General features: G+C 46.5%; 3 protein-coding genes across 3 annotated transcripts in view; 1 reads left to right on the forward strand and 2 right to left on the reverse strand.

The window, feature by feature from the left end:
• LOC8041822 (zinc finger Ran-binding domain-containing protein 2) overlaps positions 1 to 10,603 on the reverse strand; it is a 22,764-nt gene extending 12,161 nt beyond the window's left edge. Inside the window, exons 1-4 of the mRNA XM_029971572.3 lie at positions 10,031 to 10,603; positions 7,891 to 7,943; positions 5,035 to 5,140; positions 1,754 to 1,836 (exon numbers count right to left, since the gene is read on the reverse strand). Of these exons, the coding sequence (XP_029827432.2) occupies positions 1,754 to 1,836; positions 5,035 to 5,140; positions 7,891 to 7,943; positions 10,031 to 10,149 (361 nt within the window). The 5' untranslated portion in view covers positions 10,150 to 10,603. The remainder of the gene's footprint in view (positions 1 to 1,753; positions 1,837 to 5,034; positions 5,141 to 7,890; positions 7,944 to 10,030) is intronic.
• A 7,112-nt stretch (positions 10,604 to 17,715) lies between these two features.
• On the reverse strand, positions 17,716 to 26,358 carry LOC8041821 (histone chaperone asf1). The gene is made up of 4 exons (XM_002414999.5): positions 25,854 to 26,358; positions 25,668 to 25,783; positions 18,812 to 18,988; positions 17,716 to 18,064 (listed from the first exon to the last, which is right to left on the reverse strand). Exons 1-4 carry the CDS (start codon positions 25,960 to 25,962, stop codon positions 17,870 to 17,872), a joined length of 597 nt encoding a protein of 198 aa, XP_002415044.1. The 5' UTR covers positions 25,963 to 26,358; the 3' UTR covers positions 17,716 to 17,869.
• Positions 26,359 to 26,473: 115 nt separating this feature from the next.
• Positions 26,474 to 58,636, forward strand: LOC8041819 (sorting nexin lst-4). Its single transcript, XM_040501090.2, has 16 exons — positions 26,474 to 26,614; positions 26,871 to 26,954; positions 30,951 to 31,025; positions 32,341 to 32,493; positions 33,082 to 33,209; positions 33,827 to 33,917; positions 34,461 to 34,586; positions 36,219 to 36,333; positions 39,458 to 39,588; positions 41,328 to 41,431; positions 44,150 to 44,253; positions 49,108 to 49,185; positions 50,597 to 50,673; positions 54,241 to 54,330; positions 55,797 to 56,003; positions 58,104 to 58,636. The coding sequence occupies exons 1-16, from the start codon at positions 26,594 to 26,596 to the stop codon at positions 58,149 to 58,151; spliced, it is 1,632 nt and encodes a 543-aa protein (XP_040357024.1). The 5' UTR covers positions 26,474 to 26,593; the 3' UTR covers positions 58,152 to 58,636.
• The last annotated feature ends 2,312 nt before the right edge of the window (positions 58,637 to 60,948 follow it).

Below are 60,948 nucleotides of genomic sequence, written 5' to 3' on the forward strand. Positions count from 1 at the left end.
TATGTTGACGCCGATGCCGCTCAACCCAAAAACAGGCGCCTAAGAGCTGCGCTCTAAAACACCCAGGTCAACACCAAGCGACGACCTGCTCACTGCCTGAGAAATTCACAGACGCGGTTTCAGTGCAGGCTCTTTATTTTTCAACATGTTCTATCACATCAAAAGTTTGAACACATTATCCCATTGAGGTCACTTTTTCTTTTTTTCAAAATATATACCACAAAAGTTTATTTAAAACCAGCAATTTGCACAAAAAATGAAACATTCATTTGACCTCTAGGTGTCGTTTGTAACTCTCCCTATTATTTGCCGACAGTCTGATCTGTCCACTCAGTAGTTCTTCACTGTATGGTACTGCTAGAATGGTACAGGAGGGCGCGAGTGACATTCGTGATTAGTAGCCAAGGGGTTACACGTTTTATCAGATTACATTTGGTCCGATTCCCACCAAAACCATGCCAACGCAAATTGCCCAGGTCAAGCCAAAGCAACAGCCTACCCGAAGGCCGGGAGATTCACAGGTACGACGGGCCTCCAGCAAACTATGCAATCGCGTCCCTTTGTGTCCATCCTGCCACGCTCGCTCCAAACAGAATTTCTTCCACATTTCATTTCACACTGTTTCAGTTCTGTTAGCTTTAAATTGCTCATTTTAGGGCTTTACATAGTAAAGGGGGGCAGGAGAATACAATGTCAAGAGGAACACTTCTAAAAACAAGTTAGTTTGGCCAAGTCGTGTGCTTTGAGCACATCTTGGAAATCATCCGAGTCAGAAAAGGTAAGAATTAGGTACGTGCGAATAGAGGATTTTAGGTCCGAATCGAAATCGAAGCGAATAGTGATTTTGGCCGAATAATTTTGAATCGAATAGTTTGAATAGTACAAGCAACAAATACCACAAGATATGTTTAAACTATAGTTTCCTATTTGCCTTTATTTGGTATGAAAAGTACTGTAATTGTTAATTTCAAGTGTAACAAGCCAGAGTATTCGGAAAGGGCGAATAATTCGATATTGTCGAATATTTCGATGTTGTCGAATACTTCAATTCGGTTTGATGCGGATATCGAATAGAACAGAATTCGATGGGCTACTCTTAATAACCGAATATTTGCCCATCCCTAGTAAAAATGTTACAACGGCTAGCCAAATAAATTCCCCGTGGAAAACACGCTTCCCTTAAATCAATAAATATTTTTCAATCTGCAAAACGAGAGAGACACTCGTGAATTTGGGAAATTACATGGTGTGGAGCGAGTGTCGCCGAATGGACCATTTACATGAGTTTACAATTCGACCCATTCGAACGGCGCCGCATGAAGTAGGTACAGACCCCGGATCGTAGCGTATTTTGGCGGGTGCTCCGCAATGATGGCAGTCACTGCAACTGGTGATAACAACAATTGTATGTATTTTTGCCACCAAACATTGTTCGGCGCAGTTAACATGTAAATGCGATACAAAAATGTAATGCATTGCCGCACGACGAAGCAGCAACACGCGGTAGGATTAGCCTTGCCAGCTCTGTGTCTCCTACATGCTCGTGCCACATGCTCTCGAAGAAATCGAGAAGAGGAAGACGCCGCAGGAGCGATCTTCGCAGAAAACGCTACACGTCCCTAATGAGCGATGAAGCAAGCAGCGTTTAGTGACAAACAAACCGGTACGGGCTGCACTTGACATGCAACAGGCCTCCTTCAAATATTGTACACGTGCATGCCCATTGCAACGGGAGACCACCCGCCATGCTCACCCGTGCGCTCTTCCACTTCTCCGAACTTTGGGGCGTTGCACATGTTGCATGACTGCCGCCGGGCCCAGTTCACGTTCCCGCACCTGCGGACGGGAGAACACTGCTCTGAAGCCCTGGCGATTCTGTGCATCCTTTCGGCGTGTCCGAAAGTTGAGGAAGGATGATGCAACTATTTTTCTGTCTTCTGCCATGGATGCATACTTTTTCACGTGGCACTTTTAATCAGTGACGAGTTTTCCATGTGCAAGTTTCTACGTTTCTGGAAAACATATGACGTTTTACGACGACCTTGGCCTACGTTGTAAGTAAACTGACCCTAGCAACATTCTGGAAAGGATTTTTAGCATCCTTCACCTTCATGTGCACATCCTGTTGTGTGTGCACTACAAGCCTCCTGCATTGCCCGATGGATGCCTCGAAAAGCGACTAGCTAATGGGTCCAGAACTTGCACGTTTGAAGCGGTCCCGCACATAGCAGCGTGCCGGTCCTGGTGCCACAGATGATCACGAAAAACACACAAATAAAAAGCAAAGAACAAACGTCGCCCTAGCACAGATTAAAGCCAAGACAAGCTCGAGCCAGGAGACGCCTTTTCACACACACCGGAGCAAAATATTATACAGTTTTGATCATGCTGACAAAAACTACAGTGTCAGTGCTAGATTTTTCATTCATTTTTACTATCTACATTCTTTATTTTTTCACTCATATTTATTTTACTTTATTATCTTGTTCCTAATATTTGTTTTTCATTTTAACTCTATTATCTTGTTTGCAGTATTTTGTTTTATTATTTTAACTTTATTTTCTTTGCATTGTTTTATTTTATTATTTTTTATTTACTTAATTTTTACTGGTTCGTGAACACTCTCATCCAATATTTGCCACTTTCGCCGGCACTTTTGCATTCAAACATTTAGCCATCCACCCCTGCTACGCTCGTAGCACTATGGTTATGCACTGAGAAACTCAGGAAGTCTTAAAAAGACACTGACAGGGTAGTTATACTCGCCAAGGTTTTTATTTGTACATCACATTTGAGAGCCGAACTACAAAGAAAACAATTCGCGACTCGAAATTCATTTTCTTTCAGCCTGAAAACTGCCTATTGAGGACTGGACGGTTTGAGTCATGCTCACTCTCTTCTCCGTTGTCACGTGCCGTTTTCTATGGTTTAGATACAATCACCAAATATAATCAGTCGCAGGTCATCGAAAACACACACAGAATAATAAAAATAGAATAAAAACGATACCCATTTTTTGTGGCTTCTAAAAAGCTGCAAATATGTTCAGGGAAAATAAAGGTTGCACAGCCACGTGACTTTTGCCACCTCTCTCTTCCTCTATATTTCTTCTTCATCCCCAGTCCAGTTTCGGCTTCTACTTCAAGCAGTTGTGTTTTTTTGTTGTTTTTTTTTAAGTTAAAAATACCTGTGATGGCGCTGCAGCAAAATATTGATTGGGCAGACTTTTGGGGGGTGTCAGTGTCCCTTTAATGTCTGTGACACTCAAAGAGTGTCACTTGTTCATGATGCTCGTTATGACCCTCATTCATTACACTGTTTTCATAGAAAAGGCTGTATAACACACATTTTGCGTCAAAAAGAAAGAGAAGCGCCACGACGCCAGGTGGTTCTCAGGAGACATGCGCCCCAGTAGCGGTGGCGGGAATCACGCAGTTTTAAAGGGACACTAAACCAAAATTTGAATTTCGCAAAATAAGGTTGCTGAAGCATTGAATGGGACACTACGAACTACTAGATATCACTCATACATTGATATCTCAAACGGATGGCCGTACTTTGGAAAAGAAGGGCACGATCAAACAAGGTCTTTGACGTCATTGTCCTCCGGGAGAATTTGAGAATGAGGAGAAGCGGCCTCGCTTGTCTCCTCCTCGCTTCGATTCACCAGCTCGACGGGAAGTACCAGGAAGGAGGGGGAATGAGAATCATGACGTGACATGTCTCGTCGGCCGTGTTCAATCGCGCACTTCTTTTCCAAAAATACAACGATCCGTTAAAGATATTGCTGTATGAGTGATGTTTTGGGGTTTTGGAGCGTCCTGCCTATCTCTCCAACCTTGTTTTATGCGCTCAAAATTTCGGTTCAGCATCCCTTTATTGCAAAAACATTAATTGTCCCATAGAGCGAAGCTGGCGTTGTCTGTAGCAGTGAAAAACGGCACGTAAATTTCTATTAGCTGAGCGAAATGGCACCTAAATTCCCATAGGATGCGATGCGTCATGTGGCCCCATAGCAACGGCGTCATCGTTGCTGAGGAGCCAGCCCGACGTTAGGCCTAACGTTACTCTTTGAGGTCTCGTGTCGTCAGCCGGTACCCGCAGCTAGGGCGATGATAATGATGAGGGGAGACGTGATTTCAGCACACGCTGCGCCAAGCTTCGCACTCCCAGCGGCGCAGCAGTCACCAGCGAGCCAGGCCAGCGGCGCTGCGGCCACTTCTGCTCTTCTTGGTGCCAAGGAACATGGCAGCGCCTGAAGCATCTATATACCGTAGAATACCACGCATCCGCCCATTCCACATTAAGCACCCATCCCCAAATTTGTAAGATTTGAGAAAATACACACAGTACATTTATATGTAAAACTGATGACCAGACAAGCACCCATCCTCCATTTTTTGTGATTATCTGTGAAGTTTGAGTGGGCGCTTGCCCGGTATTCTACGGCAGTCCGTGGCCGCAACCTCGGCAGTAGCGAAACGTGGCTGTCCACGCCAGTACACCGCAGACGAACTAAGGAAGCAGAACAACATTAATGCTCTCGCATTCTTAACTCATAAGTGCTTAGGTGTCATCAGAATTTTTTAAACATGGCACTTTCTCTCTATTGTCTGATATTACCCGGTCATTTCGCACAATTTCGGTGATTCCTACGGGATCCAACCCACAACTTTTAATAGTTTCAAAAAAGTGTAGAGTCAGTTTTCATACAATCATTGAGCTTTTGGAAGTATTGGGCCTTTCACTTCTTACGTTCAGCTTGTATTCCTGCACTACCTCAGATAACCTTTGCAAATGCCTATCACTATTGCTTTTCTTGTATCTAATAAATGCTCGCCTTCTTTTTAAGGTTTTACGACGTTGAATCCAGCTGATTTCGGATGTGGAAGGGATTTTGTCTGTTCTTCAGCACTACAAAGGAAAAAAAAGCTAAGCGATGAAGTGGCTATGCAAAGCCCTTCCCCATTTGGAAATGCAGTACATGGGTTGGCCGGGGACACGTCTCTTACACTAGAGTGATGGGCCACTCACCTGCCGCACTGCCAGTCGTCGGCACTGAAGAGGCCCCGGCTCTTTTCGGCGGCAGCCTTGCCAATCTCGTGGCCCAGCTTGCGCTTGGACAGGAGTTCCGCTTTTTCTGCGCCCGCCACAACCCAAAGTTCAAGGTCAACTCATCAAGTGCAATTTTTTCTTTTTTTTTTTTTGCAGCATTTTGTACGCAAGTTTTGATCTTAGTAAAACTGTAGCATGCTCTGTGAAGAATATTTATCTATAAAATACGCACATTTTATTAACAAAAGTCAATGGACGTATGTGCACCTCCGACCTATGACATATTTCTCATATTGTACTTTTGAAGACACGATACTGTGTGGCGGTACCTCGACCTTGCACCCCAAAGTCACTCTTTTCGGCCGCCTTGCTTTAAACTCTGTTCATTCGGAACAGCAACTTCCTTGTTTTCACGGTCGTCGAATGTCAAGTTCATCAGTAATTTCTAGATCTCGGTGTTCGCAATAAGGCGCATGGTTGAACGACATAAATTGACCATATATCGGAGCAACATTTATACTCCGTTTCGAATTATGAATGACCGCATTCATTGCTGCATCATCGTCGTGTGACCTTGAAGTGGGGGCACGGCGATGTTCTGAAAGCGCAGTCACATGCTACGGTGATCGAGCTATATTGGCCGGGACGGCTCGTACCGTCCACCACAGTAAATCGCAAAGTGAAACGGAACGTGGGTCAAGAGACTCATCGTGAGTATTGCGACGTGCCGAAATAGAAGTGTGCTTCGGAATCGCTCCTCACTCAAATTATGTCTCCCAACATAAGTATTGTTGGCAAAAAATTAATTTTTGGTGAGAGTTTATTTTGTAACATACGTGCCCTATTCGGGCAATTAACAAAGAACGTTTTTTCTGAGTTCTGCGCCCTTTTAACCCCTTGCCTACTTGTTTTTTCTTCTAGGAAAGTGCAGCTAAACTTAATTTTAAATGGACACTTTGCATTAAAATGAGACAAAAGAATTTCCTAGACTTCCAGGTGTCATATCTTGCTCTAAGTTGGGACTTCTGGACATATGGCGGCTTGGGCAAGTTGGTTTTCCATGTCTCAAATATAACAGCGCAAGTAGGGAATCGACACAAACACGGCATAGCAACAACATAAGTAGAGCCAACTCAGGACATTTAGGCCTACATTGACGTGATTGCGGATGTGCGGCACATCTAGAGAGGTGTACAGTGCTGGGCAGAAGCGGTAGCCAACTGACTAGGGAGATAGTGGAAGCAGAAAATATTGCCAGGGATGACGACAAATGTGTAAGCACTCCATCGCTCACTTTATCAGGAAAAGAATTAGCTTATCTTATTAGCTCACATGAGTATCATTTAATGGGATGTAAAGAAAAAGAAGCCAACTTTCATGAATATATAGAAAAGGCGTAAAAGAAAAAGAAGTGCTAAAATAGAGATTGAGTTGTGAGTCAGCGCTGTGTGAGTGTCTTGTCTGATGTGAATGTGTCCCGAAGTGTGATTGTTTATTCTGGCCTGCGGTGATGTGTGTTTGTGTGGATTCCCTACTTGCGCTGTTATATTTGGGACGTCCGATCTGAGTCTCATTGACGTGCAGACACAGAAGTTCATGGCATGCTTGCAGGATTCACACTGTTTTCATCACACTGCCCGTCAAACTATCATCCGATTACTAACAATCGGAAAGGCCGAAGGATTCGTCAATACATATGCCTCAGCATTAATATCTTTCAAAAAGGTTTTGTATGTCTCTGTCGACTAAAGCGGACCTCCGCGCCAAAGCCAAGTAGTTTTAGCGTGAACGTTCACGAGCGACTTCTCTTTTTCCTTTGGCTACATGGAGCATTTTCTCTCTGTCAAACAGCAAAACAAGCGAGCAAACTGCCCAAGGTAAATGAAGCGACAGGGGTGGTTTTGCCACCTGCCAGAGAGCACACTAAACAAGTGCCAAAACCGAAACGCGAGTCGCACTCGTGTTTGGGCTTTAGGGTCAGTAAGGGATGGCACGAGTGACACTCGTAATTAGTAAGGAAGGGGTTAAGGCAAGTCCACGAGAAAACTGCTTCAAAACAAACCTGCCTTCTGAGCTCCGGGAATTAACCTGCGAAAACTCAATGCAGTTCCGGATTTGACGAGAAGCAGTTCCGTAGTGCAAAGTAAAAGCGACGAAAAACATTTATGTACGATCATTTTTTAATTATAGATCGCGCAATTGCGAGGAAACGCGTATGCGATTGAACTGGATTATCACCAGGGTTTTGTGCTTTCGGTAAATACCGAATAACCCAGAAAGATAACCCCTAAGCCGGTATCGTCGGAACCGGGGCACACCAAAAACCGAAGCTGCCTCTGAATAAAAAAAACCCAAGCTTTACGGGAAGAGATTTCCCTCAAGAAAGGAAGGACACCAATGCGCCGATTCCTCACACATTCCCCCGCAATATTTGGAAGATCACATGCAAGAAGGCGAAGCGTGCGAGTTCTAACACAATGAAGCCGAAAGTTTCGAGCACTGAACAGAGTATCGGCAACCAGGTTGTTTTAGCTTCGACTAAAATTACGGCAAATTTTCTCCATTTGCTCCAAAACCATTCTCGGCTTTTGGAAAGGTTCTCGCCGTACCAATGGCCGCGCTTCGAATTTCAACTGGAAAGGTGAGCTCAAACCCCTTTGAGAGTGTGAAGATGGGAATGCGAAATTAATGTTAGCTTTCTTGCATCCGGTACTTCGCCACTCCCCGGTTCGTAGTAAGTGGGAACCGTACACATTACTGAAAAGAAGAATTCGCTCGCGATACCTCCGCTCTGTAAAGCATCGTCGGGTAAACCGAGAAACGAGTCTAGCTCACCCTTTCCACAACGGTTGCAGCTGCTTCTTCGAGCAAAGTTCACATTTCCGCACCTGAAACAAGACGCCACGCAGAGACCTCCATCAGCATCTTCCACGCAGCAAACGGGCTTTCACACTTAGCTTGGGCCAATGCCACGTAAACAGTATCTGCCACAATTTTTTGCAAAATGAATCGGGACCTTTAAAATAAAATTGTAAAAACAAAGCAGTTCTTAGAGTACCCCAAGAAGTTAAACCATTAACTGGAAATTTTTGCCATCTATAGTGAGCGACGGCTAAAGAAATGGAAGACTTAGTGAATCTTGGGCACCTCATTATCGTTTCTGAACCAACGAGACTACAGCTGAAGTCGGAAAGAATGCCAAAGAACACACCACAAAGCAAGAAATGAAAATGTAGTAACCCACGCTCTTCCCTTCTTTTAAGCCGCCAGTGACTGTAGCAGAGACACCCGTTAAAGTGAACTTGAAAGCACACATATTCTGTATTTAAAAAATTGGGTCTCTTCCTCTGAAGAGAAAAGCTCTTGCTTAACATTCGCAGATCAAATCTGCCGAAGAAAGGAAAAGTTTAGTTTGCCATATTATCAGAACTCTCGCAACTTAGAAACATTGACAGAATCAGAACCGGGCGAAGAGAATGAAAACTAAGCCAAAACCTCGCCTCACACAGACGTTCCAGAAGGGAGACTGGGCTGCGTATTCGGCCTTGGCCACCCTTTAGAGCAAAACTGTCTCCCAGACGAGACGACGTACCGAGAGACGTTGTCTTGTCCCTTGGCACTGAGTACCTTGCGCTACTCAGTGCTGCTGTGGCCTGCAAGGGCCGAGCAGCCGAGCAAAGTACAGGAGCACTCCAGAACCCTAAAGCTCCTCTCAAAAGTTGCACACACTTTTAGGGGAAACAATTCAAGTTGTTTTCTCACTAAGCTCGGAGCCCGGGTGACGATGAGGTTGCGGATTCTGCACTCTCTTAATATTGGCAGTCAAAAGTGTAGAAGAAATAAGGCCCTGCCTCAGTTTCCTCTGTGCACAGGGTGTCTCTGGGAAAATGTTACCGTTTCTCTCACCATACACAAAAGACAAACAAAAGAACTATGTATCATTGAACGATTAGACTCCACCCAAAACGTCGCACTAGCGGTCTGGACCAAATGCCAAAGTGTCAGTGCTTGCCGTTATCTAATTCAAGAGTTATAAGCGATTTTCAAAAATTTTTATAAGGGAAATGGCGGCTGACGAGGCCCACGGGTGGATGGAGATGGATGGCGTCAGCTGCCGATAGTAACTTCTAACTATTAAATAATATAACCGTTAGTTCTGAAACCTTGGCATCCGGTTCTCACCACTAGCGCTAACTTTTGGGCGGAGACTGAGCGTTTTATCAACGCGTAGTTTATTTTTGCAGTGAAAAGAATGCGATGTGGTTAATTCTTATAGCTGTTGTGAATGCCACTGACGACCGCCACCTGTGCTCGGTGATCTGTGAAGTGGGTAAGCGCGGTGGAAGTTTCTAAAACCATCCAACATTGCGCATAGCAACTGGATGTCGCCAAAGTGGGATTTCGCATAATGCAAGGAATGTTTGGAAACAACTGTTTCAAGCACACGACAGGCACGTTCTCCCCTTGTCGCGCCATTCTTGGCGGGACGCCAAGGCTGCCCTCTTCGCTCTTTTCGCGCGGTAGGGCCGACGGGAAGTCCCGACTTCCCTTTCCTCGCACTAAAAGGGGAGAGAAGGGTTTTTCATAGCGTCGACGACAGCCCACGAGCTCTAAGTATCAGCAAAGTGTCGCCCGTAAAGCTATCGCCTTAAAACGCAATAATATTCTTGTCGGATAGGGGCAGCCTTTAGTTGTGGTAAGAGGACAGCGCGTGGCTCTCGGAAGGGCCGTGCGCGAGTGCGCGTTTTGAACCTCTCGCACCTCCGCAGCTGCGGTAGGCTTTGCCGCAGTATTCCTGAATGAGGCCACAACGTGCTTCACAGACAACCTGTCTCGGCCGCCAATGCCACGACACTGTAATGCTTTTTTTTCCGCCAAAGATCGGAGTCTTTGACGTAGACCGGCGAACTCAGAAGCAGCGCGGTAGGCCTAGCCGCGGCGACGTCGCCAAGCGGGTGCGGACATCGGCACTCACTGGGAATCGGCGCACAGCCAGTCGCCCTCGTTCATCCGGAACTTTTTGGAGTGGCTGGACGAGCGCGATCGGTCAGATCTGTCTGAGCCCGAGTGAAACTTGTCGTCTTCGTTCTTCATCTTGGCCAACCCCACTGCGAGCACTGCTTGCGCCGTCGGCTAGTCCGCACAGGGGAAGAACAGCTTCGGCGGGCACACCAGGGATCCAAGTTGTGTTCAGCTTCCTTCGCGGTTAACACCACGTAAAGTTTGCGAAGTGCACTCCACAAGTTCGAAATTTTCAACCTGCGTTGCGTGCGCCGGCGTGCGTCTTCAACAGTCACACACAGCACCTGCTGGCTTGCTTTGGCTCGTTTTAGGCATAACTGTGGATTTCAAACTGAATAACAATTAATAACAATATCTGTTTACAGTCAAAACATTTCCTAAAAATATATTTTTTTTTCAAAAGGCGGTAACTCGTGGTAGCAAACTGTACCGAGGGTACTAGTTAACTTCTTGAAAATATGTTCAATAATGTTTAGCTGGGAAGCAAACTTCAAATCGAAACCGAAACTAATAAATGTATACGGATGAAGATTAGTCGAACAGTTGTACTAGTTAGAAGTCTTCTTAATATCAACATAGCGCCTCTTCACAATCGCGGGTTGCGTAATGACCATACTCGGACCCGAAGCAAGGCCCACACCTCTCCGGGTACCCACATCCCGTGGAGTACACATGGGGGAAAATTCTGGCGCTCTGATTGGCCCATTTCAAGCACGTCACCACGTCACCTCCGCGCCCTTCTGCAAAGGGGCGACGGGCTTTCTTTCGTGACGTCGCAGCCTCCTCAATGCCCAGTTTAACGGGGAGAGAAGGGAGGGGACGAGGCTTAGGTTAACGCGCTTTGGTGGTTGCTATGCTTTCAAAATAGAAAACAAATTTCGTGTTTGTATTTAGACAGCCTAAGGCTAGCCTGCCTTTGAGGTTTGGCATGGCATTGGCTTACACCATAGAGCTCTAAATGAGAAATTCGCCTTTTGCCAAATATGTGCTGCCCCCTAGACACGCGACTGGGTTCGAGATCAAGTGGCTAGAAAGCAATGCACGCACAATGTCTCTCACTTGTTCCCCACCCAAAAGGCGACTCAGCGAAATCAATGCCGCATAGCGGCAACGCTAAGAAGCTCAAGAGAAGAGGTCGTTTTGACTCTGTCGTCTGCTATCGCGCCTTAGTTCTCGTAGACAGCGTAGAAACATTGTTTCCAGTAATTATTTTTACGCTTCTGCTGCATCATTCCTACGTACCAAAAAAAAACGTCAAAAAATTGCTTTGCTTTGATATGAAACACCGATTCTATGCTGCAGTTCAAGAAGTTTATGGTAATCAGCATGCTGAACGAAGAAAACGAGCTCCTTTTGTCCACCATTGTGCCTGACCAGCGCGCACCATGCATATAGTTTACTGGAGTCGCGAATTGAGTAGCTGTGACCTAGATACGGCTCCCCCAAATCCCCATCGTGGGTTATCTTCGGCCCCGAAGTTGACACAAAAAAATCATCTTCCCTCTGTTCAGCCAGAAGGGAGAGGGTATCAAATTTACTTAATCCCAAACCGATGTTTCTGCAAAAGGTCCATTTAGCAATTGTAGTAGAAATGCTAGCCTAGGGACTTGTATCATGCATAATGCAGTAGAGATACGTGACCACATGCCGATGCAGTGCTCATCCAGATCGAAACGGGCAGAGGTGGGGAGTGAACCCAGAGTCCCTGCATGGTTTCTACAATAAGCGCTTTCCCTCTAGATGCTGCAGAGCACCATCACTTGTTAAATCTTAATTAATTAGGTTCCGTGTGATGCCATTGTCATGGAACTTTCTTTAAGACATGCAGTTGTTTTTGCAATCCAATGTTGAATAGGCCTTTTCACACCTGGCGTCACTCTAGGTTAGACTACAGGGTGAAACAAGGAGACGCCAGGCTCTTTAAATTGACTGGAAAATTCGGTTTCTTCACCTATCGCACTACGACTTTGTGCAGCGTTGCCCACAGATGGTGAATTTTTTTTGTAAAATTTGCAAAGAGCGAGCTTACCTGAGGAAAAAGTAAAGAGAGAAAAAGGCTTAGCTCCTATGGAAACGCAGCGACGCCACCGGTCTGCAAACAACACGGCGCCGTTTCGCACGGGAGACAAGAGATGGCGCAAGCGGTCGCGACGCCAACTGCCACCAACGAACGAGCAGACGACGCCGAGAGCCGGCCCTTTTGCAGACAAGGAGCTGCAGTTCCTTGCTGTTACCGTGCCTGTCTTTTTTGTTTCTGCGACTGTCGCCGCCTGCGGAACACGCGCTGCTTTTGGGTCGAAAAGATTGTCTGCTAAAAAGGCCTGCTCTTGGCGCCGTATGCTCGTTCGTTAGCGGCGTTTGTTGTGCCATCTCTTGTCTCCCGTGCGAAACAGCACCGTGTTGTTCGCAGACCGGTAGTGTCGCTGCGCTTCCATAGGAGCTAAGCCTTTTTCTTTCTTTACTTCTCCTCAGGTAAGTTCGCTCTTCGCAAATTTTACAAAAAAAAATGCACCATCTGTGGGCAACGCTGCACAAAGTCGTAGCGCGATAAGTTAACAAAACCGAATTTTGCGGTCGATTTAGAGAGCCTGGCGTCTCCTTGTTTCACCCTGTAGAAATCGAAACCAACATTGTCGTACCATGTTGGAGGCATTCGTCGTCTTATTGCAGCAGCAGTAGTGCCATAGAGCCGTCTTTACGTAACCACTTTTCAGCATTAGTTCCAGCAAAAAGGTTCCTCACCCGACACAAAGCACAATCCACAAACCTTTCTGTCAAGATCATAGAGTTAATATAATAATCTAGAGAGAAAGGTCCCATGCATTTGGCCGCTTCCGAATGGCGTGGCATAGAAGCGGACATCGGCGGTCCCAGCTGGTAGTCCCGATGAGCCCATATTGCTGACGACGCCTTTATATGCACAAAGAAGCAGCAAAACATAACCTGCAAGGTTCGTAGCTTGTTATTTTCTCTTACTTCATAGAAAAACACCGGAATCGCGCATGAACAAAATTAAATAAAGTTGACAAGCGCTCGAGCAACTTCAACTTGTCGCAGCGAAACATAGCCTTCGTCTACTTTCTTTCTCAGTTTTTTTGTCGCTTTCTTTCTCGTTCCTTGCCCAGGATTTACCGCATTCTGCTGTCTACTACGCCGGCGAACAGATTGTTCGAGCATCGCCTCATCCAGGTTCCCGATTGCCAGAATTCTAGAAAAACCAATACTGGTCGCCTAAGTTCCGAAGTCGGCAACTTTTACAACTGGAACAATCAATTATGGCACAACTCACCAGGCACGTAGCCAGGATTTTGTTTTAGGGGCGGCCCGCCCATGACAAAATGTTGTATGGGGGGGGAGGGGGGAGAAGAGGTCCCAGCAAAATGGAAGATTTTGGGGGGGGGGGGGGGGGGGGGGGGGGGGGCCCGGGCCCCATGGCCCTCCCCCCTGGCTACGTGCCTGCAACTCACCATTTCAAACCTCAAGTGAGCAGACAAACTACTGTGCGAAGAGGGCCTTAAAGCATAGAAAACATAAGATAACAGCGACGAATGCCTCCAACATGAATTCCAGCGGGTTCCAGCGAGATTTAGAAACCGGTAGTAGAGTTGCATCATGGTCTCGTGAAAGAACCCTATTATCACCAATATCGCCAGTCACCATGCATTCATGCGACGCGCACGCATTACTCCTCGTGGTATATTTACTTAGCCATGTGCAATCCCTCGTTTTTAAGACCAACATGGCAACTTTCATCCTGCAATGGGTCGCCTTTTCTTTTTTTTTAATTTACCTCGGTCATCCGCACCGGTGCGCACAAACGCAAAATGTACGGTGTACTCTACTGTTAAATATAACGTGGGGGCGGTGGCCGGAGAGAGTGCATGCATCATCTACCGGCTCACTCTGGCAGCTTATGCCGCTGTTATTTTCTGGAGCTACACTCCCAGCTCCGAAACAATCACCAATGCGTGACTCGACCTAAAAGAAAAAAAAAAAGAAAAATTCACTCTTTGTTTTTGTTGCTTAAAGAAGTTGGCCTTTATAAGAGAAACTGCAAGATCACCGAGATATGGTAGCCTCGCATAATAAATCTGTAGGTGTCAAAAACAACAAAACAAACAAGTAAAAATTCAAAGCCTGGGTGATAAAGAAAGTAACGAGGAGGTCATGCGATAGCTGTATCGGGACGACGGAGGGAACGCACAAAAAGACGAAACAGAGCATGCCTCCTCCATGTTACCGGTGTGATCAGTTTGCACAGAGAGGAGGTGGTGTGCTAATAGCGGTAAAAAAAATGCATTTCTTTCTTTCATATTACTACCAGCTTCAATAACGAGGCTACTTTTGTTTGTGTTACATCGTACTGCACAGAAACTATTATTGGTGTCTGCTACCAACCTCCGAATTATAGCGGCATGTTTTGCTGCGAGCTTCATTCTCTGCTGCTTGAAATCAATGAGCGGTACCCAAGATCAAATGTCTTAGTCTTTGGCGACTTTAACTTCCCTAACATAGATTGGCTTAGTCTAACAACTAGTGGGTCCAGTGAAGCCGGGGATTTTCTCGATCTACGCTTAAACCATATTCTCACGCAAGTCGTCAACAAACCTACACGTGAAGACAACATCCTTGATCTTGTTCCAACGACGGCCCCAGACCTGGTGACATCCATTAACCAAACGAAAGGTTTTAGCGACCGCAATTTGCTGACCGTGGAGTTATCCTTACCCATCCATTATAGAAACCCATCCTCAAAAATGATCAAGGACTACTCCAAAGCCAATTTCGACGCAATGAACAGCAATCTTTCTGCATATCGACCGTTGTATACCGCCAGTTTTTACTCTAGGACCGTGGAACAGAACTGGTTATTTTTTAAAAACAGGTTAAATAATCTCGTTGACCTGTTTGTACCCTCTGTCCACATACAAAATGATGATTGCAACCCATGGTATAACAAAGCATTAAGGTCCCTCAATAAAAAAAAAAATTGTTTAGAAGAGCAAGGCGTCTAGACTGCGATGCTGCCTGGGATGACTACTTTTTGTGTCGTAAGACCTACACTCAGAACCTTCATCTGGCTAAACATAAGTTCTTTTTTGAGGACCTTTTTAGTATCCTGAGTAACAACCTTAAGAAATTCAGGAAGGTAATATCTCAGTACCTCCTAACTATCGCTCCTCCTCTGGGTCCCCAATATCTGAAATGGACTGTGCCACAGTATTAAACGACTATTTTTCATCTGTGTTCACATTAGAAGACGCCGACATCCCTATATTACCAGCACTACCATACAAGCCTATGGAACCTATTGACATCTCATCTGCTGGAATAGTGAAACTCCTTGAAAACTTGAAATCGACATCCTCTGGAGGACCCGACGACATCACCCCCGAAATTCTTCACTACACCAAAGCAATATCTAGCGAATTTTTCTACTTAACATTTTCACAGTCCTTATTGCAGGGATACCTCCCATCCGACTGGAAACTGGATAAGGTTGTTTCGGTCTTTAAAAATGGGAATCGTTCTTCGGCTTCGAATTACCACCTATATCTCTAACCTGCGTAGCTTCAAAACTTCTAGAGGATATTACGTACTCGAACGTATCTCATCTTGAGAGAATTAACTTCTTTTACAACAAGCAACACAAGTTATACACCAATTTTGAATCCAACCACCGAACTGATGCCCTATTTTTGGACTTTTCAAAGGCTTTCGACCGTGTTGCCCATTGTCACCTGCTTGCCAAACTTTCACGACATGGAATTGACCCTCTCATTCTCTCCTAGATCCGGGATTTCCTCTCTTCTCGCACTCAATTCACCACAATTAATAGTTCCCCATCCAGTCACGCTGAGGTTACCTCAGGAGTTCCCCAGGGGTCGGCTCTTGGTCCCCTACTTTTTCTGATCTTTATTAACGACATTCCAGGCAAAATTTCCTCTAACACCCGCCTCTTTGCTGACGACTGAGTTCTATATCGAAGGATAGTTCCCTTTGAAGACCATCTTCTGCTTCAAAGTGACCTGGACGAAATCCAGGCGTGGTGCACCAGATGGTTAATGACACTGAATGAATCAAGATGCAAGTTAGTCCAGTTTTTACGAAAACGACAAGGATCTCAGTTCTCGTACAAATTAGAAAAATACTTAGTCGAAGACGTCCTGTCCTATTAATACCTCGGTGCGACTCTAACTACAACGATCTCACCTGGAACGCTCACATCGAGCTTATATGCACCGAGGCGTCTCGCTGCCTCGGTTAGATAAGACGAAGCCTAAAATCGGCTCCCCCATTCATGCAAAAATTGGCTTATGAGACATACATTGGACCCAAACTGGAATATGCTGCGGCCATTTGAAGCCCTCACCAAAAACACTTATTAAATCATCTCGAGGCAGTCCAGAACCGCGCTGCCAGGTTTATTTTGAAGAAATACGATTGGTCAGTTAGTGTATCCACCCTAAAGAGCGAACTGAACCTTCCTTTACTAAACATCCGCCATAAGATAGCGCAACTCTGTCTCTTTCACAAAATTTAATACTACCTCCCTGCTCTCCGAGCCCCTCTCCTCCTAACCCCCAGGCGATCTTCATCGCAGCTAAATCACCCATGTCACGTTTCCCGCATCTCAGGCAACACAACCTATTTTAACTCCTCCTACTTCCCCGATACTATTGTAGGCTGGAACGACCTCCCCTCACTTACTGTAACTCCCGACGGATCCCACCGTATTTCGCAACACTCTTTGTTCTCATTTCTGTTAATCCCCATGACGGTGTATTTGTTTTTTCTTGTGCTTACTGGTTGCCATGTATCAATGTTTTCATCCCCTTATGCTCCCCATGTACTACCATGATTAATTTGTGTACTGCCGTTGCTCATGGCGATGCCACATTGTTTTGCAGCACCATGTATTCGCATATGTCGTTACTGTTTTATGCTCTCGTGTTATGTACCTCCCCCTTATGTAATGCCTTCAACGAGGGCCTTAAGGGAACTTGAATAAATGTTGCTGCCTATACGTGGCTTGCACCAATATCGTATCAGAGGCCGTTGTGATGGCATGCTGCTGCTGAATGCATACGTTCTGAAGTAATACCCATTTTGCACTACCTAATTTGTTCCCCTCGGCAAGAAGCAGTGGGAATGACCACCAGCAGGGGCGGTGACATCACGTGCGAGCCATCTACACCCAGTTTCACCTTACGTCCGGCCGCAGCGGATGTTATGAGCCATTCGAGCAAGAGCGAGGCCCTGTGAGTGTCCCGTGATATGGGATAAGGGGCAGAGCGATGCACAGAGAGCGTATCACGTGCTACGTTGATGAACATGGACTGATTGAGATGGCTCGTAACGTCTGCCGCAATCAGACGTAAGGTGAAATGGCGAACATAACGAAGGAGGTAGACACCTTGGGGGAGGTACAAACATAAAAAGCGCAAAGTCACAAAGGGCGACCCGGCAAGATGCTTTCTTTGCTTCACGTCGTCAACACACCCCACACAAAACCAGTTCGCAACCTGAGACACACGAGCAAAGCGGGGAGTCGCCACCTTTAGACGAATGCTTCCAAGGGTGCAGCGTTTCAGTCACACGCATGGCAATGGTCGAATGATGGGCCGACGCAGATAGTACGAAAGAACACTTCATTTCACAAAGGCCGACGGACGTTGAGTAAAAAGTACACGAGCACGCGGATCGGAAGAGGACCCGCGAGAAAGTCCTGGGGCGCACTCCCCCCCCGGTAACTCAGGCCACCTCCATGCTGTGGCTGCCCCCCGGTGAATCAGGCCACCTCCATGCTGTGGCTGCTGTCGTTGAGCAGTAACGGGGCCCTCAGCAGGGGACCGATGCTGTTGTCTTCGGCCACGGCGGCGGAGGAGGACGCGTCTGTGGCCACGCTGTCCACGCCGGGGTTGTCGTCCCAGTCGATCTTGAAGCGGGTCACCCGGGGGTTCGTGGCCAGGATGTTGCGCTGCAACTGCACGGCCAACCCCCCCCCCCCCCCGGGGACATTGACGGGGTACACGCAACTGGAACGCTTAAAGGGACCTCAACCGCAGAAACAATTCTGTCTGGATAGGACACATACAGGATGTATTTTTTCAAGTTTAAGAAATGCATTTAAAAAGAGCCATGAAAGCTACACTTACGGGGTTCGTGCAGGTGAGTTATACGGCCAGGTGGACTTACAATCAGTCGGCCAATTTAGTATCATGTTAATTAACTCTTTAATTAACGAAAATAGACATATGGCTCCAATTAGAACCTTGCTAAACATCATTGAAAACCACTAAATCAACTCTTTTTTGAAAGATAGAGGGCAGTGCAGCATCTTACGGCGTTCTAAAAAACCACACAGTTTGGATCAGTTTCGGTTTCTTATCACAGCGCATCTTTGTGCCCGCAGTCCTGCTCCATGGTGGTCGCAGCGTGAAGCCACTGCTTCGCCCCCCTCGAAGGATGGAGGAAAGTTTGGCACATGTGTGTCACGCGTCTCGGCCGCTGGAGTCAGGACAGCAGGCGCAGAAATGCACTCTGATAAGAAACCCAAACCAAGAAACGCATCCAAATTGAGAGTTTTTATGGAATGCCGTGAAGGGGTTTGTCGAAATTGACAAGTTTTAGACCATCTGCGACAAGGGCAGCTTTTGTTGTGGCTCTCGAGGCACACGTCGCCGCCCAAGGGGCACTCAGAACATCGGGGGAACAGGGAGGTGCCACATACCCGGTCAAAATGCGGGGAGGAGGGCGGGTTCTCCTTCAGGTCGGGGTCGGCGTACTCGTTGTTCACGTAGTACCCCACCCGGATGAACTCTCGGCCCCGGTAGGAGCAGGTGAGCAGCACCACCGTCACCCCCACCGCGTCCTGCACGGGGATCTTGCTCGGGTCCGGCGGGTCCGCCTGCATTGCCCCCCAACAGCCCTCTTCAGGAAAACGGGCTCTCCACTCTCACGGTGCCCGGAATGCGTCTACGAGCATGTGTCTACCACCCCCTATCCCAAACCAAATTTGGGGTGCTTGTATCCGAGCTAGTTGGCGATTCATGTATATGAAAGATCCCAACTGTTTGTAGGAAGATGGATAAAGAGAGAGAGAGAGAACAAGGACAAAATACCACTAGTTGCTAGTCCAACGGTTGCTTGTTCCTAGTCTAGTCCTAGCTTACTCCTTGCTAATCCAGCAGTGTTTGTCCTTTCTCTCTCTTCATCTATCTTACTACATTCAGCTGGCACCTTCCAGAAGCAAAGTTGGGGGTTTCACCTGCCACACCGACGATGGACATCTGCCGTGCCACCGAAATCTCGATTACGTGCCTTCGCCATGATGAGCCTACGTCGGATTGCGGGCACCTCGGCCGGGATTCAAACCCGCCGCATATGGATCCGTGGGGCGGCGCTTTGCCTAGGAGCCGCCAGCGCATCCAAATTGGCACACAAGTGCACAGGGGCAAGGGTGATGGCGATACGCATGATACAGGACACAAAGTACAATATACAAGAGAACGCAAATAATGTCTCCGTAACGCAGTTACGGAGACATTAAACAGGGAACTAAGAATGGCGATACAGGTGCTGACAATGTGCAATAAATATGGCGCATAATTGCCGGATAAGAGTCAGCACGGATACTCAGTGTTGGGCAAGCGTCGTGAAGCTGTTACCTTACACGCGCCTGTTTTTGCTCTAATAGGAGTGGCCACCTGCTGGAAACAGGTCGCGGGCCACTGCAAGGACTGCAGCCAGTTGCAGGCCGGATGTGGCACGCAGGCCGTTGTTTGGGAACCCCTGTTTTAGGACTGCGATGCAAAAGACAATGCGGAGCAGACGACGTGTGCCCACTGTAGTGTCGCCACGCGTCACCACGCCGTTGCATCTCTTGCAAGACCAACAGGCACTTAAACAATACTTGGAGGACGAAATCGGAGACCATTGCAATACTCTGCTTCACAAAAGGAACATATACAGTTACCCTAACTCCAACGAAGACGGTCGGCGAAGCTGTCGAACCGAAAATAAACCGAGAAGATATCAGAGCCGCTGTGCGTGCGGTTGAAGAAAGCGGAAATGCGTACATCGCATCTCCTATAGTTACACGTAACGAGTTCGATTGAAACTTAATTTCACTTCGGTTCCCGTCAAAAGTTAGGTTTTCGACTGCTGTCACTACCTCTCGGAAAAAGGGAAAAAGTGAAAAGGAAAGTGTGCTTCTAGAAGGTCCTTCAAATATCCTACATCAGCCAAGTGAGTGAGCTGCAGCAAGCAACTCAGACAACGAATGCAGATTGTCAAGGTCATACAAAATAAAAGACGAGACTCAAGTAAGTTTTCCGAACTTCGAAACCAAACTACGCAAGAATAGCAGTCATGGGCAGTCGCCCTCGATTGCTAGGTAAATTAATCGGCAAAGTATTGCTGAAAAAACTGTGAGTGCGCAGGCGAGCTGGTGGATGTTGATCATAATGTAGAAAACCCGAGACTGTGGTAAAAGCAGGGAAACGGTTCCCTGCTTTTACCACAGTCTCGGGTTTTCTACATTATGAAAGTATTGCTATTGGAGTGAATTTAGAGAGGAAAACGAAGAGGTGTATGAAATGGGCACATGAAAGAAAAAGAAGTGCCTTGAACGCTCTATGCGTGAGCAGAGACTCAAACCTAACAATATTATGATCCACTCTTCCCCCAAGTTCGAACCAGACAAAGAACTGGAGCTCATGTGAGCTAAAGGGCGAAGTATAAACCACCAGGAAACCAAAGATGGGCAAAATGAAAGGGACACCAAATCAAGGCAGTTCAGTGAAGCCTTAAAATTCCGAGCAAGCGCTCACTAAAAATTTGGAGATAATCATGTAAAACTGAGGAATGGGCACTCCCTAGGTCAACAATACGCAAAGATACATCCTTTGTACATTTTTCAAATGCTACGAGATTGAGGGGTAGGTACTTATTGTGGAATGGGCGGACGCTTGGTATTTCACGATATAGTCAGCGACAGGTTAAGGGATACACATGGGTCTGGCGCCAAAAAAATCCCTAAAATAACATTCCTTTGGACATGGCGATTGTGAAATCTAAAGCTACTGCTCTTCTGAATTCAAGAAGTTTCTAATTCTGTGGCTGAAGATTTGAGCTATATGTGGCTTGCACAGGACGTCATTTCCGTTGCCCTCTAGAGAAGAGGGGAAGAAAGAGCTCCCCTCTTATCAGGATCCTCCTTTGTGCCACCCGGATTTGCACAGGCGTCGCCATTCTCCTCCCAGAAGATTATAGAAGATTAACCTGTCACTCAAAATTCTTACAAAAGCAGCTTCTCTCTCCTCCTTTTACTTGGTGTTCAAATGTGTGCGATGTGACGTCAGTGCAAGGAGCCTATACAGTATCTACTCATTACAAGAGACCTTGATAGTGGTGAAGATTTTAATCTGTTGTAAAAGGAGTAGTTCGCAGAACGCCACTCTTACTACTGACTTGGATGTGGATTAGACTGGAGTGTGTTGAAGCTTCTGAGCTCTGAAAGGTAGTGCTTTCGGTCATACGAGGGATGAAAGGCGTCGAGCACATTGACAGGAGTTTGCAGTAATGGATGACATCGCTATCAAACCGAAGTTGTCTAATGTCTGAAATAATGACTGCTGTCGGGGAGTCTGCTATATTGAAATGGTAAAGTACTTAGAGACTCCCTAATATAGACCATTATATCCAAATGTATGTTATAAAGGAATCTGTAATAGGCAATGTTGGCTCAATGGCAAAGATAGCAAGACCAACCAAACTTTACAATAGACCCTTTCCGGAATTCAGTCTGGCCACTTTGATCACTATCATCATCTTCTGAAAACGGCATATGTGCTATACTAATGGCGGCCTTCTGCTTACTGATGAAGGAAGAAGTTGAAGATGCTCCTAAGCAGATGATTCGAGGCCTATATATTCTAGATGTTAGCGCGGCGTGAAGCAGGAATTGGACGCAAGAGCTGCATAAGCGTTCATTTCTAACTCAGTCCCAGTCAATCTGTTAGTAGCACTCACTCGGCTTCAAAGACCCTTGATGTATAGAAGTCTATCAAGGCGTCTATGTGGGTTGGCGCTTCATTCCGACTGGCTGCATTTGTTTTGCCATCGACACTAAAAGAGATTGAAAAATAATTGTAGTGAAGTGCACATTCTCGTTTACCGTTGACCTTTAAAAGTGACGGTGCCCCATAAAATACTGCAGACCACAAGTTCATTGCCACCATTAGTATAGTAAAAGATTTGAGTCACCAGTAGCAGGTTATCTTTTACCGAATATCTGCTGTAACCAGATTCGTTGTTAGACTGTATATAAACTTATAATATCTATGTCGGCGGAATTTGCGATGAAGTTGACTCTAAAATATTGGTTTCCCAAAGGCACAAGATTTAAACTCGTTGCCAAATTTCAAGAGATATCTCAGCACCCAAGGCACACAGAAATATAACTTTCTTTGCAACATGTAGCTTAATGAGAAAAGCACAAAATCTGCAGAGCAGACTTTTTAACATACAGGGTGATTCAAGGAGAGGCCAGGCTCTTTAAATCGACCACAAAATTCGGTTTCTCAACCTATCGCGCTACAACTTTGTGCAGCGTTGCCCACATATGGTGCATTTTTTTTTTGTAAAATTTGCAAAGAGCGAATTTACCCGAGGAAAAGTAAAGAAAGAAAAAGGCTTAGCTCCTATGGAAACGCAGCGACGCTACCGGTCTGCAAACAACACGGCGCCGTTTCGCACGGGAGACAAGAGATGGCGCAACGAACGAGCCTACGGCGCCGAGAGCAGACGTCTTTAAGCAGACAATCTTTTCGACTCAAAAGCGGCGCGCGTTCCACAGGCGGCAACAGTCGCAGGAACAAAAACAGGCGCGGTAACAACAAAGAACTGCAGTTTCTCGTCTGCTAAAGACGCCGGCTCTCGGCGTTGTATGGTCGTTCATTGGCGGCAATTGGCGTCGCGACCGCTTGCGCCATCTCGTCTCCCGTGCGAAACGGCGCCGTGTTGTTTGCAGACCGGTGGCTTCGCTGCGTTTCCATAGGAGCTAAGCCTTTTTCTTTCTTTACTTTTTCCTCAGGTAAGTTCGCTCTTTGCAAATTTTACAAAAAAAAGAAAGCACCAACTGTGGGCAACGCTGCACAAAGTCGTAGCGTGATAGGTTAAGAAACCGAATTTCACGGTCGATTTAAAGAGCCTGGCCTCTGAAGGTCTAGGAAAAAGTTTTCAATTTACCTATTCTTTTGTTACTTGGTAGCCACACACAGAACTCTGAACTTCAATAGGTTGTAAAATTCCACTAAGAATACTTCAATCTCAAAAGTACAGGTGCAATGGAAAAAGAGTAGCACAAGTGACCGACGTATGGAGCGGCAAAATCGCGACACGCGGCGCTATTGTTCCGGAGCCCGCCGATAGCGAGAGTGCCAGTCACGTTCCATGTCTAACGCGGGGGTGGCCGGCAGAAAGCAGCCAATCCCAAAACCCGCATTTCGAAAGCTATCTTATAGACGCTTTGCAGCAGCTGTGCATGGACGCCGCCATAACTGACCTTCAGTTTTTGTTTCCTCTTATTCCGTTCGCTTCACTTCACCATTGCCACAGCAGGCCAGGTTATTGTCACTTTAAGTGCTACTGTGTCCTTCTCCCCAGCATAGGCCCTTATGGAGACTCGTCAACGCCCGATTCAGTGGCTCGGCATCTCGGTAAGACAAGAGAAGGGTGGCTATGGAGGCTCAATGTGGCGCGTGTGTAAAGCGTCTATACCACAATTTTCTGCCGGCCACCCCCGCGTTGAAACATTCAACATGACTGGCACTCTCACTATCGGCGCGCTTGGGAACAATAGCGCCGCGTGTTGCGATTTTACCGCTCCGGTCATCGGTCACTTGTGCTATACTCTTTTTCCGTTGCAGCTGTGCTTCTAACATTGTATTCTTTATACTTTGTAGTCTTTACCCATGCAAACAAATTTTCTTTGTGAGCATTTTTTTTTTTCTTATTGTTTGAAAAACGAAGACTGGCAATTTTTGAATATTTTAAGGACTAATCTACTCATGACTGACAAAATGACCAAATATTTGAAATCAGCAAAAAAAAAAAAAAAAAAACGAGAAACATGGCTTGCGTCATTTTGTTAAGTTTAATCGAAAAGTAGAGAAAAAGACTCCATCACTGGTCTTCCCCCTTAAAGGCTGGCGTACACTTCGCGCTTCCCACTTTTGCCTGCCTCTCCCTTTTCTATATCCTCTCCACCTTCTACCTTGCCCCAACTTGGCTCCCGTAGCAGCTTAGGAGAGGAGTGTACTCGGAGGATTATCTTCCCTGCAGAAAACCGAGGCTGCACGTCGGCCTTTAAGAACCTAGCTCCGGCACAAGCTTTCTGCCTTTCATAACAGTTGGTCGCAAGCACAGCCGAAATCAGTCAGCAGCAAGAGCGCCATTGGCACCGTCGTTATACAACCAAGATTTAATTAATTTTTGTTACTTCACGTTTTGCTATCATTGGCCGCATTTATTTTTAAATCATTATGTTCATTTGAACAAACCACAGTCGTCGTGAGTGGTCTCGATAGGGAGGTAGCACCATGCATCAATACATATGCCAAATGTGCCCCGCCACTGATCGTCTGCGTCAATCTTTTTGGCCCTACATTTTCTACAAAGACAGCTACGCTTCGTAATCTTACAAAACAAAATCGACCCGTGAAATACACCATTGACGAAAGGTTTATATTGCCATATGCAGGCGCCAATTTTCAAGGCCCATTTTAGATCAAGCCTGGGAATTTCAGACACCCTATACTGTCAAGACCGGTTATAGCGAAGTCAACGGGAATCGGAAATCACTTCGATATATCCGCTATTTCCTTATAACCGACTTCGAGTAACGAAGTGCAAAAGGGAATGGGAAATCGTGATCGCTTCGCTGTAGCCGCTGTTTCGTTATAATCGACTTCGTTATAACCGGTCTCGACAGTATCTTACCACCAATATACAAAAGATGGGTTTTCAATAAATGTTAATCGCGAATGTGCCTTGTTTTTGTCCCCTTTCTTAATGTCCTCGTGTAGTTTTGGCGCTTCGAACGTGATGACGAACCAACCAGCATAAATAGCCATTTTAATGAAATCGCCTCATCTTGAAGCGGGCCGAATGCTAGAAGTCGGAGACAGTCAGCGTGAGCTCATGGCCTTTTCCATATGACGTAAATCCGCCATTTTGTTGCCATGTCAACGTCGGTTACTTCCAACGCTTACTTCTGAGCATTCATAGTTGATGGCATCATGTGAAATCTTGTTAACGCTTTCGACACGCGCGAGACATGACCATAACAAAATGGTGGACAAAATTACCCGGCTAAAAACGCGGCAGCGCGCGCCCAGAGCACTACTGCGCCCGCGGGAGCCGGCAGCGGCTCTCGGCGAAAAATATTTGCTCCCGTTCGTGCGTTCTCTATCCGGAACTGCGTAAGAAGGACAGCCAGAGACGAAGCACGCCGGGAGAGCCTGTCGTTCGCCGACGCCGGGTTGTAACCGCGAGACAGCGGCGTCAGACGCGGGGAAACGCACCTGGAAGACGAACATGTGCCTGCCCTCCGGCACCGGACCCACGTACACCGTATCCAGGATCTGGTCGTAGTCCTCGCTCTCCGCGGAGCCCACGTAGATGATCTTCCACTCGAGATCTGGGCAGGAGGGGAAGATGCAGCCGCCTTCAGGGCGAGCCGCGGGGCGCCGGACGCGGCGATTACCTACCCTCCTTTAAGTCCTCGATGCACTCGAAGGTGATCTCGAACTGAAACGGGTTGAGGAACAGCGACGGGTTGTCGAGAACGACCACGTTGCACACGTGCACTTTGGCCATCCTGAGCTCAGCGAGCAGGCACTGTCAGCCGGGCGGCTGCTACCGCGGCCAGAAGCGGACTCGCTTGCCCGAGACGACGAGTCAGCGGGGCATGCCCGGCGCACGCGTAGCCGTGCACCGAACAACCGTTGAAAGCAGCTCTAGCGACGCAGCAGCAAGCTCGAGTCCGCCGACGCGCGTACCTCGTGTCCAGCGCAGTTCTTAGAACAACGCAAATCACACCGAACTCAGCCGACGCAACCACCGTACACGAACCCCACGAGCCCTCGAAAACATTTGGCGGGAAACAAAATAAGCGGATCGGAGCTGTCGGAGCATCTATACTAAATAATTGCTTGTTTTATAGCTATTGAAGCTCAAAACGCTCTTAAATAAAATTTAATTAATTTTTAATTGATTAAATGTTTTTATTAGGAGGCTTTTAATTATATATGAATGTGCGTCGTGCTGCGGGACTGCCGTGAACGGCTGACGACGGACAAGGGGGTGGGTGCGCCCGGGGTTCTTGTGATGAGTGGGCTGATTTCTTCCTCGATCGGGCTTAACTTTGGGGCGAAAGAACGCATGACGTCGCCAGCCGTGAGGGTGCACTGACTGAGGACACGCCGCGACAATCCCCGCCTACTCCAGCATGGACGCCCAAGGCTGGCAGGTGACAAAGGTCTCTCTAGCCGCGCTCGCAATTTCCGCCTCACGGGTCCACTGGCCGTCCAGCCGACGGATGTTCCCGTGACGCGACCCTTGGTCCGACACATTAGTCACCAGCTGTCGACACGAAACGCGCGGCATTTCCGCGCACACACTGCCGGTGGCCGTTGCTCGACCGCTCGGAGGCGTCGATCACACGGCCCAACGGTCTCGGGCCGGTCCCTCGGTGAGCAGCTGCATTCTTGCCGTCGCTTTTGCAGGCTCGGGCCCTGTACGACTTCGAGCCCCAGGCGGCTGGCGAGATCACTATCTGGGCTAACGAGACGGTCACGGTCATCAACAAGGTGGGTCCACCCCTCCCAGCAGCGCGGCGGCTGTCCCCCCCTGCGCGACGCAATCGACGGCCACGCTTTCTTGCTTTTTACGTTCTTCAAGCGCGCTGTCCACGCATTGTGGCGCTTAAATCGAGGGCCTCGCATTCCTCTGCTCTGGTGTCTCCGATGAAAGGCTTTCACTCTTCAAAAGAGGACTGGGAGAAACCACATCACGTGTTCATGCTTGCTCTCAGGCGCTCCTTCGCTTCCCACCCGAGCAAATGGTCTCGCATCGGTGCACTCGTGGCCCGGGTTAGGGTCGTTGGTCTGGGTTCAAAAGTCTGCCTCTTTGCTCGCGTCAGTATGCTGTGGTGTTTCTGACCCATTTGCTGCGGCATTGTGGTTTTGGTGCGGGTAAGCCTGCTTTGTTTTCTCGCGTTTTTGAACGTTGTATTTCTTGTAACACCAAATCTGTTTCGTCAGCAAAATTCTACGAGAAAACTGTCACTCAGGACAGTGACATCAGGACGTCGTGTGACACGACGTCACATAACAGCTTAACGTCAAGTGACATCATACACACACACACAGCGTGGGCACAGCTTGTTCACAACACATTTTGTGCTCTCCATTCTTTGTCAACATAATCAAACTAGTCTTATATTTTCTTTTTTTAAAGTAAATATAGCGAAACATGCTGTCTTTCCATAAACTAAGGTCTGTTTGGAGGGTTTTAATCCTGTGTAAATCGTTGGTTGTGAAAACTACAGCCCATAAACTAACTCTTTTAAACACTTTAGACTTCCCACAGAAATCGGTTTCTCAATGTATCACACTGTAATTTACTATTGAGGTGCAAGCAGGTGGTGAAAGTTGACAGTGAAAAAAATAAGGAATTGTGCATTAAAACTTGGGTTTGGGCTAGCTGATCCATTACTGAATATAAGGTTACAAAAGCGCAAACAAACGAGGACAATGAAGAAACGCAAACGACAGGACATGTGCTTCCTTTTTTTTTTTTTTTTCAATGTAACTGGTTTTTATTAACACCATTGTCACTTTTATGTATACACATTGCCCAAACCACATCGCATTTAATCGCCACAATCAGAGCCAGACTTCCAGAAACACTATCTTACTCTGAAGCAAATACACAGATGGAGCGCTGACGCAATTGTCTTTCTTTATCATTTAGAATGCGTCTATAATCGCTTTCCGTTTTTTCTTTTGCCTTTCTTAAAAACTTTGTGTCAGTCAGGTCATGTTTACACCCACATCGCCTACAGTGGTCAGCGAAATGGCCCCCCACGTTGCTGCGCACACAGATTATGTTCTCGTGCTCTATCATTGAAGCAGCACCCAGTCTGCCCAATGCAGACTCTGCCACAAGTAAACGGAATCTCGTGCACCACATTGGTGACGCGCGCAGAAGCGCCTGTCCTGTCGTCCATGTTTCTTTTTTTGTCCCCATTTGTTCACACTTTTTTAAGCTTTTATTCAACAAGGAATGGACTTACCTCGCTCAAAAGAAAAGAAACAAAAACCTGTTCTGGGCAGTGTGGGTCGTCACTTCACAAACCATGCACACATGGAGACAAGTGCTACCTACAGATGGTGTACACAACGTCGAGGGATGGCCGGACGATTCAGGTTATGATAGCAGACATTCCAGCAAAAAGTACTCAAATCGATTGGTGCTCCCTTGTAAAGCCCCTCGATGTGTTTGTGTTTCAAGTAGCGTCAAATGCTGCAGTAAACGAGGCCTGTGTCTCGAGCACCTTTTGGAAGCAAATGACAGCGCAGCACTGAAATGAGATGCCATTGGAAGTGAATGCCGGCAAAGCTCCCACTTGTGGCACGTGTCTCACGTTTCCACAACAATGGTTGAGGGTACCTGTAACCATAAATTTTGTCAAGGGACTTTACTCCCTCTACATGTCGAACGCCACCTGTCAGCACCACTTATCCCTACACTTGCGTCGTATGAGAACTGGTGCTATAGATTGTTCAGAACAGGTTTCTGTTCCTTTGTTTTAACAAGGTAAGTTTTTTTTCTTTTTAACTGTAATATGCTACTGCCTGCTTGCACCTCTAGTAAATTGCAGCACAATACGTTGAGAAACCTTTTTTTTACGGGCCGTCTAAACTGCCCTAAAAGCGTTTGTTTACATGCTGTGCTGACTCCCATGCATGACTGCTCATTGCCGCAACAGCACACATCGGCTTTGTGTAAAGTCTTACCCAAGTAGACATGAATTACTTCCACGGATCATATCATACGATAACACAGCTAAAGCGATATTGGACCCGAGTATGTTTCTGATTGCCAAGGTATGAGAATTTGCTCTGGAGTGAGAGTGCAGAAATCTTGCAACACAGCCATCTCGGGCGATACCTTGAAGGACAGTGCTTCGCACGAGAGTTTGCCCGCATGCACATACCCCTAGGGGGTGGAGGGATTGCATAAATGTTCACTTGGGGCAGTTGAAAACCTAGTGCTATCGTGGATTCTGGTCATTTGTTACGCCCTTGTCCCAGAGTGTTCTAGGATGGGAAACATTAAAAAGTGTGTGGGAGATGTACTCAGAGCTAGGGACATGGTTAGAAGGTGCAGGCGGCACCTTCTAGGGACACGGTTACAAGGTGCGGGCGGCCTGCAGGCGTTGGTAAGCGGGAAAATGGTCGGGAGGCAAAACATTGAGTCTTGGAGATCCTTGAACCACGTCTTTACTCTGTGTTGGTGGTTGCATCGGTCTGAGTACCAGTGGAAGCCCTAAACAGGAATGCTATTCTTTCTAAACTGACGGGAGGTAACAATCTACAGTGGCAAGCTATTGTTATCATTGAAGGTTTTACACCTTCTCCTACACCCCTTCCACACAGCAGCACAAAGGTACCTTTAGCTAAGGTACCTCTAGTAAAAGGAGCTGGTGATCATTACCACACGGCGCACAAAGGTACCTTTAACTAAGGGAGGGCCTTTGTTAAGGAGGAGCTGACCAACCGCCCTTTACAGGGAGGTTGGCCATGAACTCGAAATAAAACTAACAAATATATAAAGTTTACTGCTTTTAAGATACTATGTTCTAACAAATTGAACATGTGTAAGTTGCAATTATTGGATGAATTCGTAACACAAACATGATAAAATATGCTAGCGACGAACATATACTCATGCTAGGAGGTTCAGTCATCATGCGTTCTGTTTAACGAGTCCGTTTCAAAATTATGCCCACTTCAAAGACAACGCGACAGCACATGCAGAGAACACCATCGAGCTCAGAAGTCGATGTATTTTACTCACTTCCAATCATTGGCATGTGCTTCTCAAAGTGCATGTTTGGCAGCTTTGGACGTTTGTTTTCAGAGGTCTTGAAGGGATGCACTTCATCTTAGAGTTAGCCTATACAACGCCTGCCGTCAGTAGTTTTTTGTATAACAAAGCAAAACAACCAACTACAAGGGACTATGTAGGCCCAATGACCTTCAAGGCAATATTCAACCACTGCCTAGAATCTTGGTCTTGTCATGGTGGCCGCAATGCCTCGCCGGTCTAAGCAGGCCTAATGTATGGAAAGATGGCAAACCTTTTTCGGGACAGCACACCCGGATGCGTCGGCAAATTGTTCCTAGACAAACCTTTCACTTCGAAACGATACCTCAGCTTCTTCATTGAACCGCCCTGAGGTGTGCGTTGCACTGCTCGTTCAAGCTTGTCCCACTCGATCCGCCATGTAGAAGGGCTTTTCCTCCTCACTCATGCTTGTTCACGTGCCGCAAATGGTTAAGATTAGGCTGATACAAAGGGTGTAGCCTATACCACCCATCCATACATTCATCCTCCGTTTGTTCACTGTGTGATACCAATCGCCCTTTACTAAAGGCACCTTTATACTGTTGTGCGAATGGGGTATTAGTTTGGGTACTTCTCTAACATAGTGGGCGGAAGCCTGACTGAGCCCGCCATTGGTAAGGCCAGCTTTGGCAGAACTCTGGGCCCCTTCCTTACTGGCTTCCTAATCGCAGGACATAGGAGAAGGCTGGTGCGAGGGCATCAATTGCCGCGGTGAGACTGGCCTCTTCCCCGAAAACTATGTGGAGGTGAGTTACAATCTTCCTTCAACGAATCCTGTGTGTTCGTAGAACATGGATCAGCTGTGGACCTTTTTCAAGTAACGGGTGCCATCTGGGGGTTGTTGCTGAACTACCGGAAGCCTATTGTTGGGAAGGCGTCGTGCAACCGAGGTTTCGGTTGTACGCCGGAAAACATCCCCCGGGTGGTCCAAATTAATCCTCGGTCCCTCGCAGGGGCTTGCCAGATGCCTCTCGTAAGCTTAAAACCCCCAAATTTGACTTTTTAAGCAAATTACAGTAGTGTGATTAATTCTAACTCCAGGAAGCCACAAATTTTTGTTTGAATTATTAGGTTTTACTTATCGAAAACTCGTTTAACTATGGTGCAAGATAAAATTATGATTTGCCATATGAATTGCGACGCATACAAAGAATATATTTGACGATTTCCTCTACATAGGCTTACTGATCATAAGCAAGTATGCCACACGTAAAACATTTGTGAAATGTATGACATAAGTTTATTTATCCTTCAAACCTGTTAGAGAAGTATGGGCCTTCACCAACCAAGTCTTTAAGAGTTAGGAGCCCGACGTTTCCAACCTGATTCGGTTTCTTTCATCAGGGGCGACTATTTGCACTTGGAAAGCAGCAGCTTCTTTTCCACCTATGGTGGTGGTGTTTGCTTCCCTCACTTTTTCTTCAAGTGCCCTAGCCCAGTCACATACGCCGATGGTAAAGGGCCGTTTGAACTCTTTTGTATTTCCTGGCGTAGTCTGGATATGCCAGGATTCTATGAGAAGTCGTTGGCGGATGTTTGGTTTAAACGCTCATCATTCTGGTGTTGTCAAAATCAATACGTTGGTCGTAGTCGTCAGAGTGCTCTGCAACAGCACTCCGTCGGAGCAACTTGCGCAGGTGCTGGGACGTGGATCTATGCCATGCTGCTACATCACAGCGTCCGCGCAAGTTGCTATGAAAATTTTCGCATGGTGCCCGTTTTCATAGCTCACGTGTGCCCGCTCGAGCTCCGTTGAGTGTGCTTCTCACCGAGCACCGGTGCAGTGCGGAGAAGCGCTGCCCGCAGAAGCAAACTCCGCGGGTGTTGTTTCTCTGCAGTGCACTGGTGCTCGGAAAGAAGCGCATTCAACGGTGCCAGAACAACAAAAATAATGAATTACACAAAAACGCCGTTCGAATTAAGCGGCTTGCGGATACATTAAAAACATAGCGGGACAACCAACGTTTTGAAATTGGTTTGAATTAACCGGAAGTATGAAATAACTGAGTTTGAATTATCGCAAGCCTACTGTAATGAATTGCGGACGGTTGCGTGGCGCAGTTAATCCAGCCACAGCAGCCCGCGCCTGCGGCGGGGGGCCCCCCATCGGTGCCTCCTCCCCCACTGCCCCCCAAGTATGAGGCGGCAGGCTACGACAATGGGGACGACTGGGACGATGACTGGGATGACGACGACTCCAACCAAGGGGCACAGGTGGGTCGGCCAAGTTGGAGTAACCGAATAGCAGAAATTGAGTATCACCTTTCCTTTCCTATATTTTTTTTTAATTTGGCTCGCACACGGGGTTACGCACGCCAAATATGCCCAAAGCGCTTGGTGTTTGGCTTATGCCATTGACCTACGTGACCCCCTCTCCGCCAATGAGGAGTTGGCGGTAAAAGGAAAAAGGAAGGCAATATTATTTTTATGCAATTTGCACCAAGCCCTTAGCCAGTGCTATGTGCTGAAGCTGAATCACGCCGATTACATGTACTTTGCGAGACAAAAAGTATGTTCTATTTGCATAGTGTTTATAGTTCGTCTTCAATCTCCTTCCTTTGCGGGCACACTAAGCCACTGGAGGTCACAGTTTGATGGTTTTTTAAATATATCGAGCCATCCGTGTCGCATACGCCTTGACCTCTATTGAGCATACATTCGCCGACATGAAAACCCTCCAAGCTGGTTCTTCAAATGTTCTGCATTTAAAAAGTAATTGAGCGGATGTCAAACCTCAGCAGAGGAAAATGTATGTGAGGGCACTCTGGGCAGGGTGAGCAAATGTCACCCTCTTTGTGGCAGGACCAGCCCCAGCAGCTGTCTGGGCCATGCAACTATGGCCTGTTTCCTCCCAACCGGTCAGCCCAGCAAGATGCCGGAAGCAAGGGGGACGTTGCCGCCCGTGGAGGCACGGTCATGCGCTTCAACAGGTCGGGATGGGCTCCCAATGGTCTTTGCTTTGTCTGCTTGTACGGTGTGGCCTCTACAGGGAGCGAGAGCGTACGGTGGCGTCAGAATGCCAAGCTCGGATTGGAAAAATTAATGGTTAGACAAAAACCGACTACCTTTGTCTCTACACACTGCCTGCATCCAGTCTGAGTGAACAAGAGCGTCATCTGCTCCTTGTGCAGGGTCCGGCATTCGAGCTGCAGACTCCGGTGTTTGTCGTTTTTGTATTCCAGACTTTTAATGCATTAATTCTATGCAGGGATTTTTGGACCCATGCCAATTCGTTTAAAAATGCTGGATGTCGCATAATTGAGGCGTCTTCGTAATCGAAAAAGAAATGCTCGCAATATTAGCACGTCCCATACTTCGTTGAACGTGGAGGGGCAAGCGAGCAAGTGTCGACTAAACAGGATAAGCAAACTGTAAATGGCAACTAGAGGCTCGTCTCTTTCTCTTACCATCATTTCATGCGTTCCCACCACCCACAATCAGTGCGTCCCTGGCTTTTGAAAGACGACACTTAACTGAGACTCCTAGATGCACGTACGCGTTGGTGTCAGATAACTCTGGTGCGGCTTCTCTGTGGCATTGCGTGCAGGTTCTCCAACTTCGTCAAGTCGGGAGGGGAGTCGTGGCTGCTGGGACAGACCAAGGTGGCCGTGCCCGGAGAGGAGCAGGTCACCATCGTGGTCAGTCCCCATCTTTGCCCGCGTGGCTACCGAGAAGACAGAAAGTGTGGCTTGTTAACGCAAAATATGTTTTAAGGCTGGATCATGCAGCCCCGTTTTCTTATGTTGTGTTATGTTACGAAAGCTTGCATCTGGTTACGCCGCAAGTCACCAGGCCATCTGTGCTTCGTGTTAAGCATGGCTACCAGTTCAAGGAGGTAGCCTGGCACGCAACATTTGGGACACTTATGTTTCGGCGACTTATGCATAATGTAAGAAAATGCGAGAAAACAATGCTGTGGACTCGGTTTTCCAAGGATAAGGCTGCGTGACGTTGCGAAAAACTGTTGCATGCACTACGCATTTAGCGCACCAGTGTCCCGTTAAACTAGGCGGGACATAAGTTTCAAATTGGCAGCAATGTTCACGTGACCCCTTGACATTACGCGACACCGTGAAATTTTCACGTGACTGGTCATAGTGTCACTTTACATTGCTTTACGTGACACCTTGTCTACTTAATGTTAGCGTGGTACCTAAAGGGGTAACCTTTGTGTTTAGCAGGACTCTGGAGGTGTGGTGTGCTGGGCGGTGCGCATGGATCCCTACCAGTGTGAGGTCTCCTCTCCCAAAAAAGAGAGCAAGTTCAAAGGCTTCAAGAACTTCATCGCCTACCAGCTCACGCCCTCAGTGAGTGTCTTCCATCCTGCAAAAGGAGTTCGGATAGTCTTTCGTAATTTTCACTTTAATTAGGGACGACGACACAAGAAACGGCCATCTGGCGTCAGAACGGACAAGTCGGATGGCAGTTTAATTTTACGTAGCAGCTGCAGATTTAACAACCTAAAAATAATTGCCTGCATTCCTACAGGTGTTTAATGGGAGTGGCATTAGTGAACGCAACAGCCCAGAATATATATTATCCAAACGTTTATCAACAAGCTTCTTCTGTTCTTCATTTACTTTTTTTTTACTTTTTTGGTAGTTTGGGTAGGACTTTTGAAATAACCCATTCGAATGGGGCTTTGGCATTCTCGTGGGGTAATTGCCCTGTTCCTGTGAGGAATAGACATTTGACAATTGGGCAGTGTAGCATGAAGTTGGAGTGGCAAAAAAAAAAAAAAAGTACAATGTGCCGGGCCAAAAAGGGAAATGTGCCGGGCCACTCAGAAGGGAGCGTTTAGCCATAGCAACAGCTTGGAATCAACAAGGGCAGAAGGAGAGGACACATAGAACTACCAATATGAACTCTCCCCAACTCGCCCAGGCTTTCATCTTAGTGTTTAGCCAATTAGTGTGACCTGTATCAATTTTATTAAATTCCCGGGGGGACCCAGCATAGAGGGGGAATGTTGCTCTTTGAAATAATTTGAATAAATAAACTTTCCCACGAGATCTGCTTTTTTATGAGGCTCTCTTCATGAGGGCTGTGAGCAGTGCCTCAATAATCTAATACAGTGGTTCTCAAATGGGGATCCGCGAAGACATTCTAGGGGTCAGCGATAATCAATCAAGCCCGGCAAAAAAAGTTTTTTTTTCCAGGTCGAGAAGAAATGTTTCAGTTTTTGGGCGAGTTTTCTCGCGTGCATGTCAATAAGAAAGTTCTACTTTACACTAGCCCTTACTTAAATCCAGTTATTCAATTATTATTATATTTACCCTATACCTTCCCCCTCTCCTCACCCCGAACGGGGTCCTCCATCATCTCCGCTGATCCACATGGGGTCCGCGAAACATCGGTGGTTGAGAACCACTGATCTAATAGTTTGAGTGCAATTGTAGGTTTGGCAAAGCCTTATATCAGAGCCAATATCCTGCACGAAGACGGAGCGCTCTAACCACTGGGTGGTCCGCCCCCACCCCACAGCAGATCAGAGTCACCGCTGCGACAGGTTCGGCTGCTGGCTGCATTCCCGGTAGATGCTACCGAGGATGCAGTCCGAGAAGAAAAAAAAAGCAGAGTAGGAGTGGGTTTATGCGGCTCAAAAACGTCCTCGCGGTTGTGGTTACCGGGTTATATCCTCAACAAAGCCAGTTGCCGTGCTTGTGCATTCCACCAACACCAATAACTAACCGTCTGCGTGCAAACTAACGGGGAAAGATAAGGAGGCTGTTTGTCGACACGGTGGAATGCGGGTTATCCAAAGTGAAGAAAAGATTTGTGAGACAGCCTGTTAGTTGGACCCGGTACACCGGGTTTGCATGTGCGCATCTTTCGGGGGGCGGTGCTATGGCTAAAAACGTGCGTTCGATGCAAAGAGGGCGCTTCACGAGGCAGTGCCTGTCGGTCGAGTGCATGAGCGTTTTCCCCCGTCCGTGCAGTTCAACGGCATTCCCGTGAGCAGGCGCTACAAGCACTTCGACTGGCTTCACGAGCGGCTGCAGGAGAAGTTCTCGCTGATCCCAGTGCCCCCGCTGCCGGACAAGCAGATCTCCGGTGAGTGTGGAAGAACGCTCTATTCATCTCCGAGCCGACGCCAATGCGGCAGTCGTAGGCTAGCCTGCACTCCTTGCTGTAACCTTCACCGCCCTGAAAGTTTAGACAAGTAGATATCATCACAGACAGAAAGAGAATGGCAGGGCATGTCTTTCAAATGCTTGGCTTCCGGCATGTCCTTCGTGCCTACCCCCATGCATTAACTGTGCGTGTGTGCGTGCTCGAGGTACATGAGACGCCGAAGCATTGGTGAAGGTAGGAACCTGTTGTTGGAGGCAGCACCCCCCTGCCGTTCCCACCTGTCATTGACTTTGGTACTGTGCAGCATTGCCGCATATGAGTCGACCACTCCAATTCCCAATCCCCAGTAGCCAAGAGAACTAATTTGCACAAAGCAAGTCACGTTAAATCGGTGAAGTAGACCTTTATTCGCAGACGTGGGAGTTTAAAGGGCCGCTGAACTCCCAGAAAACAACTCCCAGAAAAACATTTTTGACCCTCTCATGTGCCTTGTCCACATGCGTGGACAAATGTTACTTAATTTTTTTTCATCGCAGAAAACAGTCCCGCATCGCAGTTTATGCCACGGTGTCCTCGAGCGAGGACAAACAAAGCTTTTCCGGCTGGCTGATAGATGACAGCACTTGCCAGCAGTCATCCAGATGGTATACTAGTACTTCGCCTCCACTTGTAGCATTGCCAAGCAGTAGTTCATAAAAGTAAATAATTTTTGTAGTTTGAGCTACACTGGCCGAGGTTGAGCAGTTTCGCGTGACTCCCAAAAAGCCGTGCTGTGCAAGCTCGAGGATCAGTGACGTCACACGGCGCACAGCTGGCGCGCCGGAGCTGCCACCGCCACGCGCACCCAGCCGATCTGCTTATTCCAGAGGAGTGACGTCATAGCCGCGGCAGACGCACTGGCGCCGCCGCGTGCTTAGCTGTGCGCCTCCGTCGCGCAGTAGCCGAGTATGACGCTGCACCAGAGCCGCTTGATAGCGCCTCATTTTGTTCACATAAGCTCACACTACATTTATCCCAACATAGCTGAGCTAAGCCACCGCAATTTTTTGCCGGCAATGTTTTGCACGAACATTGAAGCAAAAATAATTTTCAGATTGTTCTAGCCATGAATAAATATTAGCAAGCAAAAATCAGAAATGATTTCTCTCCATTTGTTTTGTTTACGCTCATTACATTCATACTACTCAAATGGGGACACTAAGCAGTAACACTGCCCTCATTTGGCTCGCAAGCTTTCGACTTTTGCCCGCAAAACACACTGACTCGTACGCTTGTGAGTTTTGTATCGCTCTACATTGTTACGGGAGAATGAAGAGTTCTGGACAAGTTATCCAGAGAAGAAATTGACCTAATTTTAGACATAGCTGATGAATCTGAAGACTGGTGAAGAATGGTAGGATGCACAGGATGTCGTGCGTGATGTTTGTGAGACGGGTGATGCACCTGTGGGCATTGCCATGTCCCACTTTTCCCTGAGTACTTTGAGGGGTTTCGTGCATTGCGAGACTTTCCGGTTCCTTTTCCTGTTTCGCAGGATTTCGCTTAGTAATTGTAATACAGAAATTATACAGTGCTAACATGTCTAGCCCAAATACACAACCATTTCAATAAAAAGAATTACTACGGAACACCAAATATGAGATTACTTGGCCACTGGAATACATGTTGTCCTCAACTGAGGACACGTCTATTCTGTATTTGCAAATTATATTTTTGAGTAGATTTTTTTTATTTACTTAACATATGGTGTAGAGATTAACGTCCGAACATAGTATGCTTTTTGTTTTATATGATAATTATAATTCATGCATGGGAGGGTTACCTTCCTGGATAGGATGCAAATGTTTTTAACCCTCCCCTCTTTAGTGATTAATTGGTGGCTACTTTTTTTTATCGCAAAAATAAAAATCCTTGTACATTCGACGCAAAAATTCAGTCCTTTGAAGGGTAACGAAGGAGTTCGCTGAGTGATCAAAGTGGTTGTTTTGCTCACTTGACCTTTCTCCCTCTGTAAGAAGGAAATTTTCGTTAGCTTCGTTGTAACCACTAGACCTGGAGTGCATTGATAGAAGAGACGTATGCGACAAGCAACATTACTCGATTCTGCTGGATCTTTGGCGGCAGCTGCTGCTTGCCTTTTGTTTAAGCCAAGATGAAGGTCTAATCGCTAGCACGTTGCCTCAAGCACCCTCAAATGTACCCGGCAGATAAAGTGTGTGACTCGCAACTTTGGTTTTGGTTACAAGACAGGTGAAACAAGAAGTCTGCTCACGGATGGAAAGCAACGCCATATTTACACAGAATTGCATTCTTGTCGAAGTTAACTCTGATTTAGCCTCGAAAGAAGCGAGCAAAACGTGACTGGCTGCCAAACACCCGTGCCGCGAGCTCCACCGGCCCCACAACGCAGCTGTGAAAAAAGAAAAAAAGAAGCAGAAAATAGTACTTTGAGACACTTCAAGAAGACTTTGCCAGCTGCAAAAGCTTCAAAAGCAACAGAAAAAAAAAACTTTATAAAAAACAGGACGTGCTCTGTTGACACACCGTGGTGTGCCTGGAAGGCCAAGAGTGGGGATCGGTGGCTGAGTGGACTAGCGCACACCAGCTCGGAGCACGTGGAGCGAAAGCTCGCGCTGCAGAACCCAGGTATCCTGGGTTCGAGTCCCACCCCTGGCCGTTTCGATCTGGATGATCATTGTACCGGCGTGCGGTCGTGTATCACTACTGCGTGGTGCACATTAAAGACCCCAGGCTAGCAGTCATACTGCACTGGCTAAATTACTCATCCACAACTGGGAGACAGATTGCCTATTGAGGCAGACTAAGTTCTAGGCTGTATAAACATACATACGACCAATTTTTTTTTTTTTTTTTTTAAAGTTGAGACTGGAGTTAGCGACTGCTGCGTTCCTGATAAAACACAATTCTCCGTTTGACATTTCAATTAAAATAAAACTGCATTTTTTTATTTTATTTTTTACTTAGAATTGATTGCGTGGGGGTGAGGCATTTCGTTTCGTTATGTGTGTTGTGCCACACTCGGGACTTGGAGGGCATTGCTCCCGGCGGCTGAGGGCCCTGTGTGGGGACGTGATCGTTCCAGGTCGCTACCAGGACAACTTCATTGAGCACCGGATGGCCAAGCTGCAGCTGTGGGTCAATAGGATCTGCCAGCACCCCGTGATGTCGCAGAGCTCCGTCTGGATGCACTTCCTCACCTGCACGGACGAGAAGGTACTCCCCGCCGATTCGTCGCCGATTCATCATTCCAGCTCCGTCGGTCCGGGCGTCGCTTCCTCTCGTGTATCTAATTAACGGTAAATGAGGTAACGTTCCAGGTGTAGGTTTTTTAATGCGTGGCATTTATGGGGCTAGCTCTCTGCACCAACATGACGCTGCGTGCGAGACGTTGTGGTTTCGCACGATACTGGGAAGTCGCATGATGGTGCGATGTCGTGGTGACGTGCGACATGATGCTACTTAACACCGTGATGACACGGAGGACCCATGAGTGCCATTCATTTGGAGCACCTTTGGTATATACCGATAGACGGGCAGTTTTCTTCTTCTTTTGTCACCTGACTGGCTGGATCTGGGGGGGGCGAGACTGTGGAACATATTTGGTCTGCTGCTCATTAAGTTATGCTTGGTTCGTTCCAGAAGAAAGAAACCTCTGTGGCACTATTGAAACTAACTGAAACGTCTCGTCTATCATTCTTGTCGACACCTCACTCTTACGATGGCAGACAAATAGTCGCTCTTTCGTTTGATGTCGGTACCAAAATGTTTGTTTCAAGGTAGTACGAAAGCTCTTTATGCACGGGAAATTCTTGTCTATGCGTGCTTGGCGAGATTTTTGACGGGTTCTGAGTATACCTAGTACCAATAACCTAAGGATATGTTTCCAAACATTGCCATTGCACGGTGAGAGGAGCAGAAAAGTTGTCGAGGCGAAAGACGGTGGCACCCTCATTGCCCTCCCTGTCAGGCGTTTGAGAGCAAAAGCATTGCATGTGTAACATTTTTAATGAAAGCTTCCTCATTCCTTTTAGTTTATCAAGATGGAAAGCTAGACTTTTTGGTTTGTGGCACTTGACACTGTGCAACTCGAGGTTCGGGAATTTGTCTCTATAGTCAGTTGCAACTCAAGAAGGTAGGGCGAGGGTAAGACGGGCCGGGTGGGAGGAAGCAGGCGGAACGCTGGATAAGAGAGAGGGAAACCTTCTCTCTTTAGCGTTTTGTTTGCTTCCTCCTTCCCGGCCTGTCTTGCCCTTGCCCTACCTTCTTGAGTAGAGTGGAAAGTTGGGCTAGTTGATAGTTATTCCTCTTGGTTTTAAAAGCGCACAAAAGACGAGGACAGAGTAAGAAACACAAACGCTCGTCCGTCGTTTGTGTTTCTTACTCTGTCCTCGTCTTTTGTGCGCTTTTAAAACCAAGATGAATAACTACCTTCTTGAGTTGCAATGGACTATAGTGCACTTCACTAACTGAAATTCGAAAGAATTTCAGAATCTCATATCGTAGGTAGTTAAACATGTTTGAACTTCTAGCTTGAAAGACCTTTGAAATGTGCTTATTCAACTTGAGGGAGGCTAGGAAGCTTGGAAACATTTCGTGATAGAATCTTGGTTTGTCTGTGTTGGGTTATGTTTGCATTAAATTAGATTAGTGTTAGGTTTGGTTTGTGTTAGGTTAGTGTTAAGTGTGGTTTGTCTTAGATTAGGTTAGGTCTGGATAGGTTTAGTTAGGTTTGGCTTTGTTAGGCTAGGTTAGTGATGGGTTTGGTTTATGTTTGTTTCTGCTAGGTTTGGTATAGTAGTAAGGTTAGTGTTGGGGTTGGCTTGTGTTAGCTGGAGTCAGGGCTGGGTTTGGTTTGTGATGGGCTAGGTTAGTGTTAGGTTAGGTTAGTGGCAGGTCTGGTCTGTGTTAGGTTAGAAGAGTTTAGGTGTTTGCTGACCCGTCTTCCCTGGCAGAGGTGGAAGATGGGCAAGCGGAAGGCAGAGAAGGATGAACTGATGGGCACCAGCCTCCTGGCAGCACTGCAAGTGCCCCCTGGGAACCTGGATCCCATCATTGTGTGAGTGCCCCTTCCACCATAGCTCGTGAAATTGATCTTCGCACAACCGGCGTCAAGAGTCGTGCTCACCGGTTGTCCCGAGAAATGGGAATAAATCTGGTTTTGTTCTATGGCATAGGCCAGGGGTGGCCAGGCTGACCCGGCCTATGAGCCGCAACCAAAACCAAGAAACTTGCAAGAGCCGCGGGGGGGGGGGGGAAGGGGGGGGGCTATGAATGACGTCAACTTGGGCTTCCGCGAACTTCAACAAGAAACGATAGGGAACATTTGTTATCTAAAGGGGACAAGTATCACCGGCGAGTGACAAAGGCCGCGAGACTGAACATTTCCTCGGCCCCAAGCCAAGGTGCGTGCATGGTTTGACACTCCCGTCCTTGATGCCTTTCCCCCTAGGGGGGTCTGGCAAACTCCCTCAAGCAATGAAAGAAACAGGATCTCTGGAAACATACGAGTAAAAAGCGGTTTGATTGTATGTGTGGGGGCACAATACAGCTGCCAAACCGCAAGCTGCTCTTTATTCTGAAATCCTTGGGAAACGCGGAAAGGGCGGAAAGGGGGGGCGGGGGGTCTCCTCACGAGGGACCTGCGAGCCGCACTTGGACCAGTGAAGAGCCGCGGTTTGGCCACCCTGGCATAGGTGCTCAAACTGGGTTCCTAGGAACACAGGGTTTTCTTGAGTACCCCACGCCATGGGTTCCACCGAAATTTTCTCAACTGTACTTGCTCTATAACTGAAATGCTTTCCCCATTTAAGCACTATCTTGACAGATCTAAGCCACACTTTGATGCATGTAAATAAGCCATACATTCCTTAATGCAGTAACAGCTCGTTATAACACACCTTGATAGTGATGAAGATTTTGGTCTTTTATAAAAAGAGTACCTTAAAATCCCGAGCGATACGCCATCCCCGAAAGATAGCTCAACCCTATTTTTGGCTTGATTTGCTATATTTTTTAAACACCAAAATATTGCCCATTTCTAGTATTAGTAGTGTTGGGATCAATGATGGCTTCGGCATAAATGCGACTAGTTGGCTTTGGTGGGATATAAGCGAACATTGCTGGCTGAGAAGTACAGTCATTTTTGCTTCGTTGCCCCTCGCCACAATTAGAAGCTTGGAACAATTTTTTTTTAACTTTTCTTGATTGTACGCCGAAAGTTAGCCCACTCCATATTTTTACCCAATTTGCTCTTGATGTTTGGTGGGCTATCTCTCGGGATTTTACGGTATGCAGAACAGAGATGCTCTTACTACAGACTTTACGCTGGATTATGACCGGAGTCTGTTCTAACCAGTGAGACTGACAAAATTGTGAGTGGATGTTATAAAAAAACTGGTTTATTGAAACTTCTGAACCTAGTGAATTTTTATTGAGCTGTTCGGACGATCATCATCATTGCACACTTCGGATCATACAAGGCTCGCAATGCTCCGAGTGCTATGACAGCAGTTCACAAAAGGAATGCCACTGCTATGGAACCAGAGCCGCATAAAGCCCGAAATAATGACGGCCGTTGAAGAGTCCGCTGTTACTCAATAATGAATTACTCACAAACTCCCTAATACCATAGTAGTCCATTATATTTGAATACTGTAAACAACTTATTTTTCGTGGGCTCAATATTTCGTGATATAGGTGAAAACTGAAATTTGGGAAGAGTTTCCGGGTTCTAATTTTCACGACGTGGTGGGATCTCAATGTAGATTCCAATGTGTTTACATTTTACCGGAATTGTTCGTGGGACCTATTTTTCGCGAATTGTGGGAGATTCACAAAATTCACAAAAATTAGGTCCTCGCGAAAAATTAAGTCGTTACACTATATGTTGTAACAGGATTTGTAGTAAGCGAAGTTGGCTCAGTGGCATAGATAGGAGGAGGAAGCAAACTTCGCAAATCGGTATGTTATAGCTGTTGTATCCGGAGTTTTGTAACAATGTCCCATTGTGTGGGAATTACTGTTTACAAGGTCTGTAGGCACCCAACCTGCTTTATGTTGTTGATGGCCAAACGATGGGCTTCTTGGGCCATCATTCTTGGTGAATAGAGGATCCTCGAGACTGAGAAGCTTGAAAAACCCCGTTCTATGGCATGGACCCGACGGCTCGTTGGCCTTTTAGAGGGAATACGCAAATCGGCATCTCAACTTATTGCGCTACGATTCAGTACCGAGCTGCCAGTTAGTGGTGCATTTATGATTTGCAAGCACGAAAATATGAGCTCACCCGAGTTGCCTGAAAGAAGACATTTTTTTTAAATGTCCAGCTAAGCTTGTTTTTATGAAAACATCACATGGCATTGTGGACCACTGCATTTTTTTTTTCTTTTTTTTTTTATGACAGAAATACAGTTTGAAGGAAAAGGATATAAATTTGGCTTACATTTCGTTCCCTTTATTAAACCCCATGGTAGCTCACAGTGTCATTTCATGGTCTTGTGCAGGCTGCTGGGCATATTCCATAAAAACAATATGCTTTCTATTATGTTTTTTTCCTCTTTTGAATTCATCCTTTCATACTTTTATTAAAAATAGTATCATCTAATTACACCACCGACAGCTGTAAACGTAACGGCCAGTGAACGATATTCACTGGGGACATATTGCTGAGGTTCTCTTCTACCTTCCAGTGTTCCTCTCCGTCTGTTTCGCTGGTGTTTCGTTTGCACGTGTCACTTGACCAATGGCCCTGAACTGCCACTTCTCCGGTGTGCAGGGAGGGCAAGGTCGACTCATTTGGCAAGTTCACTCAGAAGATGGACGAGGGGGTCAACCACCTCTACAAGACCACCCAGGGACAGATCAAGAAGTGCTCCAAGCGTGAGAGATGAACTATTCGGGCACCCTGCCCTCTCCCCCTCCACCCACCTTTTATTTTTTGTTGAACTTGAGTGTAATCGCCTTGGCTGGGCACGTTTCTGACGCGCTTCATCGGCGCTTGCGTCTTTCCGCTTCGGCACGTGCCTAACGAGAGAAGGGGCGACCAACCCCATGGGGACGCGTACTAACCCGCGATGGTCTGGCATGCGCATCGTCTCCAGATCGACTAAGCCTAAAACATCGCACAACCACGTGGTTACAGCGTATTCGTACTGCACACAAAAACTTATTTAGAGCTTAAAAACCTTTTGTTCCAGTTCTATGTTAAAGATGGGTAATCATCAATCCCGAACCGGCCGTATCCCTTCCTTCATCTTCTGCACCGAGACCACGGTGTAAGATATACTTAGGCGAGGACGCTGCGACATGATCGACCAGATAAAGGCGTATTGGCGCGTGCTTAAGTAGCCTCTGCCGACTGTGTCTCCGCCGTCTAAACAACGCAGCTGAGGAACAAACAAAAAAAAAAGAACCTTAAAGGGACAATGAAGGCAATTTTGAATATCTTTTTGCCAATTGAACTGGGTTCCAGGCACGTCCCAGGCAACTTTGCCCGAATTTCAGTCGAAACTGGCACTTGTGTGCTGCGCAAATCAATTGAACAGTCGCGGTAATAATCGTACCTGGATCGATTGCGGCAACGCCCGGAGAGTTGCAGGAGAAGCGGAGGTTGCGCGGCGTTGCGGTTCCTAGAGGCGCGACATCACAAGAGACACATCAGCGATTGGTAGAAACGAGAGACTGTGCCCTCAATCACGTTTTGGTTCTCGATTTTTTTGAATACCGTACCAATTTCCACTTGAATAACCGTGAAAAGTATAAATCTGACCGGAAATTATCACTAAGCCATAAATACAACAGCATAATTATTTTTCTCTCTGCTACACTGGGTGCAAAACAAGCAACGAGCAACCATGGGCAAACAAAATAAATAAAAAAAACACAGTCCGGGAGACATTTGGTTTTGGTTTCAGATGTCGGTGTCGTGTTCACTTTGGAAACACGGTACTCGAAGGATTCTGCAAAGTGGTAGTCATGCCAAATTTGTGCGCTGTAGATGGCTGTTCAAACGGTCGACTGAAGACCCGTAATCGTTCGGGTGACGCTAGTTTTCACGTGTGGGTTGCTGTTCATGTTCTTTGACGACGAAAAGCAAGGACGTCCGGCTTTGGTGAAAAGCGAAAATGGGGCTGTTTATTTTCTCCTTGGGGCAGGCACGTAGCCAGGGGGGGGGCCCATGGGGCCCGGGCCCCCCCCCCCCCCTCCCCCCGAAATCTTCCATTTTGCTGGGACCTCCTCTCCCCCCTCTCCCTCATACAGCATTTTGTCATAAGCAGCCCGCCCCCCCACCCCCGAAACCAAATCCTGGCTACGTGCCTGCCTTGGGGAGCGTCCTCCGTGGAGGAACCAGTTCTGGAATGGGTCGCTGCCGCTTTTCTCTCGGCATCTCCCCCGTGTCCCTGTCCTTCGGCAACGTGCCGCTCTCATCTCGATCGCGCGATGCCTGCTGGGCAGTCACTGTCGAGTGATGGCAGAGGCTGCCGCACACATACTCCTGTCGTTGGTGTTAGGTCACTGAAGGGAAGCCCGAACTCGCTCGCGACAGCAGCATTGTCGTCCAAAAAAACTTAAAGGAAAAAGAAAAAAAACCTACAAGAAAGGTATGAAAAAAAAAAGCTGAAGGGCGAAAGACAATTTTGAGTGCGAGGGAGAGAAACAGCGTCACCAAATTATCCAGGAGAAAAAAAAAAAAAAAATAAGACAGCAAACGTCCTTGAAATGCACGGCTGCCCTCACGACACTGGATTTTTATTTTTTTATTTTGCGCGTTGGTAGCACGCAATGATGCACAATTTTTTTTGTGTGTTTGTTTTTAGATTGTTGTCTCTTTGTCAAACAATGTTTAGGGCACCAGTTCATTGTTTTCTGTGCTGTCTGTTCTTTTTTTTTTTTTTTTAATATTTGTTGTCAAGATTTTGAGATATTCGAGGTCACTCCTGAAAAGTTTTTGAGATAAGGGATGAGTAAATGAATTGTGCCCATGGGAATTCATTTCATGACAAGGAAATCTTTCGCGATAGCTGAGTTCGAGTAATTGAGGGATTACTGTATGCACTTCCTATCGCATTTTTTGGGGAGGAGGCATTCAGAACCCGGTTTTTGCTGAAACATTGTGATTTACTGTTCAGACCGGTTCTAATGAAGTACATGGGAATCTGAAATCCCTTTGCTATATCCGCTTCTTCGTTATATCGGGACTCCATAAAGGTAACATGTAAAGGAAGGATAACATGGGCCGTAATGGGCACGTTTTTTGCGCCTGCAGAAAGCGGTGGAGGCTTCCCTGCACGCACTTTCTGCTAGATCGGAGCTGCTTTTTGCCGACTGCGAGAAGCTCTGATCAGGGGGAGAATCTGCCAGTTACGTACAGACTGTGTAAATAACTTCAATGGCCACCGCACAGAAGGCCGGCGGTGGAGTGGCGTTCTTTACGTTTATGCGCACTTCATCAATGGCGCCACGCTTTAGTTTAAAGGAGATTTCCTTCCTCTTTGTCAAGGTTCCGGCAGTGCCAGGGCGGTACTTGAGTGAAATTACTATCGGAGAGAGAGCGACCAAGCCGACCAGCGACGCTGACACGAAGCAAGCAAAAAAACGCGCATGCATGATGTTCGCACTTAAGTTTGTGTTTTGTCGATATAAAGAGCCTAGGTTTAAGAGAGGGGGAAACTGCTCGATTGGGATTGCGTGATTTATGGGCCACATTCACAGAAGGAGCTGTACTTTGGAAGTAGGGTAGTCAAAAGTAGCTTCGTTCGATTGACCTGCACCTCCTGCACTGGTGCAGCAAAGTGCAGGGCTGTGCACTTCCGGTCGTATCTCAGTACACATACTGGAAGTACACCGCCCTACACTTTTCTGCATCAGTGCGAGAGGTGCAGGTCGATCAAACAAAGATAATGTTTACCGTTCTGCAAATGTCTCTCCACACAACAACCAACCAAACGCAGGTGCACTCGCGCCAATCTGCCTAGAAGGTGTCCGCCCTTAAATTGCAAATGCTCTCCGTGGTTGGAGTTTCTCCCTCTCTTAAATCTAGGCTCTCTCCATCAATACGTCGTCGCTAGCGCACCGAAGAAGCCGTCGTGGCGTGCGCTCGGCACACCACAACGGCTTCTCCACATGCGATGTGGAAAAGCCGCTTCCCAGGTAGGGAGCAGACGACGACGCAGAGGCCGCCTCCGGCCTTTGCGGTGTCGCCCGCTGCTCGTTCCGGCTGGCTGCTAGGCTGTGGCAGCAACATACGGCGGTAAACTTAGCAAGCTTTCTTAATTTAAATGTCTTTGGGATTTTTTTAATTTTCTGAATTCTGAAATTATTGCAATATTTTTTGTTTTATTCATGGGAGCTGCTCAATTTCCTTTGCTAAGAATGGACAAAACTACATTGAAAAAGTACAAGCTGGAGTGGAAAATCGTGATTGCTTCGCTATAGTTGCTATTTCCTTACAACCGACTTCGTTATAATTGGGCGCGGCAGTAAACATGGGCGTTTGCCGCACTGCTGTGCCGACAGTCTCGTAGAAAGGTTTTTGAGAACGCGTGAACTAATGACGCATCTTAATGCAAAAGCATTAACTGTGCCAGGAAGTGGAACTGGCGGCGTCTGTAACCGCAAAAAACGGCACCTAAATTGGTTGCAACGCGTAAAATTGGATGCTTTGTCGCAGAAGCCGGCGCGGCCACTCAATGTCAAAGCAGACGTACCTCGAAAATAAAAAAACCCACAGAAAGCACAACAATGCAGATGCCTCTTCACTGAAGCCGGCGGGTGCGCTCAAAGTCAAAGCGGATGCACTTCAGAAATAAAATGCAAAAAAAAAGCACAGCAACGCAATACTTCGTCACGGAAGCCGTCGTGAAGCCGGCAAGGTTCGCCGCGCTTGCGCAGTGGAGGAGCATGATGTCACCGCCGCAGCGCCGTGTGCGATAGGAAGACGTGGCACGCTGCTTGTAAGAATGTGCTGCGTGTAGGAATGCTTTCACATTCCTACACGTAAGCAGTTTTAAGTGTCTGCCGAATTTTTTTTTAGCACTCGCTTTGAGTAGTTTGATAACACGAATTATGATTGATTGGGCACCCAGTCTAAAGCTTCCATACCCAAACAAAAGGAGTCGATTGACTGTTGCGTCGCACCTCTCGACTCTGAAGGATATCATGTGTGATGTTCGTGCAAAATGAGTCTTCGGTCGACATGGCTGCACCGACGTGATGCACTTAGCAGTCCCCACTGTTGGAAAGCTTGAGCTCTTTCTCCCATCCGGTTCTTGTAAAACATCCTAGCTCGTCAAAATAACCACTACAAAATGGCAGTTCCATAGTTCGATTTAGAAGATTTCTCTAGAAGCTATATGAGCTACATTATGTGAAGAAAGTTTAATAGCAAAATAAGACTTCCGGCGATCAAACTGGAGGAATGGGACAGCCGAACGGAACTGGCCATGGAGGAAGTTTGGCAAGGCTTTCTTGTTAAGGCGATGGGAAGAAAGGGCAGAGCTTTCCAATGTGATGTGTGCAAGCTATGTATTGTCAATTTTAATTATTTTTAACGTGTCCCTGGTGCCGAAATACTCCTCCATAAACTCTGTATTGAGGACTCGAACCTGCTGTCAAATTCCCGCTGACACCATGCCGGGCATTTGAGCAGTTCTGGCACAAGGCAGAACGGCGCGAGGGTGTGGACTCCTAGCATGTCCCCCGCGTAAAACTGACCGAATGCATGTTTCCTTTCAGACTATAAAGACGAGTGCGAAAAGATTGCCGCTGCATTCAGGGAGCTTGCCAGTGCGTTTGACCTGGAAAAGTCGCTGCGTAAGTTGTCGCTCTCCATTGTGTTGCTCAAGCCCTTTTGCTGGGAAGCAGAAAATATGAGTGTTTAGTGAAACAACTTTGGGCAGGGCCGTGAATCTTTGCCTTTTCTACGCCCTTCGACTGGAACAGAAATGGCCCAATGTTACCCAACCTAACATTATCCTTGACTTATTGTTCTCCCTAACCTAACCTAACCCAACTTTAACCCTAGTGTTGAACCTAATATTAACCCTAACCTAATGTTAACTCTAAAGGCCCGTTCACACTCTTGCGACCTCTTAAACCTGGGTTTCCTTAAAACTTCTTAAACCAGAGAACACACTGAAGCCATCTATTGAAAAGCAGTGTAAACTTAGTGGTCCGGCATATTTTTTAATTTCTTGCGCATTATCCTTTCTTTCTTGTTTCGAAAAACTTTTGTCAATGTTATAAACGAGCCTTTCTATGGGTATTACGCACATTTGACCTCGGAAATCCCGCAAAACCTTCGCTCTTGTGAAATGCAGTTCCAGGGTCACCGCATAGATGGCGCCACAATGCCAGTGTGTTCCCTCATTCTAAAAACATTTAAAAAGTTTTAAGCAATCTCGTCTCTCTCAGTCGTACTCGGTCGCAAGAGTGTGAACGGGCCTTAACTGAGGGTCCCAAATCTGGGTGAAGCCTTTAAAGCGACTGCATAAGTAGCTTTGGTAACATATTGCACTATGATTTACCGCATAGGTACTTGAAGGTGGTGGAAGCATTGCATCAAAATTTAAAAGAGTTAACTTGCCCGAGTAAAAAGTAAAAAAAACAATAACTGTTTTCTTTTACCTACGGCACCTGCTTGCTGACCGCACTCCCTCTGACTAGCGCAAGAACCGACTGATGGCGGCAGCGTCTGCTGGCAGTTTGCGGGAGCTCAGCAGCTGCTTAGTCACACCTAAAAGCAGACAACCTTTCCTTATGATAAACGAGAGCGTGATTTCTTTTCTGTTCTCAATAAAACTCATAAAATGGACACAAAACCAAAAAAAACAATGGTTCGTCGAGTAATTTCAGCTATATGTCATCTTTTGGCGTGACCGGGCAGCTGCTGAGCTACCAGAAGCTGCCAGAAGATGCTCCTGCCAACTGTTAGTTGATGCGCCAGGCAGAGGGCGTGCGGTTAGCAGTTGGGCACCACAAGTAAAAAAAAACAGTTGTTTGGTTTCTTTTACTTTTACTCAAGCAAATTTGTTCCTTGAAATTTTGATGTGATGCTTCTACCACCTTCAGGTAGCTGTGTGGTAAATTGTAGTGCAATACGTTACCGAACCAATTTATGCGATCGCTTCGGAGGCTACACCCAGATTTGGGGCCTGGCGGGATAGTGTCCTGAAAGACCTTTTGGAAGGACCTCTGGGTCGGCTTACCTGTCTTCCCTTTGCAGCCTCAGCCCAGCTGACAGAGGCCATCAGGCACACGGAGGACACGTACCGTGACATCGGTGACATGTACGAGACCAAGGTAGGCATTGTTTTAAGGACCAGCATTGTACAAAACGCAGTCACTGACTCAACTTGCTAAACGCAGTCTCATAGTTGATGCACTCTCATGGCCCTTTTGCACTTGAAGCGAATCCGCAGCCGCGAAGCGGATCCTTAACCACAAAGCGGATTTGCACGGTTTCAACTGCAAAGCAGCTAGGATGGAGCGGTTGTTCCGCGTTTTTGGGAACCGTTCGGGACCGATTTTTACCAACTACTTTTGCCAGCTGTAAAGTGGCAACCAATAGCAACATGGTGCTGACAAGAAGTCAGTGACTTTTGAAGCAAGATGGCACCCGTTGCCGGTGATCCGTCCTAGGTGCTGTAGTCTGTAGTGCTAGCGTTGCAGCGAAGAAACGTCATGCTCACATCCGTCATTTTGAATCCGCCGCTTAAATGTTTGACTCGCTTATTTGAGGTGCCGAAGCCTGCCACGGGCTACCTTGTTCGTCTTTGCCCGGAGTACGTCGGAACTGGCCTCCAATTGCCCTAGTCACAAATTTTGTACCCACTTCGGCAGTCGTGTAAATTGCCAGAAGCTATCGACACTGTGCACGACCAGCACGAAGGCCGATTTAGACATTGTGAGTATGATTGTGTAGCCAACACACTACAACAGATCTGGCATGGCACCCGGAATTGCTGCGCTAGCTCAACCCGTGATGTTTCTACCACTAAAAAGAACAAATATCACCTACTCAAGATATGAAGTGGACCTACCATATGATGCACCGGTAATCCACACGGTGTTTGTTTGAGCTTAAAGGGGCTCTGCAATCATATTTAAGCTTCTACCTTTGGAGTCTGTAGTCCACCGTTGACCCGCTTGATTTTTATATTTATTCTCTTTTCTATTCCGGGGCTTGGGGGGGAGGGGGGGGGGGGTGGGATAGACCCTTTCTGAAATTCAGTGTCATCTGATGGCTGAAATGGTGGTTTAATTTTTGCCGTACTTAAAGGGGCCCTGCAATCAGCACCTTTTTTACGTTAGGCGTTTTCAAACGTGGGTAAGTAAAACACGCGCTTCAGTTCTTGGGTTTGCATTTCGTCATAGTCCGAGGTTTCTTCAAACAGGCGCAACTCTTGGGGCTCAGGCAAGCCAGCGGGCACAGAGAGAGTAATTAAATATCAGTGCGTCATATTTTAACCAAACGGCGCGGAAACCTTCACCTACGGGAGCGACCCGTGGTGCCGAAAGCGCACGAAATGTGAAGTCTTTGATCTTGGGCTTACTACTGGTCAGAGCTGCTAAAAGCTTCTTTTTAGTCGAAATACAAAACTTAAGTGGTACAAACCATCTCAATTATTTATAAAAGTCGTTTTTGTTCAGTATTTTAGATTGGAAAAGAAACGGATGCAGTTTATAAAGTATGGAAACAAGAAATGACCCGTCGACATACCCGCCACCAAGCGGTAGAAAAGGCGGCACATACTAGAAAGGTGTAGTGGGATCAGGCACCGGCGAGCGTTGAAAGGTCTGGATGTAGGTATCCGACTGCGCTGCTGTCGTATTCAGGCTCAAGGATCCGACCGGTTCTGAGAGTTCCAAAAGCCTTCGGCGAGAATGTTTGGCTTGCGGTTTGGGCGTTTGGCGGTATCGCAGCACAAAGTGGCTCCCATTTTGAACTGATCTTTACCCCATGTTTGCTGTCGTTCGTGGCCAATGAAGTGTCATGCCAAATTAGTGTTTAATCACGCAGCAAATGCAATGCGAGCCGCCCTGGCTGCCTGCTTCATACAGCCTATCCAGAGCATGCTTTAGTGGCACCCTCTCGAGCCGTTGACACAGAGTGGGGCAGCCGTGAGCGCTCGCTGAGCTCACTACCCCGCTCTAGTTCATGGCCACTCAAGCGATCAAGGGTTATAAAGGAGGTTATTTTTTGCTTGGTTGTGTAATTTTAATTTGCCTATAACTTTTAAAATAAAGCGAAATTCAAGAAAAGAAAAGTTTCATTAAGTTACTTGTACATTCAGTGCGTTCAGGTTCAGTGCAAATTAAAAACCAGTAAAAAAGTCCTTGCAGGGCCCCTTTAAGGTCAAACAAACAGCAGATCCAATCAATGTGTGACAAAACGTGAGTCTGCCGCCAACCAAATCACGATTGGGTAGCACCAAACAACACATTCCCCTTGCCACCAATGCTGCTTGCTACTCCAAAAATGGGAAAGCAAACTGCAAAGGGAAGAACGGCCCCCATGCCGGCAACAAGGCCAGCTGTTCATACGAGAAGGGTCCACTTAGAAAAAGGGTGGGGTATATTGTCTATTCAACCAGGAGGCTTATGATTCAGCGTGGCGTGTCTAGCTGGGCTTTGCTTATGCTCGAGAGAATCGCAGGCATAGTTTCTCTGGTCCACGTCTCTTTTATTGCCTAAAAACAATGGATGCGAATAGCACGAAAAAAGCTTTTCTGTATCAAACTAGTTAAATATTGGCTTTGGATCATAGACTAAACTTGATATTGGATTGTAAAACATGGTTGCAAATGCAAGTCCCGAAAAATTCACAAGGTCTCTTCTGTTATTCCCAAGACGACTTGAAGGTGAAAGCCCAAGCGCCAATGTAAACATGATACCAAACCTCCGAAGATAGCGCGCTGTCTGACGACACACTTTTGGCGCCGTTTCATTGACTCACTTGGGTCGTGTCGTCGGCTGTGGTCCCGGTGATAGTGAACCTGCGAAGACAGCACGCTCTCTGACGACACACTTTTGGCACCATTTCATTGGCCTCTCGGATCGTGGCGTCGGCTGTGGTCCCGCTGATGGCGAACCTCCGAAGACAATACGCTCTCTGACGATGCACTTTTGGTGCCGTTTCATTGGTGCCTTTCATTTTCGCACCTTTCATGTCGCCGACGTGTTTTCATACATTTCATGTCGCCGACGTGTTTTTGCTCAAGGACTTTGAAGGTCGACTGAACGATGAGACATATATTGCTTTCACCTTAAAATCGCGTGCGGTCGCTCGAGAAACTGCCAACCGCTTCTCTGCGTGTCCGAACAGGGTAGCTCTCGAATTGCAACCGCTTTGCAAACTCAGCTCAACTGCCAACGTGAATGCGCCATTGTTCGCCCATGCTCGCCTCGGTGGGGTATTGATTCCACTTCTGCAAAACTTGGTGCAAACACAGTGGAGGAGCAGAAGGTCACGGGTGTGATCTGTAGCCCTTGACATTCCTAGAGTTTCCAAAGTTTCTGACAGCTTATGAAATGCAGGGCATGATCAGCTGAATGAGCCCATCAGGCACACATCAGTTTCATGCTTCTGACTTTGTGATATCGTAACATCATGTGACGTGACGTTGCATCACGCAACACTGCGTCTGGCGTCGCATGATGCAGTATCTGTGTCGCACTAACCCAGCACAGTTCAAATCATGCTGCACATTCCGCGCCTCCTGACTTTATTCGTAAGATTAGGATTTTTTTAATTCAAAGTCCCATAACTAATTTCGATTGCACCAAGGAACAATGCTGCCTTGTGGCTCGGAGATGGCTCTGGGGAGGGTGTTGTGAGCTGAACTGATGAAGCGCTCTTGCTTCCAGCTGTGTCACTACTGGGAGTCCATGGGGGACATGCTGTTCATGTACAAGGGGGTCCTCGCTTCCTGGCCGGACATCATCAGCTTCCACAAGGTGGGCTTCTGTTCCAAACCCAGTGTTCACTCTGGCCCCAAAGCCGCCAAAAAGCAGCGTCTTCTGTTTGTGTGGTTGTCTTGCACTCTTATTGTTATGCCACTAAAGGGCACTTTTCAAGCGCAAGTGTAGTTTTCTTTTTATAATATTTGTCGGTGGTTGCTTTTGCATTTTATAATAGTAAAGTCTCAAGTTTGATAGGTTCATAAAACTTTGGGGATGCTGTTTTGTTGATAGACGTTTTAGCAAATGTATTCGTTTTTGCGAGCAATTTACAAAAATTGTATTTACTTACTGAATAAACTGCCGGGTGTAAAAATGGGAGGAGGGAGAGGTTTTATCCCAATGGAAGTGTTGCGTTATGATTCATTTTTCATTTGCTTTTTTAGTACCCATTGTAAATGAAACCTACCCTGACCAAAGCCTCCTCTAAAAAAAAGGCTCCGTGTTTTTTTCGCACTCTTGTCCGTTCTTATTACAAAAAGTTATAAGTATTACGCTGCAGTATCAAAGAGGAACCCTCAAGAATTATCAAAGATGAACTCATTTAGCGATGCAGTAAATGTTTTTCATTTTCAAGTGATGTGATAACACATGTTGGCATCTGCTCCAAAGTGTCAGTGGTTGCTCCAAACCAATACTTTGCCTGCTACAGAACCTGCTACAGTAAACTCTCACTTGAGCTAGCTTCAAGGGACCCAAGGAAATAGATGTATTTAACTGAAAGTTCATTAAACTGAATATATTCACTAGAATATGGAACAGCATAGTGCACAGCATATATCGAGTCAAAAGTGTGAAATGCAATTTATGGAGTCATGTACATTGATATACACAAAGTGCATAACATTTATTGTTGCTGCCTTTCTCATTTTGAAAAAAAATCTAATTTTCATTTGCACCCTCACTCTTAAAGCGCTGTCTAGAGAATCTGTTTTTTTTTGCTCTTCCTCTGGCACAGCTTGTTGTTGTGATAAAGCCATGCCGCAACGGCATTTTTCACTGGCTTGAAATATCCCATGCAGAGTCGTTTCCTGTTGGGATTGAACTCAGTTTCTCCTTCAAGCTTCGACTTTTGCTTCACTATCGTCGACAATGTCAACGGTAGAATCCCGTAGTCCTTCAGAACGTTCACTTGCCTTTGACCGCTTCCGTTTTGTCGTATTCATTACGAAAGTGGGTGCACAAACTGCCGTCCTGCCGTTGTTACCCAAAACTAAGATGGCTAAACGGAACCAATGACAAAGAAAAAACAGGCACACCACGTGGTTTGTTTTCATCTACCGCACCGCCACTTTGCCTTTGCGGCGCTGTAAGCACCAGTGATGATGTCTACAGCCTTGACGTTTTAGCAGAAAATGGTTGACACGAGTATGGTTTATTCTTGGAGCGAGGAAAACTTTTCTTTCCGACGCCCTTTAACCTAGCAGTGAAGCAATGGTAGAACCGGGCGGTGTTGATTGCAGAGCTTCCTGAGCAAGCACAAGGAGTACCAGAAGATGCGGGACGAGGTGAAGCTTTCCCAGGAGGACCTGGAGGGCATTCGGCAGCGCATGGACGTGGTGTCGTATGCCACCCTGGCCGAAGTGAGCCACTTCCAGACCCAGAAGGTGGTCGACTTCAACGGCGCCATGCACCAGTTCCTCGGCGGGCAGATAGACTTCTATGAGGAGGTGCGCCCCTTAGCCGCCCTTTCGGCCCGGCTGACTAACCCCCCCTTTTGTCCGACTGTAGCCCACCCTACAATCCGACGAAACAGATCAAGCAGCGCAAAAAGCGCCTCGCCGTGGGGCTCGTTTTCTTTTGCAGGTTCTGTGTCTCTGGCTAAACGAATCGCACGCAGAAGATGTGCGGGATTAGTGCACAATTGCCGTGCGACGTCAACTTGGTCAGTGACGGCAAACGTACAGGGGCGACGAGCGAAGGGACGATACGCTTTTGGCATCGCTTGATTGGCTCTTTTGGGTCGTAGCAATGACTGCGGTTTGACTTAAAAGACAGAGTGTGGAGCCACAAAATAAGCCTGGAGTAGCAGCACTCTATTCCTCCAGTGTCTCGTGTGCACCGCCATTTTTGTCGCGGTGCAGAGTAGGTGCAGTCAGCAACCGTCGCAATAAGAAAACGCGGCTTCCCGAGCTTTTGTGTACGGCGTTGGGAAGCCAAGTTGACATCTTTTTTCTCGGCCTCGGACTGCTTTAATGTTTCTGTGGAAGGGAAAAGCGTTTTCCGCGATTTTGGGTGAGGTCTCGGATAACTGGCAACAACAGTTTACGCTAAGGACAATAGCGACTTCTGGGACTCCCAAAAGAGAGTCTCGGGGAGGGGAGTTCCTCCTTTCCCTCTTCTCTCGTGGTGGTTGGAGGCGAGAGTTATCTTCACTACCTGCCAAGGTTCCTAGACGGGCATTACGAACGAGGCGTTAGCAACAACTATCATGTGCTCTTTGCTAATCGTTTAATTTGTTTTAAAATTTATTTTTTGTGTCTTTTTCAATAAGAGATTGGTGTGTCTGATGTGATACTGCTCCCTTGAGCACAAATAGACTAAGAAATAAGCACTGAAATATTGTTGTAGTACTTCATTAAAGAAAAACCCAGATGTTGAACATTCTTTTTGTCATTTCTGATCAAATTTGTATTAAAATTTTACATTGACTATAAGTTTTTGTGCTAAACTCAAGCATAAGCTAATTATTTCCTATCTATTATAGTTATCAAGAAAACCTGAACTTTATCACAAATGTTTCTGCCCAACTTTTTTACAATCCCGATAAAAAATATGGCACAAAGTATGTTGGCATGGTCTACAAACAGTAGAGTGCAACAAAATTTTTTAGCATAATTCTAAGAAAAAATTATCACAACTTGAAATTTTTTTGATGAAACTATTAAAAAATTGTTCATTGAAGTTTTTGCCAATTATAAAATTTCGTTGCTAAAATTTTCCAGGAGTTTTTGTCTTGTTGCACTCTCTGTCATATGAATTCTTAAACCTTACAAATAAATAATCAGATCCACATTCTAAATCAAAAGGTACGGTGGGCATAACTTTGTGTTACGACGAAAAAGTTAATTCCGAGAACACAAAAAGCATCCTCCAAAACATACTTGCAAAGAGCGTGGATATGACAGTTTGAGTCGATGCAACTATGTAAATGTGCACTTCCTGAGTTTAGTACTTGCGACATATTTTGTTTGTAATCTATAAATAAATAAAAAAAAAAAAATCGTAAGTTTAGTGGGTTTTTTTTTTGTTTTTTTTTCAACTATAGTTGCAGCACAGTCAATCATAGTCAAATTCAACTCTGTGAACAAGCCTTAAAATGTAAAGCTCTGGCAAAATCTTGATTGCCACTGATATGCCTCCAACTTGGCTCAACACATTAATAAAAACACCCAAATCAAAATCTTTTTTTGCAAAGATTTTGGAAGTTTTGGCTCTACTGGCAACACTGAAAGTGTGACATCAGATGTTACATCTTGTTCCCGACGAGTTACAAGAAGTTTTCCTGTATGAAATGAAATGCTGGTAAGCTCACGCCTTCAAAATGAAAAAAAGAAAACATGGAAAGTACCGTGTTTATTAGACCTGCTCTGCTTGCAAGTTACACAACGCGCGACATCGCCGCACCGGAGTGCGCGTGGAAGTTTTAATGTTGGTTTTGGGATTGCTTTCCTATGCCGTTTTCTCCATAGCTATTCTGAATGTGTGAAGCCTGGGTATTCTGTGTTGCATGAGGGGACGCTAACGTAGAGGTCCCCTTGCCCTTGCAGATTGTGCGCAAGCTCAAGGAGGCCCAGGGCAGGTACATGACGCAATAGGGGAGCCCTGGACAGGCCTCTTTCCCGGCGGCGCCATCTAGCTGGGATGCCTTTCCTTCTTCTGAACTCCCGACAGTGCCGCGCGATTCTCCGTAACGTCTCGGACGAAGTCGGGCACACGCTTATTCCAGGGACGGTGCACAGTGTTGCTTGAAGGCATGCCAGCGTTGTAACCAGCGCCGGTTCGATCGGGGACGAGGGGGCGGCGTCAGCAGCGTTCGGCGCTGCATCGTGCAGCTGTGCCTGGTGCGACCGGACGTCGAGAGACTTTGGCGTGCCTTGCACCGACGTCGGCGCCTGCTTGCCGATCGACCGTGCGACGCAATCCGAATCGCTAAGACTGATTGATGTGACCCCGGGAGTTATTTCCCGGGGTTATCTCGGGTAAAATTAGCCTGCTCAAGAGCGTGTTGAAACAATTTTTTTTTTTTTCATACTGTACAGTTGCTTTTGAATAGTGCAAGTAAACTTGTCCTATTGTGTTACAACTGAGTGCGTGTCATGCTTTTTTCCGGCACGATACCTTTGTGGCTCCATTGCTGGAATAATTTGTTACTGTGCAAAAAGAGCTTTCAGTAGCTTGTAGTTTCTTTTCTGCTTTTGTGAATGCATTATGCATGGCTGAATTGACATTTCGAGTTTCAGAAATGCAACGACGTATCGACTGTGCCCCAAGTTTTGGGAAGGAATTGTTGACTAGACAGAGCTGGCAGGGGATTCTGTACAACCAAAAAAACTTCATATTGGTTACGTGGTTAAGAGATGGAGCCATAAGTTCTATTGAATAGGTTGCTTTCGTTGTGCATTCACACTTTGAGGTACTGCATGCAAACGCAGCTCTTTTCGTTAGTGGTGTAGAAATGCCCATTCTTGGCAAATGACTGACTACTATACTGCTAACTTTGAGCGACTTGGAATAATGACACGCCGACTGAGGGCTCAATATTTTGCTACTACTGTATACTCATTAATTCAAACTCCAGGAAGCCACAAATTTTGTTTGAATTATCAGAAATTCACCTAAATATAATGCAAGATAAAATTATGATTTGCCATATTAACTACTACACATACAAAGCAGATATGTGATGATTTGCTCTACATAGGCCTACTGATCATATGCAGGTATGCCACACATGAAACATTTATGAAATGTATGACAAGTTTCGTTATCTCTCAAACATGTTGTTTATCGTGGATTGTTTAGACAGCTGGATTGTTTAGACAGACATTAGATAGCGCCTGTGCTGTCCACTTCTTTGTCTGTCCTCGTCCTAGCGCTATTTGTAATTTAGTATGTTTAGACAGCACATGGCAACTTGAAAGGAAATTTTGTTTGTTCATCAGGCCAAGAAGTATGCATGAGCTATGAAAAGGGGCCCCACGCAGCAGTTTTCATAGCAACTTGCGCGGACGCTGTGACAGGGACATGTGCCATGCCGCCACGTCACGGCAAGTGTGCAAGTTGCTATGGAAATTTCCGCGTGGTGCCCGTTTTCATAGCTCACGAATGCCCTGCTTGAGCCCCTTCAAGTGCGCTTCTCACCTAGCACCTGTGCACTGTGGAAAAGCAACACTTGCAAAGCTTGCTTCTGCGGGTATTGCTTCTCTGCAGTGCACTGGTGCTCAGAAAGAAGTGCACTCAACGGGGCTGCGATAACAAAAAGTATGAATTGCACGAAAACGCCGCTTATGAACACATTAAAAACACAGCAGGACAATCAATTTTGAAATTTGTTTGAATAAACCAGAAGTATGAAATATCCATTTGAATTATCGTGAGCCTACTGTAGTATTACGAAGGTGAGAATACTGCATAATGCTAAAAATGCCATGAATCGGATCAAATACTAAACGTTTGATCTAAGTATTGGCATGCCTGTGGTTCCAGGTCTGTCCAAATGAGCTTTTAATATCCAGCTTATAATGCACATTCAAAACATGACGTGCTGTGTCCGGCTCCTTGCAGAATGTTACCAATTTCTCCCTTTACCTGTTGACATAAGACGTGTCTCGTAAAATACCGAGCATCTGCCCATAGCACAATAAGTGCACACCCCTCAATTTCGTAACATTCAGGAAATACACAAAGGACATATCTTTACATATTGTTGACCTAAGGGCATCCATTCCCCTGTTTTACATGATCAAAATTTAGAAAGTGCTTGCCCAGGATTTTATGCTAGGTGCATCTTGTATTACATTTATCATTTATTTTTATCAAGACATGCACATTTCGAATGCTAAAAGCATTGTTTTTTCCTTCGACAAACAAAATCCTGTAAGAACTACTTCGCACAACGTATAATGTGCAAAACTTCCTTTTTTTCTTGGTGTGATGAGCATAAATTGATGTAGTCGTTTTGGGACACTTTTAAGCTGAACTGCCATTATTGAATTTTGGAGCCCTTATGGCCTCATGATTACCCTAGGTTCTTAAATATCTGGATATCAAAAATTAGTAAATGTCAATTATAACTAATATAGTCATATGTACTACTAGTGATCTTTTACAGATTCAGCTAAAATATTGTCAGATTGATTAAACCATTTTGCTTACTTGGCGATTTCTGTGCACCACAACTGTGTGCATAGCGACAAGCTTTCATTCTAAACGTGGCACAGTTCACATAAAAGTACTTTGTAATATCCCGAGTCATTGCCCAACCCCTTGCCACCTGAAATTCATAAAAAAAGAGGAGGTGGGCCATGTCTTGGTGGGTAAGCACAAAAAGTTCAGAAAAAGCAAAATAAACGCCCATTTTTTTTATATGTATCTAGCGCGGCAGCAGAAGGG

This window comes from Ixodes scapularis, unplaced genomic scaffold (genome assembly GCF_016920785.2).
Source record: "Ixodes scapularis isolate PalLabHiFi unplaced genomic scaffold, ASM1692078v2 PGA_scaffold12__126_contigs__length_90152505, whole genome shotgun sequence".
Taxonomy (NCBI): domain Eukaryota; kingdom Metazoa; phylum Arthropoda; class Arachnida; order Ixodida; family Ixodidae; genus Ixodes; species Ixodes scapularis.

What these genes read in the sequence shown, in the direction of transcription:
- LOC8041821 (XM_002414999.5), bottom strand. Translation starts at nt 25,962, where the DNA reads ATGGCCAAAGTGCACGTGTGCAACGTGGTCGTTCTCGACAACCCGTCG. An exon ending in GGCACATGTTCGTCTTCCAG is followed by an intron (nt 18,989 to 25,667) that starts GTGCGTTTCCCC and finishes GGGGCAATGCAG; the next exon opens with GCGGACCCGCCGGACCCGAG. An exon ending in CCTCCCCGCATTTTGACCGG is followed by an intron (nt 18,065 to 18,811) that starts GTATGTGGCACC and finishes TTGGCCGTGCAG; the next exon opens with TTGCAGCGCAACATCCTGGC.
- LOC8041819 (XM_040501090.2), top strand. Translation starts at nt 26,594, where the DNA reads ATGGACGCCCAAGGCTGGCAG. An exon ending in AGGAGCAGGTCACCATCGTG is followed by an intron (nt 33,918 to 34,460) that starts GTCAGTCCCCAT and finishes TGTGTTTAGCAG; the next exon opens with GACTCTGGAGGTGTGGTGTG. An exon ending in GATCAAGAAGTGCTCCAAGC is followed by an intron (nt 44,254 to 49,107) that starts GTGAGAGATGAA and finishes GTTTCCTTTCAG; the next exon opens with ACTATAAAGACGAGTGCGAA.